Source organism: Camellia sinensis, chromosome 7 (assembly GCF_055761805.1).
Source record: "Camellia sinensis isolate YWXY chromosome 7, ASM5576180v1, whole genome shotgun sequence".
NCBI lineage: Eukaryota > Viridiplantae > Streptophyta > Magnoliopsida > Ericales > Theaceae > Camellia > Camellia sinensis.
The window spans coordinates 34,374,710-34,446,798 of record NC_138967.1 but is presented as its reverse complement, the minus strand read 5'-3'; the positions used below and the strand labels follow the sequence as shown (position 1 = coordinate 34,446,798).

The 72,089-nt window shown below is 33.3% G+C and overlaps 3 protein-coding genes and 1 long non-coding RNA gene across 14 annotated transcripts; 2 read left to right on the top strand and 2 right to left on the bottom strand.

Moving 5' to 3' along the window:
* The first annotated feature begins 2,113 nt into the window (after nucleotides 1-2,113).
* On the top strand, nucleotides 2,114-2,705 carry LOC145795730 (uncharacterized). The gene is made up of 2 exons (XM_082880604.1): nucleotides 2,114-2,500; nucleotides 2,601-2,705. The coding sequence occupies exons 1-2, from the start codon at nucleotides 2,114-2,116 to the stop codon at nucleotides 2,703-2,705; spliced, it is 492 nt and encodes a 163-aa protein (XP_082736730.1).
* A 4,472-nt stretch (nucleotides 2,706-7,177) lies between these two features.
* Nucleotides 7,178-9,728, top strand: LOC145794628 (uncharacterized). The gene is made up of 2 exons (XR_014334553.1): nucleotides 7,178-7,304; nucleotides 9,469-9,728. It is a non-coding gene; the product is annotated as an uncharacterized LOC145794628 (long non-coding RNA).
* An 18,273-nt stretch (nucleotides 9,729-28,001) lies between these two features.
* LOC114269018 (peroxisomal membrane protein PMP22) lies at nucleotides 28,002-35,269 on the bottom strand. Of its 2 annotated transcripts, XM_028210271.2 has the most exons (7): nucleotides 34,652-35,269; nucleotides 34,456-34,554; nucleotides 34,218-34,319; nucleotides 33,446-33,521; nucleotides 30,190-30,260; nucleotides 30,003-30,088; nucleotides 28,002-28,550 (listed from the first exon to the last, which is right to left on the bottom strand). In XM_028210271.2, the coding sequence occupies exons 1-7, from the start codon at nucleotides 34,721-34,723 to the stop codon at nucleotides 28,499-28,501; spliced, it is 558 nt and encodes a 185-aa protein (XP_028066072.1). In that variant the 5' UTR covers nucleotides 34,724-35,269; the 3' UTR covers nucleotides 28,002-28,498. The 2 variants fall into 2 exon arrangements, with proteins under 2 accessions (XP_028066072.1, XP_028066074.1); XM_028210273.2 differs by lacking the exon at nucleotides 34,218-34,319 and having other exon boundaries at nucleotides 34,652-34,857.
* A 19,291-nt stretch (nucleotides 35,270-54,560) lies between these two features.
* LOC114269017 (peroxisomal membrane protein PMP22) lies at nucleotides 54,561-61,090 on the bottom strand. Of its 10 annotated transcripts, none has more exons than XR_003631486.2 (8): nucleotides 60,821-61,047; nucleotides 60,610-60,708; nucleotides 60,418-60,519; nucleotides 59,727-59,802; nucleotides 56,295-56,365; nucleotides 56,117-56,154; nucleotides 55,764-55,913; nucleotides 54,561-54,835 (listed from the first exon to the last, which is right to left on the bottom strand). XR_003631486.2 is itself a non-coding variant. In XM_028210267.2 (7 exons), exons 1-7 carry the CDS (start codon nucleotides 60,890-60,892, stop codon nucleotides 54,784-54,786), a joined length of 510 nt encoding a protein of 169 aa, XP_028066068.2. In that variant the 5' UTR covers nucleotides 60,893-61,047; the 3' UTR covers nucleotides 54,561-54,783. The 10 variants fall into 10 exon arrangements, 7 of the variants coding, with proteins under 7 accessions (XP_028066068.2, XP_082733864.1, XP_082733865.1 ...); XR_014335178.1 differs by having other exon boundaries at nucleotides 60,610-60,675; nucleotides 60,821-61,044; XR_014335179.1 differs by lacking the exon at nucleotides 60,418-60,519.
* Between the last annotated feature and the right edge of the window lie 10,999 nt (nucleotides 61,091-72,089).

Sequence of the window (72,089 nt, the reverse complement as noted above, 5' to 3'; positions counted from 1 at the left end):
GTCACAAATGCCTCTGCTAGTTGCACCCACGAAGCTATGCTACCTTCTGGCAACCTTTCAAACCACGCTAAACCCAGGTCACCAAGGCTGGAAGGAAACAGGATACACATTAGAGCCTCGTTTCGCCGATACACGGCCATAACCTGGTAAAAGCGGCTCAAGTGTATGTAGGGGTCCGACTTCCCCTCACAAGTTGTGAATTTAGGCTGATGAAAGCCTAAGGGTAATGGTGCGTCCTCAATTACCGGAACGAACGGCGAGCTCTGCAACCTTGCTAACACTTTGTCTGCTGGTTCATAGGCAAGGCGCGGCTCTGGCATTCCTACCTCGGCACTCCCATATGTTCTAAGAGCCAATCGTTGTAGTGCGGAGACTTTGCGGGGGTCGCAAACCTGAGTGTCTTCTCTTCTTCGAGCCCTTTCAGTCCTCATTCTCTCAAGCCTGGAGTAGCGTGTCCTGGAAGTCTTTGATTGTGTATCGCCTGATCTGAGGCTTCTTCTTTCAGCTTGTGATGGTGTGACTTGTCTGTCACGATCTTCTGAGTGGCGAAGGTGCGCCCTGCTCTGGCGTACCTTTTCTTCTGTTGCCCCTTTGCCCTTTATTTGGCGCTTCATAGTCTCCATGTCTGCTGCCATCCTCCGTATTAATTCGTCTTGCTCCCTTACGCGATCTTCGAGAACCTGAGGATCCATCTTCCGCCTCTGTTTATCAGGGCTTTGAGAGTGGTGTGGACTTGAGCCCTGTCTTTCTCTCGCTTCTCTCCGCAGATTCCTTCGCTGGGGATCTAATTCCCCCATGGGTGGGATAGAAGGTAAACCTTCGCGTGGCCCACCCCCTTCCGGTGTTTGCCCATCAATAGCAGATTGCGGTAAGTCTTCATTGTGCTCCATTGCTTTCAACTAGAGAGGAAAACTTGATCAATAGGTTTCGCTCTTTGTAAAATTTCCCACAGACGACGCCAATTGTACGAGCCCGAAATAATTCTTCTCGTATGATCCTGTTGATCAAGTTTGCACTCCTCCAAACATCGTTACTTTGCTATCTGAAAACATAAACATGAGCTAGCCGGCGGGTGTGTGCCGGAAACTCCTCCGATGCCTAAGTCAGTAACTAGACAATAGACAATAAGCTCTGTGTATTCTAGAGAAAGAATTGGGATACCTGTACATAGGTCTGGTCATGAGCTTTTATAGACTCTACTTGGCACAATCCTAGTAGGATTCCAACTATCCCTATCAGAGTCCTCCTAGGAATCACACATCCTACTTACTACCAACCAAGTGAGATGGTTTTGCACAATCCTAGTAGGACTCTACTTTTCTTAGTAGAGTCCTCATAGGAGTCGTACTCCTACTCATTACCAACCAAGTGAGATGGTTTGCACAATCCCAGTAGGACTCTAACTCTCCTTAGCAGAGTCCTACTAGGAGTCTCATCACTGCAAGCCAAGTGAGATGGCTGAACCCTTTACCTCAGTTATACACTTCTAACTGAACTGCCTTATCTCGGTCCCCTGCCATTCGGACCGTGTGATCGAAAGCCAATCTATCGAATGCCACCCTACCGAGCTATACACAGCTCGGCCCTCGCCATTGATGTTACCTCCTTTACCTCGGCTGACAGCTTTACCTCGGCTGACATTGCGGTCAACCAGGTTATTTTGGCTCAATGATACTTTAAGCACCACTGTCAATCTTGACTCTGAGATGACACCCTGCAAAGCTATCCTTTAGCTCGGTTCTCCTCCCACTGATACCTTGGTTTTGTCTGTTTAGACTGAGCTAACTGCAGCAGTCTCCGACCGAACTAACAAGGACGAGGTCCAACTTGCAAAGCCCAAACACCTTGGCCCATAGTTCGGCCCAAATCTGTAATATGAGATGTCTTCTTGGCCTAAGACCGAGCTACACCAGCCTTTATCTCGGCCCATTGTACGGCCCAACTTCCAAAGAAGACTTTCCTAGCTCGGCCCAATTTGCTTACAAATTACCCTCTCAGTAGGAGGGACCTCATTAAGACCTATGTTGCCCTGCAACATATTGTACCATCCATGAATTATACTTGTAGAGTTTATATTGTCATTTTGCATGCTACACTAGAAAGGTTTGAGACTATGAGGAAAATAAGTAGAAATCCTAATCCTTTCAAACAACAAATTGACCACCTAAATAGGTTGATAAGAGATAATGACATAGACTCCCATGAACAACTACGAATGAATAGGCATACTTTTATGCGGTTGTGTGGGCTTATCAGAATAAGGGGTGTGTTATATTCAAAATATGTTGTATTAGAGGAAAAGGTTGCTATGTTTTTGACTGTGCTTGGGCACCACCATAAAAATCGAAATGTCAAATTCAATTTTATAAGGTCTAGTCAAACAGTTAGTAAGTATTTCAATGATGTCCTTAAGGCTGTGCTTCGACTGCAAGGTGTCTTACTAAAGACACCTGAACCAATAACTGATGGGTGCACAGATGATAGGTGGAGGTGGTTTCAGGTAAATGCTAGTTTTGGTAATGCTTCATGTTTGATAAAAGTTATAATATTCATAATTACAATTTAATAAGTAATCATTTATTTTTTGTAATTTTTGGTAGAATTGTCTTGGTGCACTTAATGGCACTTATGTTAGAGTGCTAGCTCATGCAGTAGATAAAGCAAGGTATAGATCAAGAAATGATGAAATTGCAACTAATGTCTAGGGTGTTTGCTCCCATGACATGCAGTTTATATGTGTCTTACCTGGATGGGAAGGTTCCACTTCAAATTCTAGAGTACTTAGAGATGCCACAAGTAAACCAAATGGGTTGAGAGTGCCAACGGTTACAACTACATTTCACAATATCTTTACTGTGTATAACCTTTGGCCTTGTACTTAAATTATGTAATTATGTAATTATATAATCCTACATTATTACAGGTTCCTACTATCTAGTTGATGCGGGCTATACTAATAGGGAGGGCTTTTTAGCACCTTATAGAGGACAACGTAACCACTTGTCCACTTAGAGAGAAGGGGGTGCCCCATCTAATCCAAATGAGTTCTTCAATATGAAGTGCTCTGCGGCTCGTAACATAATAAAGAGATGTTTTGGTCTTCTGAAGCTTAAATGGGCAATATTGAGGACATATTCCTACTTTCCAATCAAGACCCAATGTCAAATTATCACAGTTGTTGTCTTCTACACAAACTCATCAAACGTGAGATGCCTATGGATCCATTGGAGGTAGACTTAGATGACACATTGCCAAATGATCAAGAAACAAGGGACGAGTACATTGACACAATTGAGGGATCTGACCGATGGACTAATTTGATGGACATTCTAGCTAACCAAATATATAATGAGTGGTTAGCTAATAGAATGCAAAATTAATGTCATGACCCAAACCCTCCCTTAAAAGTTTTGGGTCATAACCGGCCGGTAATCACTTGATTACCTTCGGCCTTAAACAAACATACAGAGTAATTATAGTAATGGGGCCAAAGGCAGAAGTATACAATAAAAGAATAAGTCCATTGAGCTATGCCAATATGAGCAAAATATAATACAATCACATCATTTACATGCCCATGCAAAAAGAATATTAGTATCAAAGGAAATTTGTACATATCGTTTACAAACCCAAGACCGTAATAGTAAAAAAATAAATAAAGTCAAGGTATGATGTGAGTCAAAGACAAAACTCCATCTCGGAGACATGACTTGATTGGGTCACAAAAATAGCTCATGAAGTGGACTCTAGGGGTGTGCTCCATGCTGCGGATCACCTACATGTGTATATATAATATTGGGTGAGCGAAACTCAATGATTAATAATACAGTAAGGTTGTGTAAATAGATAATGATAAGGTTCTCACAATATCCATAATCATATAAACAGAACAACATCGGGCCCAATCATATATCAAAATGGCCTCGGGCCCAATCACATATCAAAACGGCCTCAGGCCCAACATTGCACATGTCACATAATATAAATGAAGTTTCTTCATTTCGATCAAATCACAATGTCGACACCATTCATTGTTCATGGTTCGAGGTACACAATAAACAACATATATGTACAATATTATTACTCACTGTATGTTTGATCTCGCAGTGTCTCCTTTGCCCCACGACCTACATAAACATTTCACACACACACATTCGATAAATCATTTGCTTCAATTTGTAAACTTATCTTTCATAATTCACAACCTTCCTTAATGAGTTTCTAATCATCATTTCACTCCCAAAAGGGTTTAAATATGGTTGAGAATGCGTTTCAGAGTTTGGGGTACCAAAACGAGAAAACAAGGTTTCCTCTCCTGTGCAGCTGGCCCAACTATTCGAGCGGTCTGGCTCCGCTCATGTGAAAGCTCGAGCCGCTCGAGTGCACAATGTGGTCTAGTCCAAGCTTGGTTCATGGGCCGCTCGTGCAGAGCCCGTGGCCACACGAGCAGTCTGGACACGTCTAGACAGTCCGAAAATGGCTCAAAAATGCAACCTTCCCAAACTCATTTCCAACCCTAAAATCATGCAAAACCAACTCAAAAACATGGTATGCAAGCATAATACAAGTGTAATCCCTCATTAAACCTATCAATTTTGCTTCTACTTTAGATTCATGGTTTTATCTCTTTCTCATGTTCATACATTACATAAACAAGTTCAAAATACATATGTCCATGAGTAATCTTCCAACAATCTTGTTTTCATGAAATATTTAGGGTTATTCCTTGGCTCAATCACAAGAATGAACTCAAATCAAACAAAGATGAAGAAATTAGGGTACAATTTCATACATGTAGCTCTAATCATAACATAACTCAAAACCCTAGCCCAAAGTTCACAATTTCTTCTTGATTCCATGACAAAGATGAGCTAAAGACAAGGATTGTAAGTAAATTAACATACCTTAACTCAAATCTAAGGTTTGTCCCTTGATTCTCTTCAAAATCCCTAGCTTTCTCTTCCACTCCTTCTCTAACTCACTCTCTAGAGCTCTCAAGCAACAATGAAGAACAATAGGGCTAAACATATATATGACCCAACTCATAAAACGTGATTTAATCATTACAAATCATAATTTTTCAAAATTTCACGGTAAGCTCTGTAAATTATACTAATCACAGATATGAGATCGGTTTTTGTTAATCGCACCTCTAAGGCTTTCAATTTCAGTTCAAAGTCTCAATTACAACAGATATTCCTACTTTCAACGGATATTTTTTCCAAATTCACAAATTAAACTTGCAAATTCATATCAAGCACATAACTCTATGCATAATTAAGTAAAGTATGGGTTGGGTTATCACAGGCTTCCTCCCTTTAGGAAGTTTTGTCCTCCAAACTTGTTTACCTCAAGTTAAAAACAATTCGGGATATTGTTGCCTCATTTTTTCTTCCCGTTCCCAAGTGGCTTTGTTTCCATGATGTTCTCTCCATTCCATTTTTACCATTGGGATAGTCTTGTTCCTTAGTTACCTGACTTGTCGATCAAGGATTCGAAAGGGTTTCTCCTCATAAACCATGTCGTCATCTAGTACAATTTGATGATAGTCCATAACATGAGAAGGGTCCTGAAGGTAGCCTCGCAACATTGATACGTGGAACACATTGTGCACTTGCTTCATGCCCAGTGGTAAAGTAATTCGATAGGCAATCGGACCCAATCTTTCTAAAATCTGAAATGGCCCTATGTACCAGGGTGACAATTTCCCTTTCTTCCCAAACCTTGTTTGCCCTTTCATTGGGGTGACTTTGACAAAAACATGATCCCCAGCTTCAAATTCTAAGTCCTTCCTTCTTTGATCCGCATAACTCTTTTGTCGGCTTTGAGCAGTTTTTTATCTCTGTTGGATGATTTGAATCTTTTCCGTAGTAACTTGCACAATTTCAGGCCTAATCAACGACCTAGCCCCAACCTCAATCTAACAAATCGGATTTTGACATTTTTTTCTCATACAAAGCTTCATATGGTGCCATTCCAATATTGGAGTGGAAACTGTTGTTATAAGCAAATTTCGCCAAAGGTAAATGGATTTCCTAACTTTCACGGAAATCCAAAACACACATTCGAAGCATGTCTTCCAGCGTCTGTATAGTTTTTTCAGACTATTGGTTTGTGGGTGAAATGCGGTACTAAACCTCAACTCCGCCCCCAATGCTTTTTGTAAGCTTTGCCAAAGCCTTGACACAAACTTAGAATCTTTATCAAACACAATGGAAACCAGAACACCATGCAATCGAATAATCTCAGCAATGTACATAGTAGCAAGTCAATCAGCATTATAAAAAATCTTCACAGGTGTAACGACCCCACCGCGTATAATGATTAGTACTTAATTAATTAAGCGGATTTGAAATTTAATTACCGAGTATTATAATTTAATTTAGGATTTATGAGAATTGTGGAATCTGACTGGTATATGATTCTATTAAATATTTATTTTGGAATTAGAAATTGAATGTCCAAATGGCTTAAGGAGGTAAAATTTATGATAGTTTAATTTCAAGTATCGGACTATATAGGAGTTTAATTAAATATTCGATTCAGTTTAGTAAAATTGAGATTCGACTAATTAGATTCTAATTAGAGTTAATTAAATTAATTAAATTATGAAGATTGAGAATTGTGATTATTATGAATTAAATTTATTTAGGGGGTGTCTAATTTGAATATGTAATTTAATTGAGAGAAATTTGGAATCTAATCAGAAATTGAAGGCCTAGATAATTTAAGAAAACAAAATTGAGGATGATAATAAGTTCAATTTAATAATTAGAGCCTTTTGGGATACTGATTAAAAATCTGATTCGGATTGATAAATTTAAATATATTTAATTAGGCTCTAATGAAAGTCAATTAAACTAATTAAATTATGTGGGATTTGAGATTAGTTATAATTAACTAATTTTGTGTTAACCAAGATTTATAAAGATTAAGTGTTGCTTAATTAAAATTTATCCTAAGCATAAATTGCCCTATGGAACAAACTAGAATTGTGGGTGTGGGTGTGGGTGTGGGTGCACTAAGAAATTTAGGTGGGTGTACTAAGAAATCTGGTTATGATTTGTAAGTGTATATGTATGTGTACGTGTAAGGAGGAAGGCAACTAATTATATATATAAATGTATTAATATATGAGTTCTGAAATGGAAAACAGAGAGTTAGAGAAAATGAGAGAGAAACCGTGAGGGAGGGAGGGAGAGAGAGAGAGAGAGAGATATGAAGCCTATTCAATCTTCTTTGCTGGGAGGAATTTGATGGGAAGCTAAGAACTAAAGATAAAGAAAGATCTTGAAGATTAATAGGTAAGAAATCCTAACCCAATTTTTTTATACAATCTCTTCAACACCTAAATTTATGAGGTAATTGAGTAATTGAGTTTAAATACATATGATATAAGGGAATCAAGGAAAAGAATGAAGAAAATTAAGTTAAGTTCAAGAATTAAGGAATTGATTTAGAAGCTCATCTTTTGAGTATGATTTTAGTCACCCTTGATGAATTTGAGCTCTAATTTTACATGCATCATTAGTTTCCAAAGGTTTGATACTTCAACTTCACATAATTAGAAAGATATTACCAACAAAATTAAGGTAAGTTCATATTTATGGGATTAATTATTTTGAGTTTGATTTTTATAGTCTTGCATGAAATTAAATTCCATTGTTACATGCATGAGGGAATTTTATGAGTATGCGAGTCCATGTTTACATGCATCTTGGATTTTGAAGAAATTGAGCCATTCAAATTCATATTTTGAAGAGAAAATGAAATGTTTTATAAAAATCAAGATTATGGAAATTTGGAATTAATCCTAAAGTTAGATAAAGTTTCGGTTTATAATTAGATCTTTTCTTTAATCTATGCATGTAATGTAATTTAAGATTTTATTTAATCTAAACAAATTTGGGTATATAATAAATTTGTTAGTTTTATTTGAATTACATATATTTAATGTTTGCTAAGAAATTGGCTAGAAAATGAAGAATTGGAGTTAAGATTAAGATCAAGTTTATGAAGTTACATTAGACATTAATTATTTTGGATTTAATTTGGAAAGTTATTGTTAAATTAAGCCCCGTAAATTGCATGCAAACAAGTATTTATTGAAGATTTAATCCATACAAAGGAGTTAGGTTCAAATCTATGGAAATTAATTACTTTGGGTTTGAATTTAGTTATTTTGACATGAAATTAAGTTTCAATTGTACATGCATCATGAATTTGTAAGAGTTTTGGAAAATCAATATATGTTTTAAAATTTGTGAGTTTGAAATTGGTTTTGATATGGAAAAAATAAATTAAATCTAAATTTGGACAATTGGAGCATGATTTTGAATAAATGATTTCTAATTGAGGGTATTTACTAATTACACATTTGTTCTCCATATTTGTGTATCAAAAATACATGTTTTGAGGCTTTGAATATCAAATATGAACTTCAATTACAATTTTGAAAATTTCAGAATTCACACTGTCCGCTCGAGCAAGTAAAGTCTCACTCGAGCGTGAAAATCGAGCTCCCAGAAGTTTTTCAAATTTTACAGTCCGCTCAAGCGACCAAAGTGGCGCTCGAGCAAAGACCCTATTTTCAGCATATTTTGGAAAATTGCATTGAGTTCACATTTTTATTCTAATCTCCTTCCAAGGCATTCTAGACATGATTTATGGCTCAATAAAGATTAATAAGTTAACAATCAACCTTAATTAGTTGATTAAAAGAATAAGTCATTAACTTAGTAGTACTTAATTAAGAAGCCAAGTGAGAATTAGTTTATTCAGAAAAGAATGATTTAGTAATAAAAGGGGTTTATGAAATTAGAACCCGATTCATTTGACTAAAGAAAGAATAAGCGTAGTGGACCTTCGAATTATTTAGACGGAAAACAAGAAAGTCAAGTTTGATCAAGGAAGTAATATTGTGCTTCAATGTGTATATGTTATGTGTTTGTGTAGGTCACGCACTATTGTCTGCTTGATCTGCCTGATCTGCTTCTGTTACTATCTGTGAGTAATAACTTTGTAAAGTTATGTTCAATGTTAAATATTTTCTAAACATTATGACATGAAATGCTACGCTATGTTTTGAATGAATGAATGACTGTCCAAGATTTTGAAAGGTATTTGTGGCATCCTTAACATCATATGATATGCGTCCCTTTATGGGTCATCAGGTCCCTTTATGGGTCATCGGAAACGTCTCTGTGCACATGAGTCATCGAAATGCCTTCAAGGCCGTCCCTCTATGGGTCATCGGATTTGTTAACGCTAATGGATGTACCACGTATGATTATATGCAAAATATGAATATGAAAATGATTATGAATATGTATATGAATCTGTTTCTGTTTTGGAATCTAAATATGCATAAGAATCTGATTTCTGACTCTGTGATGGACATCATTCATTAAACCCTACTCTGTTATTATTCACTGGGAATCAACTCACTGTTTATATGTATGTATGTAGGTGATCAGGGCATGACCAAGCTTAGAGGTGCTTGGAATCAGTCTTTGACAACCAACCTGTGTGCCTCCCATGGAGGTTCCGGACACGTCTAGTGGTTATGGCTAAATGCATAAGTTGAAGTTTTGTTTTCCCCGTTCAGCTAGACAAGCCTTTGTGTACTTTGTAAATAGGGCTAAGTCCCTTTTTGTCTAACTTATATAGATGTATATATATGATGATGTGTATATGTATGTATATGAAGTTTAAAATTTTTCTGTCTCATATAAGTCTGCACAGCTCAATGGATGTTGTATAACTGCTATTTGCTTCCGCAGCCCTTAATTATATGTTATTCTGACAAGAGGCCTTTGGTAATCCAAGGGTTATTGGCCGGTTACGACGCTAAACCTATAGGGGCGGGTTTGGGTCGTGACAACAGGTAAAAAGTGAGCGGACTTAGTCAATCTATCTATAACAACCTATATAGAATCCATACCTCGGGGTATTTGGGGTAAGCCCACAATAAAATTCATAGTTATATGCTCCAATTTCCATTATGGAATAGGGAGAGGTGGAAATAACCCCGCCGGTCTTTAGTGTTCCGCTTTCACTTGTTGACATTAAAGGCACCTTGAAATGAACTCCGCAATTTCTCTCTTCATATTGGGCCACCAAAAAGCTTGCTTGAGATCATAATACATTTTATGTTTGAGTTGGCAACTTGTAACTTAATAGGATGATGTCGACATGTAACTTATTTTATGTTTGAGTTATTTGTTGAAGACATAACTTTTTCTTGTGTTTTTTTGGTTGTCTTAATAATATTATTGTTGTGTTACAAATGGTTGCATGTTAGGTATGAATGACACAACTATTACTAGTGGATGTCGAAAGAAAGGTAAGGGGAAGGCAACTACTTCTTTATCAAGGAGTCGTAGAGTGTGGACCCCGAAAGAGTGTGATGCGTTGATCCAAGCCATGAGAGATCTGTTCAATGAAAAATAGAATGGTGACAATGGTTAGTTCAGGGGTGGATTTTACTCTGAGTTAGAGACGCTTATCATATTGGCTTTTCCTGGAACTAATATTCGTACATCCCCTCATAACGAGTCGAAAATCAAATTTTGGAGAAGACAATACGATTTGCTTACTGACATGTTTCGCCTGAGTGGCTTTGGGTAGGATGACTCTGACAAGATGATTTTAGTTGACAGTGAACAAGTTTGGAAAAACTATTTCAAGGTAAAAAATCTACCTTAACCATTTTGCTTTTTTTATTAACTAGAAATATAAAATTTGAAATAATGTTGTTTTATAGAGGGAGCTAGATGCCAAAGGCATGAGAAATGTACCTCTTCCTTACTATGAGGATTGGGTAGTTCTTTTTGGCAAGGATAGAGCCACTAGAGTCTTGGCTGAGGGACCCGCTGACGTGGTTGATGCCTTAGAAAAAGAGGACCAAACTGCTGAGGAGTGTCACACTCCAATTGTTGATATCCTGATTGTTCTTTATCAGTATCTGGGACTCTATGCAACCAAAGTGGCTCAGGCACAACTTCTAAGAAAAGAGCTAGGGAAGCTGAAGGTATTACAAAGGGTCTTGCTGTTATGGCTGTTGAGTTTGGTTCTTTCTTTGAGAAAACCAACACTACCATGGAAGAAATTGCTCATAGGTTTGGTTATGCCCATGACTTGTCTCAAGCTAGGAAGCTGGTTAAATGGGGAACTAGTCAAGTTGCACTGAACACGAATGATAGGTTGGGAGCAGCTACCGTTATTGTGAAGGATGCTAAAAGGGTTGATTTGTTCTTTAGCTTGCCTGAAGAAGACAAAATAGAATGGGTATGTTTGTTGTTGGCTGGGTATGTTTAGGAGAATGTGTTTGCTATAGGCTAGTGAAAGATATCTGTCAATATATTATAATATTTAGTTTAGCTATTCCTCTTGAGGCACATGTGTTGTGCCTATTTTGCATAGTAATTAGGAGGTTTAGACATATTTTGACAAACTGGTGTACATCCCCAACAAATGGCTTTTGTGCCTAATTTTGTTGTAATTGTTGGGGTTATAAGTATTCTTGTGGACATGCATATATAAAATATGATGTATGGTGACAATCATGATGCTTAATATATTAACTTGTCTATTGTAAAAAAATGTTAAAATTTGCTTAGAATGAATGATGGTTATTTTTAATTATAATGGCTTGGATTATTCTATAAGAATGATGATGCGTGATGAATGAATGAATGAAGATGTTATTTTTTTTTCATTCAATAATGATTATTTTTGTAAGATAGAATTTTTTAGAATGAATATTAGTTTTTTTTTTTCAAATAATTTATTTGCTTGGATTTTTTTGTAAGAATGATGGATGTGGGGTGATAAATGAGTGATGATTATTTTTAAAATCAAAATACTTATTTAAAATGATTTTGTGGTATTTTTTTTTTATCATTATCAGGTTGACATTAATATAATATAAATTTTTTTGGGGGGGAAAATTATTGGATTTAATATGAATCTTTAATTTGTTCAAATAAAAAATAATATGAATTTTTAATTTATTTATTTGCATTAGTTTTGCAGATGGTGTTATTTTTTTCCTAAACTAAACAATGTCCCTTTTGATGGGCATAAGGGCAATATGGGTATTTAAAATATATTATGAGGGCAATCCTGGAAATTACTTATTTATATCTCACAATCTATTTTGTAAAACAAACATAGATAATATATATCCAATCTTATATATCAAGTTAACAAACATGAATTGGGAGATAAATTGTCCAATACATATATCCACATCATATTATATCCTCCATTTTATATCCAGTGAAACAAACAGGGCCTAAGAAACAAAGTGATCTTCAAGAGCTCGTTGAAGACCACTTGCAACGAGAGCTCTTATTTTCACTATTTCGCTTCTTTGAATATGAGAATGTTTTAACTAAATCAATGTTTGATGATAATAGATGATTTTATAGCTTTGTTGTTGTGGAATTTGTGAACAAAACGTTGGAATTTATGGTTTTTATAGGCTTATTTTGGGCCAATTTTGAGTGGGTCTCAAACGTCTTTTGAGGTGGGTCCAAAGAGGTGACGTGTTCCTTGCCCCATGGCAAGTCACGCGGTGAAGACGGCTCGTCAAAATCATTTATGAGTAAATGAGAAGTTAACGTCATTTTCGAGTTAGTGGAATGGACAATTAAAGAGTCAAAAGTGGGTTTCCTTATAATGGTTGTCCCACATTGAAAACTTAAGAGAACTTATATATGTATATAAGTTCTAGGTGAAAACACTTGGATTGGGCCCCAAGAAGCACCCAAAGTGTGTAGAAGAGAGGAGTTATGGAAAAAGTGGGGCTTAGCCTAAACGACCACACACGCGCCTGCACGCGCGCCTTTGTCGTCCGTCTGACCGGCCGGGCGAGCCGTGCTGTGCCGGGTGCGAGTGCGGATCGGGTCGGTTCTAATATTTATTTTTTGGACAAAATTTATTTGAATTTTTTCCAAAAAATCTTGTGAAAAATTTATTTTTTCTGAACGAAATTAATTCAAATTTTGCGCCAAAATTTGAATTTAAATTTCTCTCCATACAGTGCCTCTTTCGGTTCCATTTCAGCAGGTTCAAACAGTCTTTAACTTGTTGCATCGAAAATTTGAATTTAAATTTCTATGCATACAGTGCCTCTTCCGGTTCCATTTCAGCAGGTTCAAACAGTCTTTAACTTGTTGCACCGAAAATTTGAATTTAAATTTCTATCCATACAGTGCCTCTTCCGGTTCCATTTCAGCAGGTTCAAACAGTCTTTAACTTGTTGCACCGGACAGATTCAATTTTGTTCCAGACAAATTCAAAACTGGGTTCAAATAGATCTTGCACCTGTTCTAATTTGAATTTATACCTGTTCAGGTTTGAAATCATACATATTCAGCCCTACAAATACAAACCATCTTCCAGCATTTTTTATTGATTTCGAAAATCATCTTCTTGCCTTTTTTTTGCTCTCTTGCATAGATATATTCTTCATCTTATTTTAGGAAAAATTCTGAGAGTATAGAACATAGGTTTTGTTCGCCGTACAGATTATTTGGAGTGCTACTACAATCTGTGTAAAGATCATTGTATCCCGAGAAATAAATGCCATTTATCCGTAAGCACCAAAGTAGGGCGAATCTGTCTTAAGGACAGAGTATCATACACTCGACTTGATCATTTTTATTGTTAAGTTGTTTCGGTAAATAAATTTCTGTAAGTAATTTATTTTTATTTGTTTGATTTGTTTCAAGTTATTTATTTTACACAGAAGATTATTCAAACAATCTTAAGATAGACTCGAATTATTCTGTTTATACATAATTTTTTGTTTGTTTCCTTTTTTCTTTCTTCTTTTTACAGAAATTAATTTTCTGTGATTATACAAAATAATATTCTAGTTAAAAAATACAAATACTAGTAATATATTGTTTGACAAATAGTAGTAATATATTGTTTATTTTCTGTGACAACTAGTAGTAATATACTGGTAGTCATTAACAATTTTAGAATATTCATTTGTAAAGTTGGTCATAAATTAATTTTGATTTTCAAAAATAATTTATGAGTTTTCATTAATTAAAATTCTATTTTTAGTATTTTAATTTTTGAAGTGTTACAGAAATATTTTTCTGTGCGGAATTAATTTGTTTAAATAAAATTTTATTTTCAAATTAATTGGAAATAAAAGTTACAATTCTTGTTTCTTTTATTTTTACAAAATTAAATTCGATGTTTATGGTTTAAATTTTCTGTGTAGTATAAAATTCTAATTCAAATTTTGTTTTATAATTTATAATTCATGGCTACTGAAACTAATGCTCAAACAAGTACTGGTATGGCGACTGCAATTGGTCTAACCCTTTCTCCTATTGTGACTGTGCCAGTCAACCACGGTGAAAAGCCAGAAAAGTTCTTAGGAATTGATTTTAAAAGGCAACAGCAGAAAATGTTGTTCTATCTTACTACTCTCAACCTGGCACGGTTTCTCCATGAGGATGCTCCTACTCCGAAAGAGGATGAAATTGGCCGACAAGTGATTGTTGCGGTCGATGCCTGGAAACATGCTAATTTCCTTTATGAAAACTACATCTTGAACGGACTTGACAACACATTATACAACATCTACAGTCCTATCAAAATGGCAAAAGAACTTTAGGAGTCTTTGGAGAAAAAGTACAAAACAGAAGATGTTGACTCGAAGAAATTTATAGTAGACAAATTTCTGGACTTTGTGATGGTTGATTCTAAGGCTGTGATCAGCCAAGTTCAAGATCTCCAACTCATTCTGCATGACTTTCATGCAAAAGGCATGTCTCTCAGTAAATCCTTCCAAGTTGCTGCCTTAATTGAAAAATTACCACAAGGTTGAAAGGAATTCAAGAACTACCTCAAACACAAGCGCAAAGAAATGACTTTGGAGGAATTGATAGTACGTTTGAGTATTGAGGAGGACAACCACAATTTTGAGAAGTGGACTGGTAAGCATCCAATAGAGTCTAAGGCAAATGTTGTGGAACATGCTCTAAAAGCAAAGAAACGAAAGTTTTCTGGAGAAAGTTCCTCACAAGGCTTTAAAGGAGGAGAAGCAAAGAAGTACAAGTTCAATGGCATGAAAAATTTGACAAGACAATGATGTCAAATGGATTTAAAATTAATGAATGTGACAAATGTGTTTACATTAAAATACAGACAAAGGTTATGTCATAGTATGTCTTTATGCGGATAATATGTTCATCATAGGTAGTAATAATGTAATATGTAATAACCCTCACCACTGTTTTCTGATAACACCACTGATTACTGCTAAACTGAGACTGATCATGATAATTGACTAAATTGACTGAAATCCTGAACTGATTGATTGTCTGTATCTGTTTAAGTGCATTTCTATCTGTTCAACTGTCAAATTATTTGTTCATGTTTTATGTTTTAAACTGCAAATTGAAGGCTTTATCGGCGGCCGAACCAAAAATTTATTAGCGTTATGTGCTAATTAGAATTTATGGGATTTTATGGTATATTTACTTGAAATGTGATTCGGTATAATTAAATTAGATTAAATAGCATTGAAGCACAAAAGTCCAAGTATTTACCATACTGCCATGTTAGTGGACCACTTAGGCAACACATATGGAAGCCTTATTACATTCAAGCAAAACATTTGTTCAGCCATTCTTGAGGCCTCAACTGACTAAGAGAGAGAGAGTGAGAGAGTTGAGTTGTTCTTGAGAGTTTTAGCTTGGAATTCGAAGAATCATAGAAGAGATTGCCTACTTGAGCTTCTAGTCTTATAATTAGAGACTTAAGGTAGAGTTTATACCTTCTTGTTCATGAATTCAAGTCATTTTGTTGCATGGCATGGAAGTCTAGAGATTAAAGACATGAATTAGCTTCAATGTTGAATTAAGAGCTTAATCTATGCATGCATGTTACCATTCTTGAGTTTTGAAGTTAATGTTCATAAAATGCCTCATGCATGTTCATATTTTTGCATTGGACCATGAATTCATCTTGTTTTGAAGGAATTGGCTCTTTGGAGCAAGTATTTGAAGCCTTGGAGTTGTTTAAATCCATGCAAGTTACATTTAAAGTATGTTCTTGAAGTTTGGTTTGAAATTGGGTTTAATTGACTTACCTTTGGGCTTTGATTTCTCAAATTGATCTTCAAATCATGTTATATTATGAGTTTTGAAGTATTTTCCAGAAAATTAGCCCAAAAGGATCGAATTTGGTACATTGAAACTTGTTTTTGAGCTTGAGGTTCAAATCTGGAAATTCCAGATTTTGGACTCACGCTCGAGCGTGAAATTCGTGTATCCAACACTTTACACTGTTTTACAGTCCGCTCGAGCGTGGTATTGGACGCTCGAGCGAGGACTTGTGTCACACGCTCGAGCGGGTATCGAGCGCCCAATCGAGCGTGATTTTCACATAGCCAGTACTTTTGGCATGTTTTACAGTCCGCTCGAGCGTGGTAACTCGCGCTCGAGCGGAGTATTTTGTTTGCCTGTACGCTCGAACGGGTAAACCCACGCTCTAGCGGGACCTCTGTTTTCTGAAATTTTTTTTAAAGTGCATCTTTACATCCTCATTCCATCCTAGGCATTCCTAGGCCTAGTTTAAGGCATTTTAATGAGGATATTGATGTAGAACCACACCAAGTCAAGATAGGGATTAAGTTATTATTTTTCCTAACTGTGTAGTTTAGTGTGTGTTCACTTTGTAACTGTGTAGGGTTGGCATCCGAGGACGCGTACTAGCTTATCTATAGCCCAGAAGTCTGTGAGTAACAATGTTGTAAAGATATGTTCGAAAATGAATATTTTCTGAATGATTAACTGAATTGTTTACTATTAACTGAATGAATGTTTGTCCTATATTCTGAATTGTATTGTGGCATCCTTAGCAACTACTATTACTGTCACTGCTACTGTTACAGAGATCTCTGTCAGTTCTTATCTTGGAACTTCTGTTTACTGTTACGATGGCCATCATTGACTGTTCGGTCTTTTAAGACCTACTGTTTACTATACTATTCTGCTAATGGATGTACCACATATGACTGTTATGACTGAATGACTGATATACTGATTCAATGAACTGTTTTTGTTACTGTAAGGACATTCATTCTTAACCTCTTTACACATTATGTTATTCACTGGGCTTTAGCTCACTGTTTATATATACATATGTAGGTGTACAGGCACCAGATCGGAGCTAGGAGCATGGGTTAAACTCCTTTTTGTCAAAGCCAACCACTATGCCTCACTGCGAGGTTCCAAGTCCTTCAAGCTAGGGCTTTTGGGGTGTTTTAGTTTCCCCCTTTTTGTATCTGTTTTGTAATTACTGTATAGACTGAGTGGTGTTGTACTGTACTGTTTTAATAGGGATTAAGTCCCTGTCTTGAATGTTTATATATATATATATATGAAAAGTCTTTTTGCATATAGACTGTTACAGCTCATTGGACATCTTTTAATTACTGTTTTGGCTTCCGCCAGCCCCTGTACTCTGTATTACTGTAATTCCTGTTAAGCAGGCCTTCGGTAATCACGGATTACTGGCCGGTTACGGTGCTAAACCCATAGGGGCGGGTTTGGGTCGTGACAAATAATGATATGATTAAAACAACCAAGAAAATGTTGAATAAATATTTTGACATGAAATACATTGGGACTGCTGATGTAATACTTGGTATGAAAATTACCAAAACATCAGAAGGTTATGCTTTTTTATAATCACATTGCATTGAGAAAATACTTAACAAATTCAGCAAAGATGATGATCATCTTGCTAGAACACATGTAGATGTTAATTTATTTCTTTCTAAAAATGTATAGGAAAGTATTTCTCAATCAGAGTATGCCCAAATTATTGGAAGCTTAATGTACTTGATGAACTGCACTCGCCCGGATATAGCGTATGCAGTAAGTAAATTAAGTAGATATACGAGTAATCCAAGAGTAGAATACTAGAAAGCTATTATAAGGGTTCTAAGATATCTCCGATTTACTCGTAACATTGGACTTAATTATACTAGATATCCAGCAATATTTGAAGGATACAGTGATGCAAACTGGATATTGGATACTAAAGACTCAAAATCCACTAGTGGGTATGTCTTTACTCTTTGTGGAGCGGCTGTATCTTGGAAATCTTCCAAACAGACTTGCATTGCTAGGCCTACTATGGAATTAGAGTTTATAGCTTTAGATAAAGCTGGGGAAGAAGCAAAATGACTTTGTTACTTCCTTGAAGATATTCCAATGTGGTCGAAACCGGTGCTTGCTATATGCATACATTGCAATAGTCAATCAGCAATAGGTAGAGCACAGAGCCATATGTATAATGGTAAGTCACGACACATTCATCGTCGACATAACATCGTGAGGCAACTACTCTCTAATGAAATTATTTTCATTGAATTATTTCCATTAAATATGTGAATTCTAAAGACAACATAGCGAATCCATTAACCAAAGGGTTAGTGTAGACGTCCCCGAACGCCCCGGGAGGAACGAGCTCCCGTTCCGTTCATTTTGGGGTCACTACAGCTCAGGACTCTCAAATTGTCACAGTTCTAAGTCTGAACCAAAGAGTCCAAATCTGGCAAATCGTTTTTGAGAAAACTGATTTTTGAAAGACGTGCCAAACATGGACTGCTTTGCCAGATACAGAGTCGCCACCTAAATATTTTATTTTGGGGAAATTTAGGAAACCCTGACTCGGTGCCAAAGGCCACGTGTCCGTCATCACCAAAGTTGCCTCGGCTCGGGAACTTGGGTACGATTGGGGAAGGTCACTTCGTGAGCACCCCCGCTCGCCCGATCAAAGATCGGCCTCTACTAACCGTGATATCTATTTTTGAAAACTTTGTGTGTTCTTATTCCAGTTATTAGCCTAGGTTACTATGTGATGCACACAGCATATAAGTATAGACTGGGTCGCCCGAATTGGAACAAAACATTTCATGCTTGTTTATTTGAAAGATGGTTTGCTACTCGCAAGTAGGCTTAAAATGCAGATTTTGCCACCCGCAGGTGGGCTTAGTAAAGATGGTTTTGCCACTATCTAGTGGGCTTAAAACTCACAGTCAATGATTTGTTTCAATTTAAACAAACCAACCTTCACCCACAGGCATTCAGGCAGTTATATCACATAAGCATATTGCCTCATGGTAAGCATGCTATCATGGCATTCACTCACACGCATGCAAGGATGCTAAAGCATAAAGCTCACCGGGTACTCCAAGCCAAAAAAGGAAGCTAATTAGAAATCCATGCATGATCCTAATTATACAGAAATGCCTAATGCAACACATGCAAAAATGCAAACTATAGCAGGCTCGGCTATTCTAAACATGGCATATGGAATGCTACAGCTAACATGTATTCAACTTGTAATTGAAATACAAATGCAGTTAGTATGATGTGCCGAGCCCGGTGCATGCAAAACAAATGAATGATGCAAACATGCTGTCATACTGTATGCTAATTGAAATATGCCCTAATCTAACCATCATAAGTAGGTAAATAAAAGGGAGAAAGACGTGGGGTTGGAAGACATACAACACACACACGCACACTTATTACAATTATGCCCTCGCACAGAGGGTCCGAATAAATAATACAGTCCCAAATAAAAGAATATTACAGTCCAAATAATACAGTCCAAATAATATACAAATTCCTAATTAATTAACAAATTAACTAAGAAAATAAATAAACTGGCATGCAAGCCAGGGACTGCCTTGACTCCATTCCGAATGATGAATGATGCATGCCCGGGTTGCCTTTGCGCGGAAATCCATGATGATGCCCTAATTAGCCTCTGTTTGTGCCTATTCTTGAAATGCGTGCCAAACTCTGAAAAGTTGCTGATTCTTCATTTTGCTGCAACAGAGAGCAGGAAAGGGGCATAGCAATGTATTTTCACAAATGTATACATGCCTCGATCCTCGTGCCACCAATCACGCATATCGATGCATGATGGCAGAGGAGTCGAAATATGCAACTTAATATAGAATGAATGCACGTGTAAACACAACAAGACCTAACCCCATCATGGATGATCCGGAGTGTCGGTGACTGGGGAATTGAGATACATTCCGTTACTCGGAGTACGAAATGCGCCTCGTTTCCCGTGCCCGGGCTAACTCCTACCCCGAACACGATGCAATATGCATGATATGCATGAATGCAACTAAGATACAGTCTAGTATGCACTATGCTGTAGAAAAGAGATGCCTCGAAATGCGTGCACACGGGCACGCAAACCGAGAAAATGATAGAATGCGATCTAAGATACAACCTAGTATGCACTATGCTGTAAAAAAGAGATGCCTCGAAATGCATGCACACGGGCACGCAAACCGAGAAAATGACATACGCAATGCAAATGACATGGAAATGTGATATGGGCTTACACTAACATGAGAGAGCCTCAGCCACACTCACATAAGAGGCTGATGGATGAAAATAAAGTGCCTCGAAATGCGTGCACACGGGCACGCAAACCGAGGCAATGGCATACGCAATGCAATATGGCTAAAATGGCATATAGAATGCAACATGGACTTATACTAACATGAGAGAGCCTCAGCCACACTCACATAAGAGGCCGTTGGATGAAAATGAAGTGCCTCGAAATGCGTGCACACGGGCACGCAAACCGAGGCAATGGCATACGCAATGCAATATGGCTAAAATGGCATATAGAATGCAACATGGACTTATACTAACATGAGAGAGCCTCAGCCACACTCACATAAGAGGCCGTTGGATGAAAATGAAGTGCCTCGAAACGCGTGCACACGGGTACGCAAATCGAGGCAATGGCATACGCAATGCAATATGGCTAAAATGGCATATAGAATGCAACATGGACTTACACTAACATGAGAGAGCCTCAGCCACACTCACATAAGAGGCCGATGGATGAAAATGAAGTGCCTCGAAACGCGTGCACACAGGCACGCAAATCGAGGCAATGGCATACGCAATGCAATATGGCTAAAATGGCATATAGAATGCAACATGGACCTACACTAACATGAGAGAGCCTCAGCCACACTCACATAAGAGGCCGATGGATGAAAATGAAGTGCCTCGAAACGCGTGCACACGGGCACGCAAATCGAGGCAATGGCATACGCAATGCAATGGCATGGAAAATGATATGCAAACATGCTAATGGGATTTCAGCACTGAAAAGTGGGGGAAAATAGCCCCGAAATGAGGCGAAAACACACCCGATGCATGGAATAGTCCCGAAACATGAATTTTGGGACCCGAAATGGCCTATAGCTATACCAAACATGCACAATATGGATATGCAATGAATAGACAGTAGCAAGGCAGCCCCAAAATAAGCATTTTTACAGTTCAAAGCATGGCCAAACAGCTAACAAAAACAGGGCAAAACTAGCATGCAAAAATGGCCCTAAATGTGAGGTTATGAAGCAACTCATAGCTGCTGACCTCAAACAGGTTAGGGCCCTTCAAAAACATTGAAGAGGGGCCCAAAATAAGCCACTTTACAGAACTGTAAAAACCCCAAAAACAAACATAGGTATGGCTAAGCTCTTATGCAAGAAAATGGGCCAAAAGGTGGCCAAAGAGGCAAGTAGTATATGCAAAGCCCAAACTGAAAAATGTCCTTCTACAACATTGAATAGGGACAAAAAATATGCACATTTACAGTTTATGGCAGCCCCGAAATCAGTATACAAACATGCTAGAAATGCAATGCAAAATGAGGCTCAAAAGTGGCTATAACATGAGGTATGCAAAGCATTCACCAAACGAGCAAAGACCCTTAATAAAACATGTTAAGAAGGTCAAAATAAGGCCACTTTCAGTTCTGATCATGGTCCAAAAATAGAAAAATGATAGGCTAGTGAAGCATGCAAAATATTGACATACAAAGAGGTATTGAAACAAGTGTGAGGTGGGGTTCTCAAATAGGGTTGAACCCTTCAACAAACATGTAGAATAGCTAAAAATAGACCTAGTTTGAGTTAAGGTCGGAGCCTAAAACCGTAAGCAAGATGGCTAGAGGAATGGTGCAAAAATGAGCTAGAAAAGAGGGAAAGTGGACTTACCCTTGAAGGCCAATGCTTTTGTTGCTTCTTGGACCAACTTTGATGACTCTAAGCTACTGGAATTCCTCCCCTTGCTGCTAGAATGGAGTGGTGATGGTAGAGCTTGAAGATGATGAAGAAATGGAGCCCAAAACTTGAAGGAAATGGGGTGATATGTATGTATATGCTCCAACCAATTCTTCTAACCTTTTCTCTTGAGTTGGGAGGCCAGCCATATATGCAAGAGAGGGAGAGAAGAGTCTAGGCAAAAGTGGAGGGAAATGAGCCTTCTTTTCCCTCCAAAAGGGTCCCCCGGATATAGATATTTTTGGGGGAAAACCAAGACACAGCTGGAAACCACACACAGTGAAGAAGCAGGCCGGCCTGACATTTTTGCTGCAGGTGGCCGGCCGGCCACTTCCCCTAGCCGGCCGGCTAGGTCAAAGGGAAAAAGTGGCCGGCCACCCCCTAGGATGAAGCCCCAGAAGCTAGCTTTCCAATGGCGCAAACCTTGCATTAAAATTCCTCCTGTAGAAAAAGTTATGCCCTTTTCCGTGAAGCCGCGCAGATTTGGTCCAACCAGACTTCAACCAACCACATCTCCCCTCCCCCCGGACTTGGACTTGGGAGATTCTTGAGTGCAAAATAAAGCCCCGAAAGTAAGCTTTCCAATGGTGGTGGCCTCATATCTTAATTACTCTTGTGCAAAGAGTTACGCCCGTTTCGGTGAAGCCGCGCAAATTTTTCTCCTTCCCGGATTCATGCTGAACCACTTTTGACCAAAAAAGAAGTTGGCTTTTCAGCAAAATTGCTGGCCTCTCACCCTCCTACAAGCTTTCTAACAGTGAAAATAAGGTCTCCACCAAAAATGAGCCCAAACCGATGCAAAATGAAGGTTCGGGGGCCGAAACGCGCAGCCCGAGGCCCCGAAAACTGGCTGTTAGGCACCGGGAGTGGTGTTCGACCACGAAGTGGGTCTCTCAGACCTCAGTGTCCCTCAAAAGGGAGAAAATAAGATGTATGCCAAAATTTAGAGCAAACAGAGATGGTTAAGCGGTCCCAAACCGAGGCACATGGCCAACGGTTCCGAAAAATCGGAAACCGGGCTCCGAAATGGGCAAAATGGCCTATGGCCACAAAATGTAGCCCACGGCCACTAAGAGATGGTCTACATGACCTCTCCCTCCCCTCAGGAAAAGAAATAGAGAAAACGGAGTCTGGTTCGCAAACCGAGACGAGGCACAGAAGAGGGTTCGGAAGTCCGGAGGCAGGGCTCACGGCCGCGACTCTGAAACTTCTGAACGAGCACATTACGCAATATCACCAAACGCTCAACTGGTGACGTCTAAGTCTTAAGGTCGGTCAAAAATGGGGTGTCTACAGTTAGCAAGAGAGTTAGCTGAGAATTTATAGAGGGGAATGAGACTTAAGCCTATTAAATAAGAGTTACCACAACCGCAACGCAACCTAGTTGACTGGAGATCCCAAGATCTAGGTTCAAAGGGACAACCGAGTTGTGTATGACTCATAAGGATCACTGGGGAGTCAAACTCTTACCCATTTCTATGATGATATAGTGATGTCTGCAGCATTTTAGGTTAAGTAATACTTTTAATGATTCTTATATCTAGGAATACCTAGTGGAGTATGGCAAGTTACTCTTTATAAGAATCACCTATATGAGTGTGAGCTGGGCCACTTCTATGAGATTTGTGAAGGGTTACAATTCTCTAGAGCACTCATGAAAGACCAGGTTGTTTAGGGCCAAAATGAACACAATAGTGAGAACTAAACTGTGTCTGGTAATATACTGTGTGAGTTCTATTGTCTTGGTTTAGACAAATGGCTGAACAGTTCAAGACATCATGTTCACTGGTTAACTAGTAAATCGGATAGTGTCTCACAAAGGAAGGTTCAAAGCTAAAAACTACTTATCCTTTGCAAAATATTCTCAATTTCTGTACTCTCTGTAATTAGATCATGTTGTTGCATTTTTTCTCTGTCAAATTTCATTCATGTGAGGGATTGTTGGAATTTATGATTTTTATAGACTTATTTTGGGCCAACTTTAAGCCCAAATTTAAGTGGGTCCCAAACGTCTTTTGGGGTAGGTCCAAAAAGGTGACGTGTTCCTTGCCCCATGGCAAGTCACACGGTGAAGACGGTTCATCAAAACTATTTATGAGTGAATGGGAAGTTGACGTCGTTTTCGGGTTCGTGGAATAGACAATTAAAGAGTCAAAAGTGGGTTTCCTTGTAATGGTTGTCCCACATTGAAAACTTAAGAGAACTTATGTGTGTATATAAGTTCTAGGTGGCAACACTTGGGTTGGGCCTCAAGGGGCACCCCAAGTTTGTAGAAGGGAGGAGTTATGGACAAAGTGGGCCTTAGCCCAAAGCACTACACATGCATGCGCGCACCGCCGCCGTTCGTCTGACCGGCCAGCCGAGCCATGTCGTGCCGGACGGGGGTGTGGGTTGTGGGTTAGGTCGGTTCTAATATTAATTTTTTGGACAAAATTTATTTGAATTTTTTCTGAACGAAATTAATTCAGATTTTGCGCTAAAATTTGAATTCAATTTTCTGTCCATACAGTGCCTCTTCCGGTTCCATTTCACAAGTTCAAACAGTCTTCAACCTATTGCACCGGACAGATTCAGTTTTGTTCTAGACAGATTCAAGACTGGGTTCAAACAGATCTTGCACCTGTTCCAGTTTGAATTCATACCTGTTCAGGTTTGAAATCATACTTGTTCGGCCATACAAATACAAACCATCTTCCAGCATTTTTTATTGATTATGAAAATCTTCTTCTTGCCTTGTTTTTGCTCTCTTGTATAGATATATTCATCATATTATTTTAGGAAAAATTCTAAGAGTATGGAACATAGGTTTTGTTCGCCGTACAGATTGTTTAGAGTGCTACTAAAATCTGTGTAAAGATCATTGTATCTTGGGAGATAGACGTCATTTATTCATAAACACCGAAGCGCGGAGAATCTATCTTAAGAACAGAGTGTTACACACTCAACTTCGTCATTTTTATTGTTAAGTTGTTTTGGTAAATAAATTTCTGTAAGCAATTTGTTTAATTTGTTTCAAGTTGTTTATTTTATACAGAAGATTGTTCCAACACGAAAAAGTAAAAATATCTAAAATTTATAGAGATAGAGAGAGAGGAACGACTTCGAATATGAGAATCTTTCCAACTGATATCAATGTTTGATGATAGTATATGATCTTCTAGCTTTGTTGCTTTGGAATTTGTGAACATAAAAATAAAAAAGTCTGAAATTTGTGGAGATAGAGAGAGGAACGAAGAGAGAGAGAGAGTAGACGAGGTGTCTTGTGTTTTTGAATTTGTAAAGATAGATTGGTCATATAAAATTAACAGAGGACTTATGAGTTTAAAGTTTTGTGAATAGGATCTAAGCTAAATTACATTTTAAAGGGAAATTGCATTTTACAAATTTAATTACGATTAGAACTAAAATGCAAATAAAACCGAAGTCATTGAATTATAGGCCTAAAAAGATAATTTTGCCCTTCTACCAAAGTGAAGGGTAGGAGGGGTTAGGGTATTCTAAATCTAATTTGCAATGTAATCAAAATCACTAGAGAATATGTATTATGTGCTTTCAAGAAAAAAATCATTTATGCTGTGTTTGGTTTGAAAATTTGAGTAGGAATTTGGAAAAAGAAAGGGAAAAGATAGTTGAAATGTGAATAAAATGTACTTATATTTCATCTACTTTCACACACCTTTTCTCTTTCTCTTTCCAAATCTCTCTCCAAATCCCCAAACTAAACACAGTAGGTAAATTAAACAAAATAATTTGCATAGAAATAGGTGCAGAATTATAAATTTGGTAAACTACCAATATATCCTAATAATTGGACTCCTATAAAGTTCTATTGAAAATAAGTGTTAGTAAAATCGTCGATAAAAATAATTTTTTGTGCATTTTTTGCATGTCACTAAAATTAACAAATAGTGACATTTTTTATCACGATTTTTATAAATTGTCGCTAATACTTACAATTAGTGACGTTTATTGTAACGGATTTTTCAAATTGTCATTGAAAGTTGAAAATTAGTGACCTTTTCTGTAATATTTTTTTAAACTGTTGCTAAAACTTATAATTAGTGACATTTTTTGTGACAATTTTCAAGTTGTCGTTGAAAATTAACAATTAATGACGTTTTTAATAGAGTTTGATGAAAAATGCCATTAATTATTATAGAATCTATTGAACAATAAGTCCATCTATTAGAACTTACACGTAAGTCTCCTTATAAATTTTGTGTAAGAGGGGCGCGATTAAAAGTATCAAACAAATTTTTAAAAAATATTAATTAAATTTTATTAATTTCATGAAGCAATTATTATTTTTTAAAATCAAACAAATAAGTTTTTAGTCATTATCCAAAAAAAAACAATAATAAAAATATTTATATTCGCAAAAATTAAATTTATAGTTTGAGCGAATAATTCATATCACATGTACTATTAAAAAATTATATGTAAACATATTGACATTCAACATTTTAAAAATGAAAATAAAAAACATTATATTGATTGAATCATTGTTGAGACTTTTTTTTTTTATAATAAAATTTAACAAACATCTTTATTCAATATAAAGTCCTAAGTGGGAATTTCGTTATCAAATAGGTTTTTATAGTATTCTATTTATGATGAAATAAAGATTGACAATTTTTTTCTTAAAAAATAAAAATATTGTGGGTGTTGATTTTTGACCACACAACTAAACGGGGAGCTCAGCTAAAGAGCACCGGCAGAATAAATTAAGCCCAATAACCTGCACAAGAATGAGAATCCAGTAATAGTTTGTCCACCCAGGAGCACTTCGACGATCAAATCAGTGATCAATATCTCTCAAAGATAGCAAAGAGTACTCAAAACTCACTAGGAAATAACTTACCTTAGACCCACGAAGGTGCCTTATCTTTATACGCAGAAGTGATTTGACCCCTGTAGAAGCCTAACCTGTTCTAAGATTCTTGCCCCTTATCTGCCTATCTCAGATTTCGGTATCTCCGCAAATAACCTCAGCCTAGCCGAGATTACCTCGGCGTCATGACCAAACCACATGGCACCTCGACTGACGCTTCGGCGTCACCTTGACCACGTGCTATTATTCACAAAATATCTCCCTACAAGTATGCATTTAATGCATATGATGGAGAGACATTCTTTAGATTCACCAATAACATATGACAAAAAAATTGAGCCTATATAGTTGAGAATGTGATAATTCAAAAATTAACATTTAAAATGTTATATCATTATTGGTTAAAATAAATATTTTTAATTTTTTTTTATAATCCAAATAAAATTTGGAAGAAAAATGACGTTGGCTAGTTACCCAATGAAGATCAACAAAAAAAAATAAATATATATATATATATATATATATATATTTTTCCACCTACGTGGATCTACACAATCAACACCATATATTTATATGTATATATGGTATTTGTTGTGTATATTATTTTTTATTTGGAGGGGATATGAGAAGATAATCCTAGATTCCAATGCAGATGTTTGAGCTTCACTAACCTTTAAAATCACATTTGACTGTCGAATTATGTTTTGAGATTAGATATGATAGAATTATTCAGGGTTTAATACTATGCAAAACAAACACTGGATTGAACTATCCAGTGAGACTCACATGTTCCCCACCTTCAATCACTTTCTCCTTATCCTGCAATTAAACAACAGACTAACAATCCGATGAGTCTCACATAATTCTTCGACTTTCAATCCCACTAATAGTGAGGCAATCAAACATGGCCTAAGGTCTGATGGGTTTGGTGCTTTTTCATTGCATCAATGATTTTTTTTTAATTTGTTGTTGAACCACATAAGAAATACATAATATAAAAAATAAATAAATAAATAAAATGTAAAATTCATCAGGTAGTATCCTTAATTTGAATTGAGTAACCGTAAAATGGAGGAGCACAGTATTCAATTTTTACAATCAAGCAAACAGGGATTTTAACAAAAATGCTATGAACCACAAAAATTTATTATGAATATTACCCTGAAATGTGTATATTGTGTAAATTTAAAGTTAGTGGGATATGAGCCATACCCACAATAAATGTAGATCATTGAATTTTTTTTCTGGGTAATTCTGGGTAATTTTTTGAATAAATTTTTTGAGTTCTGTAGCATTGTTGTTTTAACAATTATACACTAATCCATCATGGATTCTTCAATAATTTCACTGATGATATGTATCTAAGCATAACTCTAAACATTGCAAACTTCACAAAATAAGAGATTCTTTTTTTTTTGAGGAAACAAAATAAAAGTTTTAAGCTCAAACTAAAAATGGAAAATGAGAGAGAGAGAGAGAGAGAGAGAGAGAGAAGGCCATCTTCCTCCATTCTAGGCCTTCTTAATGACAACAGATCTTGCTCTCAGATTCAAAAAGATAGCCCTGAATTCAAGAAGTAGAGAAAAAGCAAATTAGTAACCAATCCAGCTGTACTAAATGTGTAGAACATAACGATATACATACTTACAAATTGCTAACTTTGTCCTGAGTATTGCATCCCTATGAATTTTAATACATCAAACAACCATGTAATTGCAGTGTAACTTCTTTTCATGATATTTGCATTTTATGTTGTGATGACATGTATTTTCTTGTTAGCATTCCCAACTTCCAAGTTTTTCTTATGTTTTGATGTCAGGAATCAAAGAGAACGAATGAAAAAGTCATTGCCAGGAATCCTATTACTAGGCAAAAGATTCTGGAGTCAATGCAATTCAAGTGTTCGGTTTGTTTATGAATTTTCTATGAAAAATAGATAAAATTTTAAATAATGTGGGCTCGTCTATTTGTTTTACTCTTAAATTGTTCACATTTTCCCAAGAATGTGAGATCCCCACAAGGATGTGGAAATGACAGTAACCTCACTCCTCCATGGAGAACTAATTAGGAATCGCATTTCAAACAACAGGATAAAGTAGACCCAGAATGAGATTCTCATTCTGCCTTAATATTCCAGCCATCCAAACATAGTGGAGAAGGCTCAAAAATCATTATAGGACATTCAAACATATTATTCCAGGTTAACACTATCTCAGAAAACTCAAAAGGTGATTATAAGGTTGACATTTTATTTTGTAAGACCATATGCTTGTAAATCATGCACTGAACAGTCTATACATTTCAACATTTTTTGAGAAAATATCTTTTGACATTTGCAATCGTTAAAATCTATGCCTAATTACATTAGACTATATGATGCCAAAATCTCTGTCGCCCTCCAAGCCGTAGTTTTCAGAATGCCCAGTTAAGCCCAATTGATTGGTATGACTATTCATCAAGGTGCTTGCCCAGCCAAACCACAATAGGAAAACTAGGGCTTGGAAAACATCACGTCATTGTACCCCAAGAAGCACAGACACTTCTAAGAAGGTGGCATGTCTTGTCGTACACCCACCGGATATCTCATCGGACACTTCTCAACACATGTATCACTTAGACACGCATGAAAAACATACATCCTTGTTAGGGCAAGACATGCATCATTCAGAAATAAAAACATGTATATATATAGATACAGATATAACTCGTGTTTCCTTATTAGCTTGCAGGATGATACCATTTGTGGTTCCTATAGGAAAAATTCTTTATATTCATTTACTAAAATGAGTTTTCCTCTCTGATTAATTCCATAATAATTTGAATGCATTTTTATATACTTGCAAAAAGATGCATATTATGCTCTAGTTAACAAACATCATGATTTCATTGAACTAAATGTTTCCAATCTCTAGCCATTGTTGCACACAAGAAAAGGATTTAACATGATTGTCAGCCTCAAAGACATAAGGTGAAAAAGAGAAGAGAAAGGAAATGAAGGAAACAAGGGATGCGCACCAGCATGAGGCAACAATGCTGTGGAACAGGACACGGAACTGTAAAGGCATGTACTGGTAATTGATCCATCCAACTACTGGCCAAAACTACAAAAACAAAAGCATCATTTCTTTATTACTGCCATACTCATAACAAAAAAAAAACTTCTGTGTGTTCACAAAACAAATGATGTATCATGTCATAATACCTTCCATGCAGTTAACTGTACAGAGGGGTAGTCTTTTCGAACTTTATTCTTAACTGCACCAAAGGGTCTTCCTGCAAAGCCAAATCATGCTCTCTATCTTTATCTTACATAATTAATAAGAAAAAAAATAAATTCCGAATCATTATGAAGTGCTTAAACAATAGAGTCAATTAGGTGGCTATGAATAAATTTTAGAGTCAAATACATTTTACTTCCCTGCGGTTTGGTCCGAAAACACACAACCAATGGCACAAAAAACCTACATTTAAACCCCTTTGTGATTTGGACTAAATCACAAAAGTAAAGGAATCTGTTAAACATAACATGTGTTACAAAATGCTGATTGGGAACATTTTGATTGTACTTGAATAAATTTTTAGAGACAAAAATTAATTAAATGCCCTTTTAAGGAAAAAAATTATTTCATTTTCTTTTATTTTTTCATCTTTCTCAACACCCCACTATATCCACCACCTCACCATAACTAATGGCGCCACCACATGTTTGTGGTGGCCATTCTAGAAGGTGATGGGTGCTAGATAGAGAAAATCATGTGGTGGCCACTCTGGAAGGTGATGGGTGCTAGATATAGAAAATGAACTCAGAAATTAGAGAAAATACTAAGGGTATTTTAGACATTTCACATAAAAATATTAACCCAATTAGATTTAACTCTACAACACAAATCATAGGGGAGTTAAAGTACATTTTAGAGCCACATGGGGTTATGTGCTTTTCGGCCAAACCTCAAGCGGGTAACTGTAATTAACCTTAAGTCATATTAGCAGAAGCATCTATTAGGAGGCCTGTATTCCAGCTACAGGATAAAGAGTAATTTGGGGGGGAAAATTCCAGCAAAGCATAGAAACAGATATATTGTACTGGAACACTCAATCATAAGGAGAAAGAAACAAGTACCAAAAGATCAAGGAACCTGCAAAACGGACTAAAAATTATGTTCCAGCCATCAAAAGAGGGACATGTGCACTTGTATAAAATACCACAGATGGAAATCAGGGGAAAACTACCCAATATAAGCAGTTCTCAAGTAGCATAATGTCTTCTAGTTGTTTAACCAAAACCTAGAGCTGACTTGTATAGCAAAAAACTGATCTCTCAGTTACAAACAAGTTTTTCCCATTCTGGGAGCTGATTCCTCGCATAAAACTGTGATAAAGCTTAAACCTCTGTTTGTGCTGGACAGGGGTTTCAAGTTCTTTTTCTTTTTTTCTATTTCAAATTTTCAATGTATTTTCTTTTCTGTGCACATGTTTCTTAGGGTTGGAACGTTTCAAAATTACAGAAATAAGCAATCAATTGGAAGTTTCAATCTTAGCTTGTGTAGTAACGAACTAGAAGTACTACATTAAGGACTAATCAATTTAAATAAACTGTGTTCCTACTCTTTGGTCTTGGCAGGCAAATATTCACCTTTATGAAAGTACTGTGTTATCCTGATGTTCATGTCTTGTACTCTTGAATCTTTCATAAATTTATAATGCAGTCTGAGTTAACAGTAAAAAACATCCCAGTATCTAGCTTCATTTAAAACTAGTGGTTGTGCACACATGATGTGTGTGTTATTGTCAAATCGGGATTCGTATCGTGAATCGAAATGGTCTCGTACCGAATCGCGAATCGAATCATGAATCGTAAAGATTCAGTCACTTTTTATAAATTACTTAAAAACATATATCTACACATTTAGATGTTAAATATATATTATGAATATAAAATATTTAGACTTAAATCAACAAAAATGTTATTTTGAATGATAATCAGTAATTTAATAGGTAAGAAGTTAACAAAGGTTCCTATGTAAAATCACCATCTTACCTTTTTTTTTTTTTTTTTTTTTTAGATATTTTTTATCAACCATTCTTAATAAAGATAATAACCAAATAGACAAACTGTTAATTTCTAAAGTAACAATAGTTAACAACGATATTGATATTTGGACAATAAGCATATAGACTTTTCTAAGTAAGAGTGAGCAAATAATAAGAAAGAATTATTTAGGATATTTTATTTTAAAGCCTAAAACATTTTAAAAAGTATAACTGACCTCACACATGTAATATTCAATTTAATAAAATAGTAATAGATAATTCATAGTGTAACTTTAATCTTAAACATTATTAGAAGATATATTACAATTTTTTAAAGGGGAAAAAAATGAGAAGAAATGTTAAAAATATGTTAGGTCTGACTGAATCTGATTGGATCCTATAAAAAACTCCATAATCACTAAAATAACAACAAATGATATATATATATATATATATATATGTTGATTATTTTGGTATATGCTATTAGAAGTTGTATTATGTCATTTTCACTAAAAAGATGTAAAAAAATGAGTCGAAATTATGTCGAACACAATAACTTCAAAAATTGCGTGAATCGTAAAAAGTGAGTCGAATCGTGAATCGATTGTGAATCATGCGATTCAGCAGAGATTCACTTTCAAAATAAATTCACTCAGATTCGTATCGATTTTGCAAAAATTGCGTATCGAATTGTGAATCGAATCGCGAATCGTAAGATTCTGATAACAGATATGACATCTACAACCGAAGATGTTGAGAAGAGAAATTTTTTAGAAAAAAAGAAAAAACTAAAGCAATTTTGTGTGGCATTACTGCTCTTGTGTGGGCATTATCGGAAACCAAAAAAAGTGTTGCAAAGTTTTACCAACTTCGTTGTAGGCTTTATACAATAGTATAAATAAAATGTTCATTTTGTTTGTCAAATTCAAGGCAATTGTGCACTTTTAAGCACATCAATAGTCTTAGGGGTGCTTTGGGAATTGGTTATTGTAATTGACTTTTTGATTTTTTACGAAAAGACATACAAAAAAGTAGAGAGAATGATGTGACAATTTGTAGTAACTTTTAGGCTAAAATAGCTTATATCCGAATGGGTCCTTAGTTTCTTCAAATATGAAATTGGGGTTTATGAACTAGTTAGTATAGTTCTCCAAAAAATAGAAGAGGACAAAAAAAGGACAAAAGGGAAGTAGCCAAAAAGCCAACAACTAGTCCACCTGGCAAGGCTCCAAGATCACAGGATGAGAAGTGGCAACTTCTACGTCTCTACTGAAAGAAAGTTCAATTCCTAAACAAGCCAATGTTTCAAATAACCAATCATGACATTAATCTAACTAAATTAAAGATATTGAACATAAAAATAAAAAATAAAAAGACTGCCACTTACGAATTTACCGTGTCAAGCAATTGTTAAACTAATTACATACCTTCAACTACCACGCCATAGTACATCATGAAAAGCATATTGTTCCAAGGAGAAGAAGTCAATTGCTCCAACAAAACCTATAAAAGGAAAAAGAAGTGTTGTGTAATGACCACATGTTTAGAAAAGCCAAAAGCACCTAAATTGGCATGTGAAGTATCTAATAATAAAAATGGTTAATTACACAAGCACCCCCTAAAAAATCACTTAAGTATCATTTCACCACCCTCACCTTCAAAATTGTACATTTGAATTGCTTGACTATAATACAAAACGGTCTAAATATACCATTTTGAAAGTGATAGCTGAGGGGTGTCCGTGTACTCAACCCCACAAAAATACAAAATAAAAATCTAAACACAGAAAGTTCGGCACACTAAATGCACAGATGTAAAACAAAGGGTTCGTTTGGTTTGTATTTCTGAAAAAAATTTAGGAAATTTTCTTTATAAATAAGTTTTTAAAAGTAATCAAACCAAACAAATTTTTCCAAAAAAATTTCTCAAAACTTGTAAACCAAACAAGTTTTTCAAACAAATCTCTCTCTCACACACATCAAATCAATCACTTTTTTCAAAACTATCTCTCAAAATAATTTTTCAAAACATCTTTTGAAAAAAACCAAACCAAACAACTTTTCGTACTTTTTATCTCTAAAACACATCTCTCAAACACAAACCAAAATCTCCCCTACTATAGATTTAAACATTTTGTTCGCAAATATTTTATATCACATCTTTCTCACATTATGTGATTTTTTTTAAAAAATTTTTTACCTTCTTTGCAACAGTTTTGTTGCCCTTCTTTCCTTTGAAGATCAGATCCATCAATTTGTGAAAGAAATGGCCAAACGGTCCCGAATACAAAAGCCCATAGAGCTGCAAATCAATTTCCCAAAAATTCCAAAAACCCAGAAACTACCATCACTAATTTCCTCATCAAAACATTTTAAACAAAACCCAAATCAATAAATAGCAAGAAAATTACACACGATCAGCAAAAGTCAAACAATACCATTAAAAGGAGTACTCTTCTGAATTGAAGTTTTTTCACTCCAGTGATCTTCTGAGCTATTATATCACTACTTCCAATCAAAACCCCAGAAGTAATTGCCTACCCAATTCAAAAAATCACCAAATAAATCACATCTAACAATAAAAAGATCGATTGAAATTGTATATATTATTATGGGTATGTGAGAAAGACAGACCTTGGTTCTGAGAGGGTTGAGTTGAAGTTGAAGCAGGTACTTGTTCCAACCTTTTTTGACGATCTCAGACATGGTGTGGGATCAATGATCAATTTCAGTTCTCTCTTTCTCTCTCTCTCTCTCTCTCTCTCTCTCTCTCTGTGTGTGTAAATGCTGAGAAAACTCTCAAAGTCTCAGAGAGAAATGGGGGCTTATAAATATTAGATGGGAAAGACTATTGCGTGATATGCACTTTAAAAGAAAGAATAACGACCAACTTCATATTTTCTGATTTATAATTAAAAATATATATAATTAAATATTTCGTAAATCATAATTAAAATATTACCATAATTTAAAAATATTATAATTTAAGCAAAAAATAACATAAATAGAGTCGGGCGCATAGTAAATTTTACCTAAGAAAAATTTTTATTTTTAAAAATTCATATAAAATTTTAACAAAAATAATATGATAATATCATTATTATAAATAAATCCTGATATTTTATTTTAAAATAAAAAGTCATAATGAACTATATTATTATGTATAATAATTATTAATGATTTTTTGTTTGTTTGTGTTATGTATTGATGATTAGTGTGGAGGCTGGTAGATGGATAGAAGTCTATTCAAATATGAAGTCTCATTGTTGGGTCTTCTCTTCCACTAATGAAAATTTTCCTATTTTTTATTTTTATTTCTAGCGTAAACGATAGAATATTAGTTGATTAAAAAATGCCTAGTAGCTCAACATTCATGGGGCTCAAATGGCCCGAATGTCTCTCTTTCTCTTTCTCTCTCCTTCTCCAAAAGCATCAATTTCTCTATGGCCGTGAGAAACCACAATCTATGGTTGTGAGGAACAGATCTAGGTTTGATTTTGTCTGATTTGAGTTTTGATTTTGATTTGTGGTTGTGACTGTGGCTGTAGGTTTGATTTTGGTTTTGATTCAAAAAAGAACAGAGGAAGAAGAGGAAAGAGAAGGGTTTGAGATTTGCTTGATTGTTCTTGGTGGATTTTGGGTTTCTCTTTCTCTCTGTGTGTGATGGGTTGACAGCTTCCTATTTGATCGGCGATGCCTTCTCCGACGTCCTCTCTTCCTTTTCCTCTTCCTCGTCCTCTTCTGTTCCTTCTTCTCCTCTCTTTCTATCGCCATCGCATGTTTCTCAAACCAGTTTGAGAGAAAAAAGAGAGGGAGAAGGAAAAAGAAGATGTGGCAATGGGTTTGATTTTGGGTTTTGATTTTGATTTTGATTCATAAAAGAAAAAAGGAAGAAGAAGAAAGAGAAGGGTTTGAGATTTGCTTGATTGTTCTTAATGGATTTTGGGTTTCTCTTTCTCTCTCCGTGTGATGGGTTGACGGCTTCCTATTCGGCCGGCGAAGCCATCTCCGGCGTCCTGTCTTTGTCTTCGTCTTCCTCTTTTGTTCCTCATTCTCATCTCTTTCTGTCGTCGTTGCCTGGTTCTTAAACCAGTTTAAGAGAGAAAAGAGAGGGAGAAGGAAAAATAGGAAGAAGAAAAAGAAAAAGAACAAAAATGTGCTAAAACGACGTCGTTTTGATATTTTGAGCCATTTAGAATAGCCAATTTCGAGCTACCCAGCAGGACTGCTTTTACATTATAAGAAAGGATTGTAATTACTCTTGTAACTCAAATTTTGAATTTTTGGCTTTCATACTATCTTAAAAGATAGTTTATATTGGACGAATTCAGACGTAATTTTTTTAAGTGATTTTTTAAATGATTGAGATTTAATCTTATAAAGATTGAGGACAAAATAATGCTACAAAAATTGAGAATATAATAGTACTAAGTTAAAGAATACAATAGTCTTGATAATCATTTAAAAAAAAGGAAAATTTACTCATAAGTCTTACTTTCTGAAAAGTTGAACCATTTAGTCCTAAAAGTTTTCTTATGCTCCATTTAGTCCCATTTGCACATCAATCTAATGTTTGAAACATTAATCTGATGTTCGAAATCTAATGTTCGAAACATTAATCTGATGTTCGAAATCTAATGTTCGAAACATTAATCTGATGTTTGAAACATTGTAATGGGACCTTTCAATCTATAAGAAAACTTTTAAAACTAAACAGTGCATAAGTTATTAATTTGAGATTTATTGGTGCATCCCCCATAAAAAAAATCTCAACTGCACAAAAAAAATACTTCTATCAAAAATCACTTTAGAAGATCTGAGCTCTACATTTATCAACTACCCTGTCCAATCACATTTTGTTTAGTGTAGTTTATCTATATTGTCTATGACCTTTTTACTAATAAAAATGCTAAAAGTAGTCTTAATGTTATTGTTATTGTTGAAAAAATGTATTAAAATATGTAAAAATAATTTGAAATATATAAAAATTGCATTGAAATTATATATATATATATATATATATTGGACCTTTTGTTATGCTTAATTAATGACAACTCACTAGGAAGACCCATAAAATATAATATAAAAATAGGACCATCATAATTGTATTACAAAGGCTTTGTTTGGTGTAATTCATTATAAGTTAAAAATTGCTAACTAGAAAACATAAATCAAAAGCATCCTTACCTCTACTCCTAGATAATCATATTTTTTTTTGACTTATTTAAGTTATTTTCATCTAATAAATTATAAGCAAAAGTGCACCAAATTTCATTTTATCTCTAAATTATCTCTCAATATCAATTAGACCCCTAAATACATTAATAAAAATTAAGTTTAATATTTAAAAAATAAATTTTCTTCTCAAAAAGGTAGAAGAAATATATTTTAAATAATAAACTTTACAAAAAAAATTACTAAAAATAATATAAAAAGATTCATTTAAGATGACAAAGAGGAGGTGTTGCAAAAGAGGGAGCAAGTGAGGGAGGTGAGGAGGAGGGGTGTGTGAAGGGTTTGTAGAAGTTCGAGTGCTGCAAGGGAGTGAACAAGGAGGTGATCGAAGCAAGTTGAGAGAAGAGCTATAGACTGTGAGAGTAAGGGAAAGGGTCATCACCACCACTGGAGATGGGGTGCCGACGAGATGAGATTTGCAAAATGGAAAAAAATAAAGAATAGAGAGATGAGAGAGAAAATAAAAGAGTAAATTTGTGATTTAATATATAAAGGATTCCCATCGTATTGGAATTATTTTGCAATGTGTCATTTGTAATGAAATTATTTTAGATTCTCCCTTTAATTTGCAAATTTTGTTGTCAGACTTGCCATTTTCCCATTTTTAGAGAACTTATAAAAAAAATAAGAATTTCTAATTTCTAATTTTAAGTTCTACAAAAATAGATGAACTTAAAAGGTCAAAAAAGAAAGGGGCATTTACATACAAGGCGCATTTTGTGAACTTATAATCCATTAAGTCCTAGATAAAATTATTTGCTCCTTCAAGTCTCATTAATTTTTAATAGACCAATTTACCCTTCCAAACCTGAATTTGGGAATCAGATGGTCGTCTTCCAACCATCGCTACACTAGCACTGGAATTCCATCATCTCTATTTCTTGTTGTAACACCAATGATGCCTGTAACTCGGGCATTTACATACAAGTCGCATTTTGTGAACTTATAATCCATTAAGTCCTAGATAAAATTATTTGCTCCTTCAAGTCTCATTAATTTTTAATAGACCAATTTACCCTTCCAAACCTGAATTTGGGAATCAGATAGTCGTCTTCCAACCATCGCTACACTAGCACTGGAGTTCCATCATCTCTATTTCTTGCTTTAACACCAATGATGCCTGTAACTCTCTCTCTCTCTGAATTTGGATGTAGATCTTGTTTGATCAATATGAGGAGTCTACGGTTAAATTACATACATGTTTGTGCTTGGGTGTGTGTTTTCAGCTCAGGATGGTGATAGATGTTGAACCACCGAGCCCTCTTCGCTACATAATCGGAGCAGCGATCATGATGATCGTCGTCGTATTACCCCTCATTCTTCTTCCCACAGACCCAATCTTTGGTCTCATCCGTACGGCTCCTCATCTGCCTCAATCCTTCTCCTCTCACCTCCGATTGCTTCCCCTCCATCCAGTGCGTCGTCAGCTCCAGATTTAGATTCTACAATCGCAACACAAAGCAAGTCACGACCCTCAATTGCAAACTCTCTGTTAAACTCGAGTCACTGTGTAGAGGCAGAACCAGGTACTTAAACACATGACACTGCATTATACTCTTAAGCTGAGTCTCTTTTTTGAAATTGAGAATATTCTCAGTTTATAATATTCTCAATTTTAATCATGAAAAAAAACTCAATTCAACAATCTAATGTGTCAGGTTCGTAGAATTATTTTTCTTTTCAATCCCATACTTTTCTCAGAAGCCAAACAAATTGTGATCAAGCAAGAAGAGAACACATACCTCAGGACTTGATGTGGTTTGCTTCTGCATCATATCGAGCTTCGATTTCTCCAAAGTCACCGCACCAAAAGCACCAAAAAAATTGATATTTCTCAAAACTGATAATATTCTCAGTTCATACTAGGAAAAAATTAAAAAATTTCTTAGTTTTGATAATTATATACTGAAATCATTCTCTATTTTAAAAATTAAGAACATTCTCAGTTTTAGGATTAAAGGGCAAAACGTCTTTTTACTTATAAATGGGACTTATTGGTTCAAAAATCTTTTGACAGGACCTAAGCTACCACCAAATATGTAGAGGGAGCAAGTGGGGAAGGTGGGGAGGAGGGGTGTGTGAAGGGTTTGTAGAAGTTCAAGTGCTACAAGGGAGTGAACAAGGAGGTTGGAGAAAGAGATGGGGTGATCGAAGCAAGTTGAGAGAGGAGCTATAGACTGTGAGAGTAAGGGAAAGGGTCATCGCCACCACTGGAGATGGGGTGCCGACGAGATGAGATTTGCAAAATGGAAAAAAATAAAGAACAGAGAGATGAGAGAGAAAATAAAATAGTAAATTTGTGATTTAATATATAAAGGATTCCCATTGTATTGGAATTATTTTGCAATGTGTCATTTGTAATGAAATTATTTTAGATTCTCCCTTTAATTTGCAAATTTTATTGTCATACTTGCCATTTTCCCATCTTTAGAGAACTTATAAAAAAAATAAGAATTTCTAATTTCTAATTTTAAGTTCTACAAAAATAGATGAACTTAAATGGTAAAAAAAGAAAAGACAAATTTGAAATTGTACTAAAGTAAAAAAAAAAAAAAAAACTTTTTAGATCTTGAAATGTAAATTTTTTTAACACCAATTATTTTTTTATTTATTTTTACTTTTTTGAGGTTGCCAAAGAAGTTGTAATAACTTTGTTATGGTTTTAAAATTAAATGATTGTGAGTTGAGCAATCCTTTTTTTTTTAAGCAAAAAAAAATTTGATTCTTATTATTTCAATTTATAAAATTTAATTACTATGCTTTAAATTTAATTTAAATTTAATCATTCTCTCTAAATTTATATTAATGTTTTCAACATGCACATTTAAAAAATAAATTTGACAACTTTTAACTTCTAAAAGTGTAATTTACTACCCACACAAAATATATATGAGTGCTGCTATTAGCACCCTATCAATTATTTTGAACTTCTCATTTTTTAGCCTATTTTTTTATTATAATAATAACCTTAAATAAAATTACTAAAAATGATATGGATAATTTTGGGACACCCCCATCTCATAATTAAGTCCACACACCCACTATATCATGAATTAAGGTTTATGAGAGCATCCACTTCCATCATCACCCACCCATCTTCCCCAAATCCCATTTTCAAAATCTACCCACCCTCAAAACCTTGAAAAACCTTTGGCGGTAATATTCCGACGGTGACGGTAGTAACCATTTGATTACCTACACTTCTCCAGTAATGACAATGAGTGAAATTTTTTTCGGTAACCATAACTCCATGAGATGAAAGGAGTACAACAATAAAAGTTCAAAGGAGATTCATAACTTTAATAGTGTTTTTAGCTCAGAGGAAATTAGCCTTTTAAGGGTTAGTTTCTTTGAAAAAATGACAAAAATAATAAAAACTGTTTGTCATTTTTTTGAAACTGAATTCCCGAACATATAGGGCTGAGCAAGGAATCCATAAAATCCGTAATCCGATCCGGTCCAATCCAATTCGGTAGGTTTGGATTGGTTTTTTGAATCCATGGTTCGGTTCTGGATTGAAAAATTAGAAATCCGTAATCCACGGATCGGTTCTGGATTGAACCCCACGGTTTTGGATTGAAACCGATCCGGGTCGTATACAAATAGCCTATATTTATATTATATACCCCCTCAACATAGTATCTTCTCTTATTCCATATAAAACCTAAACCCAAATCTAAACCCGTATAATATATTCTTTTATTGCTTTTGTTTGTTAGTTTTTAGTTTTAATTTGTAATGGCCTAAATATTTATGATAAAACCAGTTTTTTTATGGTTGTTTAAATTTTAGAACAATATGTTACTATTATGGAAATACATGTCACTATTGTGGTGTAAGACTAAATTATTTTATATTGACCCACATGATATGGTAATGTGAATTAGAGATTTGGCAGGGTTATGATTCCATATTTTTTGCTATAATTAATTAGTAAATAAAGAAGAGTGTTTTATAAGTATCCTACTTTGATGGAAAAGTGGAATCATTGTTGAATAAGGAAACTGGTTCTCTCTCTACCTGTAAAAGGACATTCAGACTACCCATCAACTTAATTCTGAATTCAATGTATTCTAAAGAGGGTCAAGAGAGAGAAACCCTTTTCCACTAATATTATTATTATGTTTATGTTCAATCAATTTTGGGTCACTTGAAGGTTTCGTATAATTGATCCGGGTATGTTATTTATTTTCCGCATTATGTTATTAATTGTGAAAATCATTACAGTTCACAATTTTGGATTATGAAGGTTGTTATATGCATAACACCATAAAATTAATTTACATGTGGTATCAGAGCTCATGTTTCAGAACATTATGATTTTCCGATTAAGTAAATATCAATTAATTTTGATTACAATTATGATTGTCTCGATTCAAAATTTTTAATTTGCTGAACATGATATGAAATTTAATATGCAACTCTTATGTTCCTACTTTAGATTGGATTGCGTATTGTATAAATAATGTTTATTTAATGAGTGCTAACTCCTTAATGATAAACGGAATGTTTTAATATTTTAATAATTGAATACTATGAATGATTTAATTATTTTTATTATGGGGAAAGGTTTAGTGGATAATGACCGTTGCATTGTTTGATTTAAGGTTGGTTTGACAAGTTTCAAAAAAGTCAAAAAGTCACTATCCTATTTAAGTCACATTATCTTATTTAAGTCACATCACCTCTCTAATACGTCACTTCAAATCCAACCCAAATCCAACTCATATTTCATAAAAAGTCAAAAAGTATACTTATTTAGATCATCTCAAACAACCCCTAAGTAATGCCTAAAGATATTCGCATTACATAGTGAATCATTATTATTCATGTTTTGCTAAATTTTATATTATCAAAGTTTACTGTGAGGCATACTAAAGTGTTATTGTGATCTTTATAGTACTAAGAATATTACTATTTATGGATCTAACTATAACCTCTAAAAAATTATTTCAGTACGATGTTATTACCACAATTATGTATAAGCTTGATTTTTATGGGTGGTTTGATGAGGTACAAAAATATATATTCTTATGTGACATAGAATATAAATTGTGTTAATATTTTTTGTCTTAATATTATTCTTATGATTTAGTAATATACATTATGATTATGATGATGAATAATTGTGAATAAATTATTATTTATTCAATAATGTTCATGCAAAGTTTTTATTGTGATTTGAAATTTAAATTATGATTCGATTGGTAGTTGCCAAAGTGACCCAATCGGAATGACACATTGATATCAAATCAAATAATTGAAATTAATACCCTTCCCAAGTATTAAAAAATAATGACTTTGCAAATCGTAATTCTTTAATTACAAAGATATTAGGTTGGCCCAAAGGTGCACCGCTTCTAAGTAATTGTTGAATTGGAATATGATAGTGGATGGGTATTCATAATTGATATTGGAATGAATACCCAAAGGTAACAGATCTACTTAATTATGAATATTTTATCAACTAGTCCTGTTGGTGAAAGGGAATCACCATAATTGATAAATAGAATGCAATTAGATTGTCCCAAAGATAGATCACGGTAATACTATTTGTGATTGTTTAAACATGTGTTTATCTTGACTAATTGTCAATTATTGATTACTCTTAGCATTAATATAATGAACATAAATTATTGATTAAAGTTTTATTTCGCTATATTTGTATACTTGTTTGTTTCGATTTTAAATGAAAAAAGATTTCTCAAAATAAATAAAATAAGTTCAGTTTCATCTCGATGTCTTGAATTTTGACTTAGTGTTACTATTTGAGAAACTTACTGCTATTATGATTCAAGTAGTATACAAGAAAGAAAAGACTTTTCATAAAGTATAAAAGGATTGAACAAATAAAGTTTATGTTTTTTATGCGAATGATTATAGGAGTTTTAACTTTCTTAAATTGATAATGCTAAAGAACTTTTCCGAACTGTTAATAAGTTTTTGCTGAGACACTTCTGGTTAAACTTACCATCATAAAGTTTGATGGTATGCATGAGATGTATGAGCATGTCATTGGATTGTCTAACTTGACTGCTCAATTAAAGAATTTAAGAATATTTGTGAATAAGTTTATTTTTGTGCAATTTATTTTGAATTATTTATCTCTTCAGTATGGGTCATTTATATTAACTATAATTCTATAATTAGTAAGTAGAAAGTTAATAGATTGACTAATATGCTTATTTAAGAAGAGATAAAACTTAAGTAATTGAAATATCATTTATTGATCTTGTAATTCAAGAAGTCGAAAAGAAAGGGAGAATGCTTATAAAATGACATATAGAAATAGCCACATAAAGAAAATGAGTCTGCTCAAGATTTTCAGTCTCATAAGAAAGAAAATGGCTACTCATGTTTTTAATACGGTGCAAGATTAGTTTCAAACTAATTATGTTAAAATCTCCAATTAAAATTATTGGGACTTATTGTTTATTTTTGAAAATTATTTATTGAATTGTCCAAACTTAATTAACCTTGATGGTTATTTTCAAAAATTTAGAATAAAAGTTTAATTTATTGATAATACATTTTCTATTAATTTTGGTATTATTTATGATGGTTTGTATAAATTAAAATTTAATGATTTATCAAAAATTTAATTTATCTTACATCATTATATTGGTCCTAAATATAGCTTGATAAATAAAAACTCTTTAAACTTGTGGCATAAAACATTTTATTGCTTTTAGTGGGAGTGTGGGTTGCATTAAGGAAAAGCAATTCAATCACATTAAGTAAGTGCCATAAGATATACATGGCTTCTTCATATTATCCAAATAGACATTAATGTGCCCTTTTGACACTTCATGTTTGTCACGATCCGCTCCCCGTACCCAAGAGTTAAGTATCGTAATGGCCAGTAACTGAGGTTACCTCCGGCCAATTCTTAAACAAATAAATAAATGCGAGCGGAAGTAATATTTAAATGAGGGTACCAAAATAATCACTGAAACTTCTATTTTTATTATAAAATTTATTGACCAAAAAGATCGATATTTACATAGAAAAATATCAATAAAAGTGTTGTGTGTGTCCATTCCACAGCCCCGCATCTAAGACTCTCCAAAGGCTATTTCTGAATTGCATTGTTTCCTGAAAATTGGTAAACAACTATAAGCACATGGCAGAGTGAGAAATATTATACCAAGAGTATAAGGGACACGAAATAACCACGAATAGTTAGTTAGGCCAAAACATTTAAGATAACTTAGTCGGAACAAATAATCCTTTAAGTAGCAAACTTGAGATTATGTAAATAAATAATTATAAGCACGGTAATTTGGTAAACAAATCATTTAAGTAGCAGAAACTGCTCATTTGAGTAGCAGAACTGAAATACATAAATTATGTAAGTAAATGACCATAACCACGGTACAGAACAGAGCAGAATAGAGGTCACAGAAGTGACAGTCAGAACAGAGGTACGGATTCAAGAAGTGGCTCCTACGGATTCAAGAGGTGGCTCCCACAATAGTGTAGCACTTAGCACCGCACAGAACAGAGGTACGGATTCAAGAGGTGGCTCGTACGGATTCTAGAGGTGGCTCCCACAATAGTGTAGCACTTTGCTCCGCACAGCACTTTGCTCCGCACAAAACAGAGGTCAATAGATCCATGACAAACAGAGGACCACAAAGTGATCAAACAAAGGCCAATAGTTATTTAAGTCCCCTAAGGCGTGGGACTCCCGTGGTGGTACTTACAAAACATAATTGTTGATAAGGTTATAGTCAAATATTCTTAAAATATAAAACAGATATATCCATGAGTTTCCTTTTAAGCAAATAGGGTTCAGAAATAAAACCACGTTACTGAAATATTTATATAATTTATAATAGTTTATAAAACATAACTTGTATAAAATAAATATGATAAGTTAAAACATACATAAAATACATTATAGTAACTCAAGATATAATATAACTCATCTTAACTTTAATATCTTACTCTCTCTTTTCATTATCAAAAACCCTTTTAACTTTTATTATTTTTTTCCTTCTTCCTCTCTTTTCTTTCATTCCTTTCTTCCTTTCTTCTTTCCTCCTCTTCCTTTTCTTTATTTTCCTTTTCTTTCACGCAGGTTGATCACCTCCCTTTTATAGGGAGATAAGGCGCATACGTGGCGTGCAATTAATAATTATATAGATTCGTTCTTATCTTTAATAAATATTTAAGATAATTATTTTTTGATCCAAAATTTTAATATAATTATATAAATAAGTTAATTCATAATTAAATTATACTCTATCGTATACCAACATAAAATTAATTATTTATTTTATTACCACATCTATTATTATTATTATTATTATTATTATTATTATTATTATATTTTGACCTCTAAACTTTTACTAATTATATTGTTTTACAAAATTACACATAATAATATATAATAAATTATATATTTTCCTAACTGTGATTAAATAATATTAGTATAAATTCTACAGAATAATTAAAAATCTAGGTTGTTACAATGTTTGGTAAATAAAAATATTTTATCACTTTTATAGATGAATTTTCACCTTATGATTTTTATTTATTTATTGCATAACAGATCTCCAGTAAATGGACACATTGATGTGTACATTATTAAAGAAGAAAGGCAATTAAACAAAGAATAAAGCTTGAGACCCCACCCACAGTGACCCCAGTGACCCCCAGTGCCACGTGGCATCGCGTGATTGGAAGGAAAGGGAAAAAAAATTATTTTTGGGCTACTGGGGTGCTGGGGGTGCCCCCACTGGGGGTCCCTAGCACCACTGTTAAACAAAAATGTGAATAATATAAAGATAGTGCAAGGCACAAGTCTATTTGCTAAAATCTATAAAAAGCATAATGCCTCAGCAAAATGATGTACTTGAGAAATATTATTGTACTCTAATGAATATGGCTAAGAGTATGTTAAATAAATACCCATAATATTGTGGATGTATGTCGTTATAATTTATTGTTTTCATATAGCATCTGGTTCCTAGTAAGGCAGTTTCAAACACTCACTTTGAATTGTGAACAGGAAGGAAACCGAATTTAAGACACCTGCATGTTTAAGGTTGTCTACAAAATTATAATTATTGATCCACATGAAAAGAAATTGGATTTTAGAATAATCATTGGTTATTTTGTTGATTATCTTGAAAATTCAAAGGGTATTAGTTTTACTATCTTGTTCATAGTACAAGAATTGCAGAAACCAATAATATCAAATTTAATAAGAATGGTGAAATCAGTGGGAGTGATAAATCATGAAATGTGGTTATTCAATAAGTTTGGGTACAAGTATCATTACCCATAATTTGAAGGAAATTGTCGTTGCTATAGTTGTTAAACAACTTAATGTTTTGGAACAACAAATGAATAACCAATTACTCCATAATATAATTATCACCAATGAAAAGTTGTAGAAGAACCACAAGAAATAATATTGAGAAAATCTCATAAGGTAAAGGGATTTGTCATTTCGAATGATTATGTGGTATATCTATAACAATTTTATTATAATATTATGATCAGTAAAGACTCGGTTTTATTGTCACAAGCCATAGAAAATATTGATTCTACTAAAGAAATTGATGTCATGAATGATGAGTTGAAATTAATAGACCAGAATGAAATTTGAGATTTCATTGAATTGCCTAAGGATACAAAAATATTTATTGTTCTAAGGGTAATATAAAATGATATAATGTTAGATATGCAGCCAAAGATTTTACTCATAAAATAGACATTGATTACAATGCGATATTCTTTTTTCACTTGTATCTTAAATGGCTGATTTAGAATCATTAGGGCATTAGTAACTCATTATGATATTGAGTTGAATATATGTGAAAATTAATTTTCTGAAAGAGAGTTTAGATGAAGAATTTTGTGTAGATTTACTCAAAGGTTTCTCTATTAAGGAAAATAAAAATGTGACTTGCAAACTTAAGAAATCAATTTGTGGACTTAAACAAGCTTTCTAAAAATTGTATCTTAAGTTTTATAATGCTATTTTTTCTTTGGATGTTGATGATATTTTGCTTGTTAATAATGTACGTGATTTATTGCACGAGTTAAGAAATTTCTCTTTAAGAACTTTGAAATGAAATATATTAGTAAGACAATCTATGTGATTGAAATTGAAATATTTCTGAAAGAATTACATGAATTGTTGAGATTGTCTTAGAAGGTATATATTAAAAGTTCTATAGAGATTCATAATGAAAGAATATTCACATAAAGTTATCTATATTCTGAAAGAAAATAAATCCAGTCTTATGCAAAAAATTTATAAAATCAATTGGAATAGAAACGATTCTTTATACATTTATTGTAAGAAACTTAATGCTCAAATAAAGAAGTGATAAGGTAATCATAAGGAATAAAAGATTACTTATTCACATTTATGAAGTCTGATAATCTTGAATTGATTGGCTACTTAGATTCAGACTTTAGATGATATATTGATAGTAGAAAATTCACTTTTGGTTCTTTGTTTCTATTTTGTGGAGAAGCAATATTAAGAAAAGTGTAAAACGAACTATCACAAGTATCCTCCATGAAAGTTGAATTTGTGGTGTGCTTTGAGGCCACAATTCATGAATTGTTATTGCGAAATTTTATCGTAAGACTTGGGATTGTCGACTTTTGTTGCCAAGTTGTTAAGAATTTATTGTGATAATTTCGCAATTGTTTTATTTTCTTAGAATGACAAGTATTCTAATGATGCTAAACACATAGAATTGAAATACTTTGTCGTTAAAGAAGAATTTCAGAAACAGAAAGTGTCAATAAAACACATAAGTATATAACTTTTAAGTGCACATCTATTGATGAAGGGATTACTTTTAAAGACAATTAAGAAACTTGCCAATTGGGTCTTGAATGTAATCCATAATAGTTGTTTATGATTGATTGTGTTATTTGACACATTGAGATCTCATTAATTGTGTTTCTGATATATTTCCTGTTATGAAAGTACGTACATTTATGAGAATGAATGAATGGCAATAGGAATAGTCTTTCATAAAAGACATTATCGTTGGACCTCTTTATACTCTTCACTTAAAGGGCTATGTTAAACTAGTTGCTAGTGTTGTAGTACATGGAAGGGACTATATCGCACTATTGGTGTAGAACCGCCATGACTCATATTAGTGATCTATTTAATTATAGCATTATGATGATGACTAAATTAAAGGTAATATTAAATATGGTTTATTGCACGCCTAATGTTTACCTTGTTAAATCTTGATATAAGTTCTCATATGGGTCAAGTGGGAGAATGTAAGACTAAATTATTTTATATTGACCCACATGATATTGTAATATGAATTAGAGATTTAGCAGAATTATGATTCCATATTTTTTACTATAATTAATTGGTAAATAAAGAAGAGTGTTTTCTAAGTATCCTACTTTGATGGAAAAGTGGAATCATTCTTGAATAAGGAAACTGGTCCTATTTCTACCTATAAAAGGACATTCAGACTATCCATCAACTTAATTCTGAATTCAGGGCTGGTTTGACATATTTGAAAAAAGTCAAAAAGTTATTATCCTATTTTAGTTATATCATCTTATTTAAGTCACATCACCTCTCTAACACATCACTTCAAACCCAACCCAACCCAAACCTAACTCATATTTCATAAAAAGTCAAAAAGTGCATTTATTTAGATCATCCCAAACAAGCCCATTATTCCACTAATATTATTATTAGGTTTATGTTCAATCAATTTTGGGTCACTTGAAGGTTTCGCATTATTTATCCGGGTATGTTATTTACTTTCCGCATTATGTTATTATTTGTGAAAATCATGACAGTTCACGATTTTGGATTATAAAGGTTGTTATATGCATAACACCATAAAATTAATTTACCTGTGGAACTAATATAATTATATATTTATGTTTTTATGAAATTAAAATATTATATATATATTTTTTGTTATTTAATTACGTGAATCCTTGATCCTAAACCGATCGAATTCATATTTAAATGGATTGGTTCGGATTGGTTTCACGATTTAAACGGATTAGATTGGTTCCAATTTTTCAAGAACCGTAAATAACGAATTGGTCCTAGTTTTACCCCAATCTGAAACAATTCGGACCATGCTCACCCTTACATATGACAAAAATTCGGTAATACATGCCCAAACATTATTTATTTGTTCGGAAACAGATAACCAACTTTGACAATGGTCAAACTAAAAAAAAGGATGAGGCGGCAGAGATCACAACCCAAGCTAGGGCAATTGAGAGTAATCACACTTAGTTTTTCTTCTTTTCTTTCTTAACCACAAAAACTCAACCCAATTTCTTGTTGATATATTTTAAGTTGATATATTTTAAGAATTGAAAATTAAAAATCCTACATTTATTTTTTCACTGTAAGGTCATGAACAGGTGTGTGGAGATGAAATAGTAATTACTTTCGTGGGTTTGTTAAGGTTTTTGGAAGAGAGATTTTTTGAGATGTGGGAGGTGTGCATTCAATTGAATGAGTGAAATGTTTTCACAATAATAATTTTGGTATTATTTGGAAAAAGAATTTTTTTTAAAGAGTTTTAAAATTTATAAGTGAAGGTACGAAGAAATAAAAAGTCTAAAATAATTGATGAGATACTAATAATAATACTTGTATATATACATATATATATATATAAATAAAATATAAAAGTGAGGCAATTCACAGGAAACTTGAGATTAGATCATTTTCAATTATAAAGTCTCGTTTGAGAATATATTATTTTAATAATTTTTTAATTTTTTAATTAAAATAAAAAATAAAAAAATTAATATATTTTGAAATGATTTGTTAATTTTTTATAAAAAAATTGTATAAAAAGCTTTAAAAAAAAAGAATCCTTAATATTTTTATACAATTTGTTAAATTTTTAATTTTTTTAATAATTTTTTTTTTTTTTTTTTTTTTTTTTGTAATTCTTAAACTAGAAAGTGATGTTCTCACTCGAAGGATAATTGCAACAGGACAAAAAGGAAGTCAAATAGTCATCATTTCTATGGGGGACACAAAGGTTCAAACATTTCTTTGATAATAAAAATAAAAATAAATAAATAAAAACAAACATCAAATCAAGCATTCATTGCGGAGCTTCCCGCATACACTTGACCCACGTGGGTGGTAGTTAAGGCTTTTATGCGCTCACGATCCACGCGGTCCGTACAATTTATTATTATTTTTTTAATTTTTAAATGTGATAAGTATTAATATTACATTCTAACGATATGATGTTAAAAATTTTTAAAAATTTTTTAAAAAAATTTAGTATACGTTTTTTTAAAAATATGACAACGTGATAAGTATAATATGACATTTTAAAATTTTTACTCTAAAAAAAATAATTCCTCATTAGTATATTTTTTCAAGTTCAAATGTGATAGTAGCTGGTATGATGTGACATTTCAAAAAAATAAAAATTCCTTAAGCTTTTTTTGAGGAGTGGGTTGACTTTTCGATTTTTTTTTTGACTATTTTAACCTGGGGTTAAAAAATTTAGTTTAGGAAGAATTTTTGGCTTTTTTGACTTTTTTGTGAGAGAAAGAATGTAATGATTATGTGTTAAATGTGATATTTTGTCTTATTAGACTAAAAAGTCCATTTTTTTGTGACTAAAATAGCCAAAAAAGCCCCAAGTTGGACTTTCCAAACAAAGCCTTACACCTCGTTTGAGAACAGGCTAATTTAGTAATTTTTTGACTATTTAACTAAAATATGAGTTAAAAAAATTAGTATGTTTGGGATAATTTTTTGGCTTTTTACGAAAAGATGTGCAAAAAGTAGAGAGAAAAGAGAATCTTTGACTTTTTTGTATGAGTTGTTGGCTTTTTAGCTAATTTAGTAACTTTTTGACTTTTTTTGCTAAAAACGAAGGTTCCCAAATGAGGCCTTAGTATATATTTTTTCAAACGTGATAACGTGACATGTATGACGTGAAACTTTTAAAAAAATAAAAATTCTTTAGTATACTTTTCTCAAATGTGATAACGTGATAGGTATAATGTGACACTTAAAAAAAAATAAAAACTCTGTAGTATATTTTTCTCAAATGTGACAATGTGGCGAGTATAATATGATATTCTAAAAAAAATTAAAAATTCCTTAATATACTTTTTCCAAACGTGACAACGTGACAGGTATGATGTGACATTTCAAAAAATAAAAATAAAAACTTCTTAGTAAACTTTTTTCAAATGTGACATGTGACATTCCAACGTGGTGGGTATGATGTGACACTCTAAAAAAATTAAAAACTCTTTAATATACTTTTTTTAAATGTGACACTTTAACGTGATGGACATGATGTGATACTAAAAAACTCTTTAGTGTACTTTTTTTAAATATAACACTCTAATGTGGTAGGCAAATGAGTGATTATACATCCAAAAAGACTAAATGGATCAAATATATATATATATATATATATATATATATATATATATGAGACTATATGGATTACAAGTCCAAAATATAGGACTTATTGGTCAATCCCCCAAAGATTTACCAATTTATATTTAACTTAATTTAAATTATTTTTTTATATTCTAATAAATAAAATAATTGACATAATTATCAACATACTCCTAATAATAATAAGATGAAGTGTATATTAATATTCACATAGATAGTATAAATATTCCATGATATGTACATTCATACTGCCGACATGAATATTCATATTGTCAAATTTTTTTAATGTATTCATATCACCGAGTTATTAAGGATTTAAAAAATATTTATAAGGATAAAATTATTCATAAAATATCTTAAGTATGAGAGTTAGGATTTGGTGAATCAAATATCCCAAATAATAAGACTTATTGCAATATAAGAATATCTTATAAACTAATTGAGATACAAATACTTGAAAGATAATTTCTGATAAATTTCCTTTTGTTTTTTAAATTTAAATTTTCAAATTTATTTTTTAGGATGAATTACACTAAACTCCCCTAAAATTATATATATATATATATAATAAATCACATAAGTTTGACAAAATTACACTTGATTATCTTAATATTTTAATTCATATAATACTTGACTGTCTTTTCACTAAAAAATCTTTAGTAGTATATACATAAAAAAATAAATTTTTTTACATTAAATATATATTTTATTTTGTACGAGTGGAAAGAGAGGGAAGTAAGTAGACTCAGGCTGCTTTTGATGTCTGTCACAAATTTATGTGATGATCTAGAGGACAAACCAGTCTGGTTGGCTATAGGTTCTGGTATGTTTTCTGTCTCCTTTGTTTATAGAAGTGAAGTTGACTTCCTTGGTCCCTCCCTTATTTCTAGTAACTTAGTTTGGAACAAATTTGCACCTCTAAATGTTCAATTTTTCTATTGGTTAGCATGTAAAAATAGAGTAAAAACAGTAGACTTTCTTCAAAAAATTGGAGTGATTCAAGCTAATTCTCCAACCCCTTGTGTTTTTTGTAAAGCTGCGAGTGAATCCATCTGCCATGTGATGTTGCACTGTCATTTTGCACGAAGGGTTTGAGCTGCAATGTTGAATTGATGGGAGGTGCAAGGGGCTTTACCAGGATCTATGGGAGCTATACTTCATTGGTGGAAAAGTGATAAACTTAACAGAAAAGAAAAATGGCTTTGGAAGGTCATTCTTTTGGCTGTCCTTTGGTCTTTATGGAAGCTTCGAAATTAGTACATTTTTAAGGCTGCTACACATCAGTTGGAGAACTTGTGTGATTTGATTAAGAGCAGAGTTGCACTGTGGTTGAACCATAGATTTAAGGACTTTCACTTCCTGAACAATTTGAGGCAAATCAGATGCTATTTGGGGAGTAAATTTGTACTGGGCTGCTGATATAGATCTCTTTATGCTACAGGTTTTCTTGTAGGAGTTCATCTGTTGGTGTATTTTGTTTTCTTAGGTTGGTGTCTTACCAACTTTGGGTAGTGCTAGCAAATGAATGGACTTGCTTCTTAGTGCCAACTTAATTGGAAGCGGGTTGTCTTGTTATGATGCTCATTGCACCCCTCTTTTTATTAATGATTGTCAATGTATTTCTGTTTGATCATTATCAATAAAATATCTTTTTAGCTATTTCAAAAAAAGAAAAGAAAAAAGAGATTAGTTTGTAGTGTTTATTGCAAGTTATGTAATCACCCTTAAATTAGTTTTATGAAATTTTTCATGATATTTTTTTATAATGCGTAGCATTACTCTTGAGTTGAATATATTTTTAAAAAATTCATATATAATTGTAACTATTTATACTTATACATATTATATAGAAATTTATTAGAAAATCATTTTTCAAGTGTTTATATCCCAATTAGTCCATAAAATATTCTTATATTCTAATAAGTCCTATTATTTGAACATTTAATTTATCAAATCATAACGATCATATTTATGATATTTTATAGACATTTCTACCCTTACAAATATTTTTTGAACGGTTAGTAATTTGGTAATGTGAACATTCATATTTTAAAATGTAAATATTCACATTGACGTGTGAATGTTTACATTGATAGTGTGAACATTCACATTGACAATATGAATATTCACATTGACGGTATAAATATTCACATTACGAAACATTTGCACTGTAAATGTAAATATTATTAGAAGTATTTTGGTAACTATGTCACCTACTTGACTTATTAGAATATAAGAAAATAATATGGACTAAATGAAACATAAATAGGTGAAAAGAGATTTATGAAAAAATACCTCTATCATATACACTCCAATTTATGAGCAGTGCTACGTTCATATAATTTATTTTCTTCCAAATCTCCCATATGAGGTGCCAAATCAAAATATATGTAAGGAAAATTTTAAAAAAATATTAGAGCGTAAGTCAACTTTTCACATTTTACTTGCACTTTGGAAGGATTTGGGGGGTGGGTGGGGGAGAAATTGGGAGAATGAATAATTTTTCTAAATTTATATTATTTAACTTTATAATCATAAATGACATGTAACATACGAAGAGATTGGATAAAAGATTTACGCTCTTAATTTTGAATTTATAAAAACAATCAAATCATTACACTATCAATATTATGATACAAATTTATTTAATTTATTAGCTAATGAGCTATATAACACGATTGGATCATGGATAAGATTTGAATTATTACTTTTTCAGCAAGCTTGAATATTTATGTTAGATTTGATTATGTGTCGATGGTGACTGTTGTTTCCATGAATCATTTCTTTAACTAGAAGAAGATTATGAAACCCTTTCGGGTTGAGTTAGGTTTGGGCTTGCACATTTTTTGTTATTTTTGCTTCCGAATTTCGACTTGCATCTATGGGCCCTTTTGGAAAGCTAGCTTTTAATTTTTAATCAATTTTGAGTTATATCATCTCTCACATTTTTTATACACAAAAAGACAAAAGTTGAAAAAAATCAAAAAACTAACTTTTAAAATCACCCCTATGTTATGGTGAGACAACTTCCCTTTTGAACAAATAAGAATTTTAAGCTTAACTAAAATGGAAAATAAAAGATACAAAAAAAGAAAAGAAAAGTTCTTGCTTTCTAGTCTTTCTTGGCAGCACTTGACCTTGATTTGAAATTCAAATATATACCCCTTAGAAAAAGAAAAAGAAAAAGAAAAAAAGAAGCATGAATTAGTTATAAAAACTTTAAAATAAAAAATCAATTACAAGCAGTTAACATATGCAGTAGGTCTGTCAAAATATATCACTGACACGACTGAAATAACATGAACATGCATGAATAATTATTCTATAAATAAATTAAAAAGCAGCCAGGATTTATGCTGTGTTTGGTATTTGAGGATAGATTTGGAAAAGAAAATAAAAAAGTATGTGAAATGTGAAAAAAATATACTTCTATTTAATATAATTTCACACACCTTTTCTCTTTCCCTTTCCAATTCCAAATCCCTCTCAAATCTCCCAACCAAACACAGCGTTAAAGTACCATTCCTTGTTGCATTTTGGTACTTGCTTTTGAGAATCTAGCATCTCCTAAAATTTTCTAAAATGTACAAAGCTGCCGTTTGACAAGTGGGTTGGAGGTGGATTAGGACTAAAAACGTACCAAAAAAAAAAGAAAAAAAAGAAGAAGATAAAATAAGTTAAATAAATTAAAAAGATAAAATATATCATCCAAATCATAATTTTTTTTTTCTTTCACACAAAAGTCAAAAAAAGCTAAAATATTCTTCCCAAACAGAACTAATTTAGCATAAATTAACAAAAAAACTAAAAAATCAAGTTAAAAAAGTTCTTATTCTATGATTAGATCCAATGGACGCGGAAAAATTAATTTGAAACACATAACACCACTATGTGATTTATGTGTAGCATTTTTTTTTAATGATATTCCGTGTTATCTTTTTGTATTATGTACTGACAATTCATGTAAGCATAGCCAACTTGTAAATTTTCCTTTTTTTTCACGATAAGTAATACACAATTCTCAGTTTTCATCTACACAATAATACTAGATAGAGAGAAATTTCCTAAGAGATTCGACTTACGAATCAATACCTCAGCAAACTCAATGCAATCCCTTCTCAAGATTGGTTCTTAAATTTGTAGAGCCCCATATTGATGGCGCAACCCTAGATTTGCTAGAAGCCCACACTATTGGATTTGGAAACCTAAAGTGAAGTCTGCGAGTCCGATGAATTTTTGGTCCTATAAATGTAATTGATAATATTATTATTTACCTAGTATTGAAAATAAGGTATTCAGATTTTGTTTCAAATAATGTTGCTTGAATTAAATATTTCAATCTCTAGCAAGTTCTGCAGAATAGAGAAAGGATTTCAACATAAATGATAGCACAAGATAAAAAAAGGCAATGAGATCAAAGATTGAAGGAAATAAGGTGTGCGTACCAGCATGAGCCATAAACGGTAGAGAACATGACACGGACCTGCAAAAGGTAGATACAGATAATTAATCCATCTTATCATGAGCCAAACTCCAAATCAATATCAATGTGACTTTAGGATGATTGTCACTTTCGTCTACCAATTCCACATAACAAATTAAAATTTGACCATGTTTCAATACCTTCCATGCATCCAACTGTAAAGCGGGGTATTCTTTTCGAACTTTGTTTTTAACTGACCTCCAAGGTCTCCCTGCAAAAGCCAGAACATCACTATAATTTTTTATGACAAGGTAGAACATATGAACAAAATCATAATCATCTTTTTAAAATAAAGTAGTGCTTATATTTCCACCAATATTCATTATAAAAACAACAAAATCAATTGGGTATAAATCCTTTTTTCCTCTTGGACAAAGATTAATTTGCAAGTTACTGTACAAAGCAAACAAACAAATATAAAGAACTTGCAAAGAAGGATTCAAATTCTGTACTAGCCATCATGAGAGATACACTTAATATAAACAATTAGATAGTTAGCTGCACAAACGAAGACAGTGATGGGTTAGTTGGAGAGAGAAGAGTGATATACCCAATATCTTCTAATTTTTTACCCAATATCTTCAAACTACTGTTACCATCTAGAAATTCTGGAGTTAAAACACTGAACGGTCACTGGCAGTTTCACTCTTAGTTTGTGCAGTACAATCCTCAAACACTCCCTGCATTAGGGGTTAACTGACTTTAAGCTAATGGGTAACAGATGCAATGTACAAGAAATATACATATAGGCAGCATGCCTCTACACCATGAAGCACATATACTTCAAAAAGGGTGTCGTATCCGTATCAGACACCGATATTGTCTAGATACTCACAGATACATATCCGATACTTGATATTAATTTTCTTTAATTTTGAGAATAAGATACTTAAGTCACCTATTTGAACTATTATGAAATTGAGATTGTAATCATTTTTACATGACATCGGATAATAATTGTTAAGACAAATAAAAGAATAGTTTTTCAATAGTTTACTTACTTTTTACAGAAAATAAGATAGTGAGATTAAAGTAGTATAGTACCCTAGTTTTTCAAAATTTATCAAATTGACGGATCTTTAATGTCATACATGTGTCCTATATCCATCCTTCATAGAAAATAAGGACATATAAGAAAATTTATTGATACCAAAATCAGATTTCAACAATTAAACAAGCAAGTAAACTTGCATACAATAACTTAATTGTGAAAGTGAAAACCACAAGAGCAAATATTGAAATGAAATTTTTGTAAGACCCACTGTAAAAAGTAAATTGATTACTGACTCTTAAATTAATACCTAATTCCTACATAATGGTTTCTCACATTTCTTTGAACTTAGATAAAATACAATACTAAAAATTATTTTATTTTTTTTACGAACGTATCTTGATTGTACCCGTATCTTTATGTTTTTTAAAGTTTTGTTATATCAACGTATCTGTACATATCCATTTCTCCTATCCGTATCCGTGCTTCATAGCGTTGCACTGTTTAAAGGCCCAACCATGTTACTACTATAGAAGCAATGTTTTGTCCTAGTCTTTATGTCTTGTACTTTTGAGTTTTCACTAATTTTACAGTAGATTATCCATTAATGGTGAAGCAGCATCCAAGTTTGAATTGCAATTAAATAGGGTTAACCTCTGCTACTAAAAGGCTTCAGATGAATACAAAGCTCTTAATACATTTTAGTTTGGCTTTTCAGACTTGATTGGATAAAGATGATTTAAACTGCAGCATTTGTGATTCAGTCAATTGCAACACATGTCAACGCTCAATTGCCTAGGGTGAAGTTTTTGCTTTTATGTGTAGTCAACCTTATGTGGGTAATCTCCTGTGTCATCGCCATGTCATTATCTCTACCTTCTATGCCTCAAATCAATTACTTTAATATTATCTCCGAGGAACCTCCAAGCATGCTTGCCTGGTGCTCAACACACCCCCTCGGCTCAACCAAGTGAATCTTTGCTTGAGCACATTATCCATCCTATTCGTGATTACACACTCAGCATCCTAAGCTCAACCGAGTGATCCTACACCCAAGTATGTCCCTCCTTTGTCACATTCTTTTATCTTCAAGGTTTCCAATGGCACCCCAACGCTCTCACGCTAGCCTAGGTTAGGAAGAGGACTTAAGAACCCCGTGTGGAACTTCTTGGGATATGTGGGTCAGTAGCTAGAGTTGAGGCTTCATTAGGGCACTCGTTCCATCCCCCGAGGAACCTGCACTTTGACCAGTCTTAGACAGAAACCTCCAGTAGAAGACATTCTTCAAGTGAAGACAAAGAAACGCGGCGTGCTCTGTACCCCCAATACCTGAGAAGCACACTTCACCACCGTTGCAATTGCTAAGGCCTTTCGGTATTGTGGTGCCACTACTACTAGTGGCCTTTACCTTCATGTTATCAGGCCAAGGAGGGCGAGCCACTTGTTTCCTTGTCTCCACTCGAACTTGCGACAATATACACTCAAGTAAGTTGGCCTACAAGGCCTTACCCTCCTATAAAGAGGAGGTCACCACCTTCATGCAGGAATGGACAATGCTCTCTCTCTCTCTCTCAGGTTGCTCTCACCCCTTCCGCCTCTGGTAGTCTCACTCCATCTTAAGTGTATACCCTCATTTTACAAAGGGCTCCACAGGTAGCCCACTCACCCTTTACCATCAACAACTACCAAGTGGCAACCACACACTAAACATTTAAAATCAATTTCAAGAACTAGTTTCCAAATGATTGAAACAGGATGCAATAATTATTTGCTTCTTCTGCACATAAATTCAGAGATCACCCAAATGTTTACCAACATTTTTGGAAAATATTGACATGTGTGACAAAAATAAAAGCAGAAATTAATCTCTCTCCAGATTACTGAAAGTTTGGAAGAAGAGACCATGCTTCATTAATTCCTCATTTCCTTTTATATCTTCTTTGCATGTTGAGAAGGGGTGTCAAGAGGAAAACATGAACAAATAACCATGTTAAGACTTACAAGTACAAAATGGGCCTTAAATTTGGAGAAACAACTGAATAAGCTAGACTCTGCTACTTTATTAAGGAAAGTTAGCCTTAGCACAGACATTCCCCAAAATATATGCGCATTGAACCACATCAGTCAAGCCCAACACAAGTACTTAAAATCAAACATATGATTTTGTTATCTCCACTCTTCTCCATGTAGAGCCATACGATTCATACCCAAATTAAAAGCATTCATGGTTAAAACTCAATACTAGTCTGTAATTGTATTTTCTTCAAGAGATGCTTGGGTTTATGGATCACTGTGACAACAACTAAAGCTTTGAAAAAAAGTAAAACAAGAAAAGGAAGAAGGAAAAAACTGAAAAGCGTTAAAAAAGCAATAAAGCCATGAAAACTAATCTGCCGAGAAAGGCTCTAACAAGCTGAAAACTGCGAACCCTATGTCTCTACCAAAAAAAAAGTTCAATAAGTAAACAAGCCAATGTTTCATATTGACAACACTAGTTTAACTACATTCAATAATTGAAAATCAAGATCCAGCAACTTGTGAATTTTAAACTGGAAACAATCACTTAAAACAATGTACATACCTTCAACTATCAAACCATAGTACACCATGTAAATCAAGTTGTTCCAAGGATGATAAGTTAATTGTTGCAACAATACCTAAATAAGAGAAAAAGAAAAGCAAACAATGTTCAATCCTCAATCAAATAAATTCTAGTTACGAAGCAGGTCTTATGAACCGGACTTATTTATCAGAAAGTCCTACTCCACCTTTCAGTGATAAATTATTATTATTATTTTTTTTATAAAAAGAACACAATTTAACTACTTACACTTTCCACATCATATTTCGATATAAACTAACACAAATAAACTAAAAATAAACAAAAGCCAAAACATCTCAATCATCTATCACTTTAATAAATTTATCAATATGATTACCATTACCAAATAATCATTCCACAAATACAAAACACCTCTAAAAGTCTCAGAAAAAATTCATTATCAAAACAGTGGGCAAATAAATAAATAAATAAATAATAAAAAAAATCGCTCAGGACAACAGGACAGTTTTCCCCTAAATTCTAACAAAACCCATGTGCAAAATACAACAAACACTTGATAGACATACAGACAAAAACAATCACATGAATATATAGCTAACAGAGCATTATCATACTTTTCATCAATAAAGCTTCTTTTTTTTCTTTTTTTTTTTTCTGATTAAAAAAAAAAAAAAAAAAGGAGCATTAAAATTCAAAGAAAAAACTTTACTTTCTTTGCATAAGTTTTGATATCGTTCTTTCCCTTGAAGATGAAATCAGTCAATTTCTGACAGCAGTAATCAAATGGCCCACCATATGCGAACCCATAGAGCTTCAAAACAGTCCCCACATATCAAAAACTTCAACAATGAACATATAGAACAAAACCCAGAAAAATTGCTAGTCTGATTCAAAAAAATACCATTAAAAGAAGTAATCTTCTTAATTGAAGCTTTTTGATTCCGGAAGACTTCTGAGAATATAAGTCCTGAAATCCAGCCAAAACTCCTGATGTAATTACCTAAAAAAAAAGAGGCAAAAAAAAAAAAAACCCCCATGAAAAATTGAATAAAGCATTGAATAGAAATAAAGTCAATATGTATGTGAATGACATGAATATTTGAGAAAGTGACCTTGGTTCTCAGAGGGTGGAGTTGCAATTGTAGCATGTAAATGTTCCAAGCTTTTTTGACTACCTCGGACATGGCGGGTCAATGATCCACCTCTCAGCTCTCTCTCTCTCTAATACCTCAGAGAGTGTAAGAGAGAGAGATGGATCATGAAACTTGAAATGGGAGCTAAAATATGAGAAGATGGGCAATGCTTTGGTACAGTGCAGTGCAGCAGTGAGCTCATTGTCATTTCAACTTTTCATTGTTTTGAATGTTTAAGGACTTGGCCCCATTTGGTGGTTCCCTTTGTTGGTATCTTTTTATTTTTTATTTTGGAGAAATTACAAATATATATATATATATATATATTTTTCTTTGTAATAAAATAAATTTTTAATTTTATATTTTATCAATTTAAATTTTGATCATTCTTCTTATTTTTTTTGTTTAAACTATTCATCTATTTTTATTAAGTAAAATTGACATAAAAAAATATATTTTAATTATTAAACTCAATATAGGTGTGTATAAAATATCTAAAATATCATTTTTTTTCCAGTTTAATAATTAAAATATATTCTTCATTATTTGGTCAGTTTTGTTTAATAAAAATAGGCATATAATTTAGATTGAAAATAAGTAAAACATTATTATTTAAATTGATAAAATTAAGAATTTAAAATTTATTTTGTTATAATAATCAAACCTTTATTTTTTTTCCAATATTTTTTTAGGGTAAATTATACTAGCCTTTAAGTTTAGAGAAAATATATCAAGTCTCACAGTTTTGATATAATTACATTAGGTTTCCTTAATGTTTTAATTTGCATAATATTTACGCATTTTGCATAAGTTTGTTAGTTATATGCGTAAAATATCTTTTATATAGAAATATATGTTTTCTTTATTTATCCTTATATGTTGACATCATTTATATTAGGGAAGTCACTGTAATTATGTTAAAATTATGGAATTACATGTATTTTCTTTAAACGTCAAGGGAAGTTAGTATAATTTAACCTTTTTTAATTTAAAAAATGAGAAAATTAATAAAAAAATTCATTTTAAGGAAGGTATAAGGCATTGGATTTCATAAGTATTATTATTATTATTATTATTATTATTATTTTGGATGAGAAGTACACTCTTTGTAAAATATTGTATATTTTGTTATTTTGGAGGACATTTTGTTTTCAATTATATCCCTTAACCTTTCTGTTGAAATTTTTTTATCTGTTCAATTTTTTTAAACCTATCTGTTTAAATTTGTATCTATTTATTCAATTTTTTCTCCTTGTCTATTGAAATCTATTATTTTTTTTTATTTGTCCAAATTCTTTTCCCCTATCTGTTTAATTTTTTAATCTTTTCTATTCAAATTTTGTTCCTATCTGTCAAAATATTTTTTGTGTTGAAATTTTGTATCTATCTGTTGAACCTATTCTATTTCTGTGTGTGTGTGTGTGTCAAACCAAAAACTAAATCCACTTGTTCTTATCTGTTCAACAACAACAACAAAGGAAAAAATCATCTGTAATTAAATTTTCTTTCTCTATCTATCAGATAATCTAAAAAAATATATGTAAAACAAAATGTTCAATTTTTCTTAGAGAGAGAGAAAAAGGATATCTGTTTAAATCATCAACAGAGAGAGAGGGAGAGAGAGAAAGAGAGATGCCTCAAATATGGGACTGCATGAGGAAATGCAAGAAAGTTTGAGAAATTGTAGTAGTAGAGCTCCGATGTGAATGTGATAGAGTACTCATGATGAGAACTATGGAGTTTTCAAGCTCTTTTGTAACAAGATCATTAAAGAGAAAAAAGTTGGTGTCAAATGATGATAGTTATCTCGTGAGCCGCAACTTGCCGAAGATCTCAATGTCCCTGGCCATGGAGGCTTTAGGTTGGGTTCTTGTGTCTTGGTGTTCGAGTACTGAGTTAAGTGAGTTTGTGAAACACGAATTACGATCTGCAGATCTGAAGGTGAATGAAATTTGTTTTCTTTTTGATCTTGTCAGACTAGAGCCACATATGGTGCATCGAAGCTCCATGACTCCCGAAAAACGTTATCGGCCTGAGTCTCGATCTACACCGAAAGCTGAGTGGTAAAATAAGGGTAGAGAGAGAGGCAGATCTTGGGGTTTTGAAGAGAGATATCTTAGAGAATTACGCCAATGCTCCGATATATCTCGCCGTCGTGCTCAAGTATATAGAGATCTCAGAGATATGATCTGAAGGGATTTAAGGAGAGAGAGAGAGAGAGAATTGGGGGCATAAATTTGGCTCGGGCCTCGCGGGCTCCCAGCAAAATTCGGGCAGGGTTGGGCCGGGTCAGGGGCCAGAAAATTAAGCCCAAGCCCAGGGGGTATTTGGGCATCGGGTGGGCCGGGACAGTGGGCTAGGTCTAGGCCTAGGTTTGGGCTTGGACCTGGGCCCGTGAACATTATTTTTTTCACCAAAATTTTATTTTTTTCTATCAAAAATGACACTGGGCCTCGGGCAGGCCGGGTCAAGCATCAGGCTTTGAGTGGACCGATGGACCGAGCCGGGCAGGGCTTCAAAATGATGGCCCAAGCCTAGGGTCTCGAGCTAGGCTTGAGCCTAATTGAATTGGGCCCACCCTGAGTCGCAGGCCATTTTCACACTCCTAGAGAGAATCATAAAGAGAAAGAAAGAGAAGACGTGTGAATTCAAAATTGTGGGTAGTTTGGTCATTTTACAAAAGCATGGCCTTATGGATTTAATAATTTAGAGTATGGACTTTTAAGCTTAAGAAATCCAAATTTGGATTTATGGCCCAGTGCTCTTAAAAAATTATGTTAGAATATTCGATATTTTGCGTGTAGTTTGTGTGATATAAATATCTTGGAATTTGAGCAATGTTACATTTACTTAAAATCTTATTACCAATCTTACTTAAGATATACATGTCTAAGCATCATTGGATATTTAAATGTTATTATTTTTTTTGACAACTAATCACATTTGACCTCTTATATTTTTCGTAAGATTGTTAGTATAGATAATTTTTTTTTTGTTTAAACTCTTTAGTTTATGACATTTTAGCAACGTGGTGTGTCTGAAATTAACTTTTTTAATTGACTTTTTTGTTGTTGTTGTTGTTGTTGTTGTTTTTTTTTTTTTTTTTTTTTTGTCTACACAATTAAAAGAATTTAAATTTATATTAAACAAACTTAAAAAGTATAAAAAAACTATACAATTTTTTTTTTATAAAAAAGTTACTAAAGACGAAAAAAATTTTAAAAAATATATATGACTTTTTAAGCTAATGTTTAACTCACCTTAATTATTAAAAAAATAAAATAAAATTTAAGATTCCTGATATTAAGATTTTATAGGATAAAAGGACATGCAATATTTTCACAGTGGTTGGGATCCCTCAACATTCTTTTAGAGAAATTTCGATCTAGAAAAATTTCGATTCAGAGAAATTTTGACCTAGAAAAATTTCAAAATATAGACAAATTTCAGACAAATTTCTCTATGTTTTGAAATTTCTCTGTTTGAAATTTCTTTGGTTTGCTAAATTTCACAGATTTTCTCTGCGTTTTGAAATTTTCTTTGTGTTTTGAAATTTTCTTTGGGTTAAAATTTCTCTAATTTGCTTACAAATTTCTTTGTGTTTTGACCAATTTTCTCTGTGTGCTCACAATTTTCTTCGTGATTTGACCAAATCGGAGAAAACTGAACATATTTCTGCACAACACATACAAATAAGAATGTATATATATTGGTGTCTTCCCCATCAAATTACCTCTACGAGCTAGTTGTGGTGCTCTCTGTTTTTTGTATCCTATATATTGTCTCTCTCCAAACAAAGAAGAAGAAGCAATAATGGCGGCTGATTTTTTGTTCACAAAAGAAGAGATGGCCATTGACAAAGGTTTGGGTAACCAAAAGCCTATGCAAAGCTCTGTAGAGATTGTAATGTTTGTCCATACATCCATGGCCCACATTTCACTTTCACCTCTGTAACATCATGAGGTAAGAACAAAATAAACGGAGATAGTGGCGCGACAATGGTGGTTGCAGCAGTTACAGTGGCAGATGAGACATGGGCGTAAGAGGCGAAGGTGGAGACGGAGACGGAGGAAGAGGCTACGAAGGAGGAGATGAAGAGAGAGAGGAGAAAAAATGCGAGAGTAGGTGTGATATATGGGTGATGAACCTTAAGTTATAAAAAAAAAAAAAATATTGTGGACTTCTTCCATTACAAAAAGTTGAAGAGAAATGTTAGACTAAATATCCTTTAAAAAAAAATATTATCTAAAAATTGAGAAATTGGTGTTTTAACATTTATTTTTTAATTAACAACTTTTAATTAAAAAAAAATCTTTTGGAATGAAATTATTTGGAACAACACAATAGGAATGATTTTATCAAATTTATAAAACTTAATATATATGTATATATATTAAACTTTTGTAATTTATTCATTACAAATTTTTTTTTAGATGGGGATATTCATTACAATTCGAGTGCCATTTTTTTTTTTTTTGAAGATTCCAGAGCTCCACCAATGACAAAATAACATAACCAAATGGGAGAGGCTTGTTGGAGATAGTTGGGGTTTCCAATTGAATCATAATCACATGTTTATCATGATAATTTGAATAATTTATTTTGTAAAATATTTTGAGTAAATTATTTATAAAAAAATTAAATTAATAAAAAATTATAATTATAGCATTGGTTCTTATTTATTTTCAAAATATTGATGATAAATATAAATATAATTTTAAAAATAAATTGTTTAGATGTCGTTTGGTAACACTTATGTTTTCAGTTTTCTGTTTATATTTACAAAAATTTAAAAATTTTAAATAAAAACTTGTTTAGTAAAATTTTTGATTTATAAATCAGTGGTTTCAGTTTATAAATTTGACCAAAAAATAAAAACACAAAAAATGTGTTTTCATTTTAAGTTTTAAGTTTTTTTTTTTTACCACCCAACACTAGCCATCACCCGTCACTATTTTCCACCACCGTCTTCCACCACCACCAGCCACCGCCACCACCACCACCAGCCACCACCACCACCTGTCACCACTACTCACCACCCACCAGCCACCACCAGCCACCACCCACCTGCCACCCACTCGTCACCACCACCCACCCCTCGCCACCGCCACCGCCACTACCACCACCACCACCATCCACCACCGACCTGCCATCCACTCGCCACTACCATCCACCGCCCGCCACCACCACCCGCCACCTACTTGCCACCACCACTTACCACCCACCACCTGCTACTACCAGCCACCTGCCACCACCACCCATTCACCGCCACCGCCACCGCCACCGCCACCGCCACCGCCACCGTCACCCACCCATCTACCACTACCACCCGCCATCTACTCGCCACCACCAGCCACCACCACCACCCGCCATCCGCCACCCACGTGCCACCACCATCACCACCACCACTCACTCGCTACCACCCACCACCCGCCATCGTCACCCACCCACCTGCCATCACCATCCACCTGCCATCACCCATCACCACCAGCTACCCACCACCCACCGTCACCACTTTCCACTACCGTCTTCTGCCGCCACTTGCCACCACTTGTAATTTCTCACTATTTTTTATATTTTTAATTTTTTTTAAATATTTTGTCAATTACCAAACGCGTTTGTAGTTTATGTTTTTCTAAAAATAAACAAAAAATAAACAAAAATCAGTTTATAAAATTTTTATAAATATAAACTGAAAACGTATATTTTAAAAAATGTATATAATTTAACATTTTAATATTTTAATATTTTAAGTGGATGATTTTCTTAAAAGGCACAATAATAAAATGAAAGGCTTCGATTATCATGATAGGTCTTGTGGTGACCTCACTAAACTATTCCGGACTTTTTTTAAGTGTGTAACTTACACCTTACACTTACGCCTTTCTGTTTACTGTCCTATTTTATATTTACACCTTCCACTTACATCTTTTATGTTGGTTACATATGATGTGCAACCTTATGGGATTGCACACCATAACAGCACCCAACTATTCCTAAACAATCCAGCCATGTGTTTCTCCTACTAGTCACGCTGCCCACGGGGCTCTTCAATATCTATGATTGAATGGACCCACTTGCATCTCTTTAATTATTTTAGAAAAATACTTGGACCCCATAAGGAATAACCTCTATGATCCGATGTATTAATTATTGTTGTATTTGAATTTTTTTTAAGGTTATGTCTGACAATAACATGAATGGTTTAGATCATTTTGAAAGTTGTGGGATTGTGTTTTGTGGGTCTCTATCATTACTAATTATTTTATGATTTAGTTTGAAAGTTAAGCTATGTTTGGTTTTGATTTTTTGACTAAAAAAGTCAAGTTAAAATAGTTAAAAATTCAAAAAGTCAAGCTATTTTAACTCTTCTTAAACGAAGAATTAACTAAAAAATTTGACTTATTGGTTTAAAAAAATAAATCCATTTATTTATTTAATCTTTTTTTTTAATTTTTTTAAAAATATTTTTAATAATATTTTGAAGTGGTCTAGATAAACTTTTTAGCTAGAAATTAATTTACTAAAATGAGTTAAAACGTTTTTACTTAATAAATCAACTCTTAAGACACAATCAATCCAAACCTTAATAACTGTCTTTATTAGTTTTTTATAATTGATAATTTCGTTTGACAAAATTCATTTCTGTTATAATTTTATTCGCTCTTTTGTTTCAGTGAGACTATAAGCGTTTATGTGCGAATCCAACTAGACATGTGCTTATGCAAAGAAGTTTGTATTCTTGATCCTTTCATATTTGCCATTTCCCTGACTAGATACGAGGATCGAGCTGAAACGCTAAAATACAATCAAAGTTGTTTGACTGCTCGAGCGGTCATTTGTACGCTTGAGCAGATAAAAAGATCATCCAGTATTTTTACAAAGCGTCTGAACTTTTAGGAAGAAAACTTTACCCCTCAAGCGATGAAAGTTGCGCTCGAACAATCAGTCTATATGTTTCGCACCGCCTTTAGTCACACTGGTCGAGCAGTGAAATGCGCGCTTGAGCGATCTCGCGATCATGTTTTCTATAAAGTGCATTGTTCGCTGTTTTTAGGGTTTAAGCCGTTAAGAATTTTAGAGAGAAAGAAATGACAAAGTGTTTTCTATTGAAGGCTATTTTATATGAGTTTCCTTGTGTATAGAAGGTGATCGATTAATCAACGAACTACAGATTATCAAATATCAAGAGTTGTTCTATTGTTTCGTTCACAAACGAGAGAGTGGTTTTTCAGTGGATTTCGAAGAACTTGAGCCTGAAACTTTGGTGGATTTTGGAGTGGCTCATCATCATGGATTCGACATCGATATTGTGGATTCAACGTTGGGTAAGACAATTTTGAGGTGAAACGGTGGTGGAAGAGACACATAGTCGATTCAATTCGGGCGTAGATTCGCTAGGTAATTGAAGGTACACTTCTGTAATTTTTTTTTGTCTTATTTAGTAGATTATTTTGTAACGTTGGTCCGTTGTTTTTTTTTATCACAATTGAATGCGCTTCAATTATGATTATTTTCATGTTAAATAGTTGTGTTGATTTGTGTTTGATTGTTTGATTGAAATTGTTATTCATTGTTTAAAATTAAAATACAATCACAAATCAATATCTTAGAAATTTTAGATTTTTCAGTCTTTTTGACAGAGTCCTACTACACCTGTTGTGAAAATTTATGACCTCATGATTTATAGAATGAAATAGTTAATGTTCCTAAATTTAATGATACGTATACCAATAATATTTATGTATATATGCCTAATGTCCTTAACTGTATTATACGATTATATTTATACATTATATAATTGTTTAGCTTTTAAAATGAGCAAAATGAGCAAGCTTCCCTGTAGGTTGAGTTTTGAAAGTGCGTTGCATCTATATTTTTTTTGCAAATCAATAGTTAGATTTTTGTCTATCTATTTTTAAACCCAATAGTAGATTTAAATAAAAAAAAGTCAACCTAATGTTTAATGGATTAATGGGTGCATAAAATTTAACCTAAGAGTGGGTGGTATTGTGGTTAAGACTTGGAGTTTAAGCCCCAGGGTCACATGTTCAATTCCCCTCTCTCTTGGGCCAATCTCTTGAGCGAAGCATAATTGGTTAGGAGATTGGATCTCAAGTTGTCTAATCAGTACTTGGTGTGAGTTCAATGCTCCTCCGCTGTGCGAGTCCTGACTTAAGCGGAGCTTGTCTTGGGAGGACGGGGCAATTTCCCAGGTTATAGTCTCCTTGCTCGAAACGGCTAACAGGACACCCTGGTGATCTCTGTAAGGAGCCTTGGACCTGCGGGAAGGTAGGGAGGATTTTCTTGTAACAAAAAAAAAAAAAAAAAAAAACTTACATAAAATTTAGATTATTAATTTGTAAAAAATGCTAACATGTTACAAATTCGAGTATTAAACTGTTGTGTGTCTAAATCTGAACTGAAAATAAGCCATTCTTTTTCAAATTGCTAGACATTAGGCCTTGTTTGGAAAGACTAAATAAGTTCACATTTTTTATCTTTTTATCTTTTTTGGATCACATCAATCAACATCTCCTCTCTACTTTTCTACACATCTTTTTATAAAAAGTAAAAAAGTACACTTATTTAGAACATTCCAAACAAAAATTACTGAGAGTGTGTCATTTAGCCCTAACACCTTCTTAACTTGTGATGTAATATTTGCAAAAAGTGAAACTTTTATTTGGTGATATACCACAGGGTTAATTACTTTTGTAGTCCTCAAAATATATAAATTGTGTCAATTTAATTTTCAAAATTTTAAATTGTGTTACTTTAATCTTCCTTATTTAAAAAGTGTTTTGGTTTGGTTTCCCAACTCCATCCATAAATGCCATTAAATCTAAGGCTAAATGTGTAAATTCAATTAGAAAAATTATTTTTGACTCTCAATTTTAGTCCACATTGTATAAAGAAAATAAATTAATTTTGTCTCCCAACTTAATTCTCTCTCTTTCTCAATCAAAGTGTAGAAACTATAAATACACATCATCAAAAAAATTAGTCTAATTTACCGCTATGCCATTTTGGCAACCAAAAAAAAAAAAAAAAATCACATCTTTTTTTGAATTTTTTTTATTTTTATTAATTTTTTTTCAAAATTATGTCAAAATTTTTTACTTCTTCCATGTGCCATGTCGAGATGAATCTTAAAAGTGTATTTTTTTTTTGAAAAAGTTCAAAAAAAATCACTAAACATGAAAATAAGCCAAAAAATATTGTTTATTTTGACTTATTTTTGTCTTTTATGAATTATTTTTGGATTTTTGTAAAAAAATTATAATTTTTCAGTTCATCTTGTTGAGCTAAATTTAGAAACTTAAAATTTTTTAGAAAATTTAAAAAAAATTCATTGAAGACGAAAATAAGATAGAAAAAAAAAATAATAAAATCAAAAAATACACTTCTCAAAACACCCCTAAGTAGAAGGTTGTGCTACTCAAAAAGAGACATGAACAGACATAGAATGAAAGAACTCGTCAGGGATATGAAATGTAAGAGGAGAAGATGTAGAGCTGGAAAAACATAGAGAAGAAAAAGGAAAATCATTCTCAAATCTAAACACCTATAACCCTTTTGAATAATATCAATAGCCTAGAAAAACATAATATATGTAGACTTTGGAAAAAGCTTATTTGGACAATGAGGTTTTAACCAAGGAAAGCAACAACAACCAAAAGGAGAGTAAAAATAGTCTCTATTGTTTGTATTAGTCCACTCATATGATAGATGTAGGTCTTATATAATTATTAAATTGATTTCTATATGTATTTGAGTTAGAATAGTAGAATTTAGAATCTAATAGGAAACTTAATAGGATTTGATTACTTAAAGTATATGAAATTAAAATTTTCATGGATAGATTATTATAAATAGTCATGTGAATTATATAGGGTTTCTTAGAGAGAGATTGAGAGAGTGGTGAGGGAAAATAAAGATGTAGAGGTGAGAGAAAAAATATTGTGGGCATCGGAGTAAGTAAAGGCCCAACAACCTTTAAGCATGGTTCAATAATCCTTGAGTAGGGGGTTAGTGGTTTAGATTTGAATGTTTCGGCCATTTCACATGTATTCTCTATTTATTCATAGTGAAAATTCTCTTCTTTGAATATAGGCAATTTGAACCGAATCACGTAAATCTGTGTGATTATTTTTATCTTTGGTGTGTGTATGTGTGTGGTTCCATTTGCGTTGGTAAGATGTAAATATAGTAGAAATCCCAACATCTATAAGATGTTTGTGTTTTCTCTCAACAATGCCATTTTGCTTAAGAATAAAGATTGAGAGCTCTAATTTTGACTTTCTAAAGAGAGCTTTAGTGATGTGGCAAGAAGTGGGATCCACATGTAATGTGATGTGTGTGTCTATATTTTTATTTTTGTTTTTTCCCCCCCCTCTTGCCACATCATTAGAGTTATCTTTAGAGCTTTAAAATTAGAGCTCTCTATTATTATTGTTTTGCTCAATAGTATTCAAACAAAAGGTTTGATAAATAGTGCTGAAAAGTGAATTGTGAATTGCGAAAACAAAAAAAATACGAAAAGATTTTTTTTTTAATTTTTTGAAAAGTGAATTGTGAAAATCCAAATCAAACAAGCTGACTCATTTTATGTTTTTGATTATATTACAAATAACTTTTAATCTGTAAATTTAATTTGTACAAAACTTGTATCATTAAAAAGAATGAAATCATAAAAATGAGTATAGTAATATATATTTAACAAAAATTGAAAATTAAATATTTGTTGTTGAACAAATATTATTCACTTTTGGATGAAAATATTTTAGAGGAAAATCTTTAGAGAAGAAAATGGTGATTTGTGGTTGGAGTTTAGGTGAATAGTAAGATACTCTATATTCAATTTTTGAATTTAAAAAAATGTACTTCCATCCTATAATTGAAAGTGATGGATTGGAGATGCTCTTAAAGGGATGGGCAGAGGGAGCTGTAAGTAGCAGTTGCAGGTTGTACAGTTATAAGCTAAAGAAGCACTACCAATGCCACCCAACTCTTGCCTTTGGTGAGAGTCAAACTCCCGTATGTGAAAGGTGGGTGATAACCGCTAGGCTAGAAACCCGTTGGTTTCTTGTTAAATACTTGTTTGAATTGATGGGCAATAACTTGTGCTTTCATCTCTGTTTTGATTGTCCAAATGAAACATTTTGGGCAGGGCATGAACAAAGCTGGTCAGCAAAGTATTCTGGATGATTTTAACTAACATGGGTCAGGGATTACTCAACCACCA

Coding starts and splice junctions, on each gene's coding strand:
- LOC114269018 (XM_028210271.2), bottom strand. CDS start 34,723: ATGTCTGAGATCGTCAAAAAAGGTTGGAACAAGTACCTGCTTCAACTT. Junction 33,522..34,217: donor ACAAAACTGTTGCAAAGAAG/GTAAAAAATTTT, acceptor TTCCTTTTATAG/GTTTTGTTGGAGCAATTGAC. Junction 30,261..33,445: donor CTATGGCGTGGTAGTTGAAG/GTATGTAATTAG, acceptor TTGGCTTTGCAG/GAAGACCCTTTGGTGCAGTT.
- LOC145795730 (XM_082880604.1), top strand. CDS start 2,114: ATGAGGAAAATAAGTAGAAATCCTAATCCTTTCAAACAACAAATTGAC. Junction 2,501..2,600: donor ATAGGTGGAGGTGGTTTCAG/GTAAATGCTAGT, acceptor AATTTTTGGTAG/AATTGTCTTGGTGCACTTAA.
- LOC114269017 (XM_028210266.2), bottom strand. CDS start 60,892: ATGTCCGAGGTAGTCAAAAAAGCTTGGAACATTTACATGCTACAATTG. Junction 60,520..60,609: donor GAAGATTACTTCTTTTAATG/GTATTTTTTTGA, acceptor ACTGTTTTGAAG/CTCTATGGGTTCGCATATGG. Junction 59,803..60,417: donor TCAAAACTTATGCAAAGAAA/GTAAAGTTTTTT, acceptor TCTCTTATTTAG/GTATTGTTGCAACAATTAAC.